At 43.4% G+C, this 72,089-nt stretch overlaps 1 protein-coding gene across 1 annotated transcript; it reads left to right on the forward strand.

Annotated features, from left to right (window-relative positions):
- The first annotated feature begins 14,885 nt into the window (after positions 1-14,885).
- RDH14 (retinol dehydrogenase 14) lies at positions 14,886-48,087 on the forward strand. Its single transcript, XM_069605921.1, has 2 exons — positions 14,886-15,287; positions 47,140-48,087. Exons 1-2 carry the CDS (start codon positions 14,925-14,927, stop codon positions 47,755-47,757), a joined length of 981 nt encoding a protein of 326 aa, XP_069462022.1. The 5' UTR covers positions 14,886-14,924; the 3' UTR covers positions 47,758-48,087.
- The last annotated feature ends 24,002 nt before the right edge of the window (positions 48,088-72,089 follow it).

Consider the following 72,089-nt stretch of genomic DNA (forward strand, 5'->3'; position numbering starts at 1 on the left):
GCATTTCTGTCAGCTCAATTGCTGCCGTATGCAGTGGAAGCTCAAATTGGAGAGGAGGTCACCATCCCAGGATGGACCCAACAATTCCCACTTGATTTAAGAATTAAGAGAGGACATAAACTACAGAATCCAGATGCCTATGTGCACCTTAATGCCCATCATCAACAGCAGGGGTTGGGGTTAAACCCAACACCATTAGTTAATGTAGAACACAACACCATTCCCTTAGTGGTGGATAACAGCGACCTTAGGAGTATCACTCTGGGCGCAGGCACCATTATTGGAATGGCGTTTGATGACCAGCATTTTTCCATGGACTTAGGAAATGAACTTATAGGACCAATCCCCAATGATTGCTATGATAATGATGATGACATACCGCCAGAAAGGATCTTCCCCCGGCAAGGTGGGCATTTGCTGGTGTACTCTTCCTGCCCTAATGGGGGAGAAGAGGTGACCTGTCACATCAGGAAGTATGAGGTGATATTTCAGGTGCACAATGACTGCCTCTCCTACCTGAAACCCTCTGTCCAGGTCAACACCGTAACTAGAGACCTCTCCACACAGCTGGAGGAGGCCGCTGAGATTGTGAAACCCGAAGTCTTTCCCGTCTTCAGACAGATGGTTGAAGAACGGGTCAACCTTGCTGATGCCTGTGAGACTGAGGAACAAAAGCAAAAGTTGAAACAGGTGTTTTTAGATTTTCAAGATATCTTTGCTGTGGACTCAAACGACTGTTGTCGCACCAAAATATATACTACCTCAATTCCCACAGACCCTGGTATTTGTGAAGCAATATCGCTTGCCTCTCGCGTCTATGGAATCCCTGACAGAAATGATCAAAAGCCTAGAGTCCCATGGGATAATTCGTCCAGTCCACAGTACTTTTAATTAGTTTTACAAAGGTAGCGGGCGCCCCTCTCTCGCAAGAACAGACATGATAACCTGTTCAGTGGTTATTAACCACTTGAGAGTTCGCAGCCACTGCTTTTACTGCAAACTATTTCTTAATTATTTCTTTAAAACTATTTTTTAAGGAACCTGGGTTTGGTAACCCTAGGTCTCCTGGGGGCAACCAGACGTGGTCTCCCTCTCACTGTGCTTAGAGAGGCATCAGCTTCACCTCACTGATGATCCCCAACAAGGGTGAAACACGTGTATGGGGTTGCTGGTGGTACTCTCGTTCAGATTGGAATTGCCATTGTATTTCGGTGCTGGACTGCCCCTGGGCAGGACAAAGACTGATATGCAAATGGATATTTCCCATCAGTGAAAGGCACAGTGAGTAAAAGCAGTGGCTGCGAACTCTCAAGTGGTTAATAACCACTGAACAGGTTATCATGTCTGTTCTTGCGAGAGAGGGGCGCCCGCTACCTTTGTAAAACTATTTTTTAAGGAACCTGGGTTTGGTAACCCTATGTCTCCTGGGGGCAACCAGACGTGGTCTCCCTCTCACTGTGCTTAGAGAGGCATCAGCTTCACGTCACTGATGATCCCCAACAAGGGTGAAACACGTGTATGGGGTTGCTGGTGGTACTCTCGTTCAGATTGGAATTGCCATTGTATTTTGGTGCTGGACTGCCCCTGGGCAGGACAAAGACTGATGTGCAAATGGATATTTCCCATCTGTGAAAGGCACAGTGAGTAAAAGCAGTGGCTGCGAACTCTCAAGTGGTTAATAACCACTGAACAGGTTATCATGTCTGTTCTTGCGAGAGAGGGGCGCCCGCTACCTTTGTAAATCTATTTTTTAAGGAACCTGGGTTTGGTAACCCTAGGTCTCCTGGGGGCAACCAGACGTGGTCTCCCTCTCACTGTGCTTAGAGAGGCATCAGCTTCACCTCACTGATGATCCCCAACAAGGGTGAAACACGTGTATGGGGTTGCTGGTGGTACTCTCGTTCAGATTGGAATTGCCATTGTATTTCGGTGCTGGACTGACCCTGGGCAGGACAAAGACTGATATGCAAATGGATATTTCCCATCTGTGAAAGGCACAGTGAGTAAAAGCAGTGGCTGCGAACTCTCAAGTGGTTAATAACCACTGAACAGGTTATCATGTCTGTTCTTGCGAGAGAGGGGCGCCCGCTACCTTTGTAAAACTATTTTTTAAGGAACCTGGGTTTGGTAACCCTAGGTCTCCTGGGGGCAACCAGACGTGGTCTCCCTCTCACTGTGCTTAGAGAGGCATCAGCTTCACCTCACTGATGATCCCCAACAAGGGTGAAACACGTGTATGGGGTTGCTGGTGGTACTCTCGTTCAGATTGGAATTGCCATTGTATTTCGGTGCTGGACTGCCCCTGGGCAGGACAAAGACTGATATGCAAATGGATATTTCCCATCTGTGAAAGGCACAGTGAGTAAAAGCAGTGGCTGCGAACTCTCAAGTGGTTAATAACCACTGAACAGGTTATCATGTCTGTTCTTGCGAGAGAGGGGCGCCCGCTACCTTTGTAAAACTATTTTTTAAGGAACCTGGGTTTGGTAACCCTAGGTCTCCTGGGGGCAACCAGACGTGGTCTCCCTCTCACTGTGCTTAGAGAGGCATCAGCTTCACCTCACTGATGATCCCCAACAAGGGTGAAACACGTGTTTGGGGTTGCTGGTGGTACTCTCGTTCAGATTGGAATTGCCATTGTATTTCGGTGCTGGACTGCCCCTGGGCAGGACAAAGACTGATATGCAAATGGATATTTCCCATCTGTGAAAGGCACAGTGAGTAAAAGCAGTGGCTGCGAACTCTCAAGTGGTTAATAACCACTGAACAGGTTATCATGTCTGTTCTTGCGAGAGAGGGGCGCCCGCTACCTTTGTAAAACTATTTTTTAAGGAACCTGGGTTTGGTAACCCTAGGTCTCCTGGGGGCAACCAGACGTGGTCTCCCTCTCACTGTGCTTAGAGAGGCATCAGCTTCACCTCACTGATGATCCCCAACAAGGGTGAAACACGTGTATGGGGTTGCTGGTGGTACTCTCGTTCAGATTGGAATTGCCATTGTATTTCGGTGCTGGACTGCCCCTGGGCAGGACAAAGACTGATATGCAAATGGATATTTCCCATCTGTGAAAGGCACAGTGAGTAAAAGCAGTGGCTGCGAACTCTCAAGTGGTTAATAACCACTGAACAGGTTATCATGTCTGTTCTTGCGAGAGAGGGGGACGCCCGCTACCTTTGTAAAACTATTTTTTAAGGAACCTGGGTTTGGTAACCCTAGGTCTCCTGGGGGCAACCAGACGTGGCCTCCCTCTCACTGTGCTTAGAGAGGCATCAGCTTCACCTCACTGATGATCCCCAACAAGGGTGAGACACGTGTATGGGGTTGCTGGTGGTACTCTCGTTCAGATTGAAATTGCCATTGTATTTCGGTGCTGGACTGCCCCTGGGCAGGACAAAGACTGATATGCAAATGGATATTTCCCATCTGTGAAAGGCACAGTGAGTAAAAGCAGTTGCTGCGAACTCTCAAGTGGTTAATAACCACTGAACAGGTTATCATGTCTGTTCTTACGAGAGAGGGGCGCCCGCTACCTTTGTAAAACACAGTACTTTTAATAATCCGATGCTGGGGATTTTAAAACCAAATGGCCAATGGAGACTTTGCACAGACCTTAGGGAGCTGAACAAACGGGTCCACATGTCCCGATGACCTCTTCCTTACATTGACCAGGGGCTGGCTCAGATCCAGGGGACAAAGGTGTACACCGCCATTGACCTGACCAATGGATACTGGACCGTGCCCGTCAGTAGGGAGGACCAGTACAAGCTGGCTTTTACCTTCGGGGTCAGCAGTACACATGGACCTGAACTCCCTTCTGAATCATAAACCCCAGCAATGAATTCAACATCTTCCTACACAAGGCCATGCCCGACTTGGGTGAAAGGGGTAACCTGGCCTATGTGGATGATGTCCTGATTAAAAGTTCAACTGTGGAGGAACATATAGTGGAAATCTGCTATGTTCTGACCCAGTTGAGGGTTGCTGGAGCAAAATGTCCTTCCAGAAGGCACAGTGGTGTAGGACCCGTGTCACGCTCTTGGGACATGGAATAACCCCTGAGGGTCTCTGACCCCAGGCAAAGAAAGTGGAAACAATACTAAAACTGAAAGACCCCACAACTCTGCTTGAACTAAGGAGCCTCCTTGGACTGACTAATTACAGTAGGAAGTTCATTGAGGATTACACAGAGGTCACAAGACCCCTTGTCCACCTGTTAAAGGGTGGGGGTCAAGTGGGGGTGGGGTCCAGAACAAGCTGAAGCAGTAAAACAACTCAAAAGAAGTATCTCACAAGCGCCCTGTTTAGCTTACCCTGTAAAAAGTTATTCTTGGAGACGGGGTTCTCGAATACATGCTTGACAACAGTATTATATCAAAAGCATGACAAAGTCAATAAAGTCATCTCCTATGCAAGTAAGACTTTATCCTCTGTGGAGGAAAAATTCAATGATTGTGAGAAGGCACTCCTGGCAACGGTGTGGGTATTGAAAAATTACTGCCCGTTCATCCAGGGGGAGCACATCATAGTGGAAGCTCCGCACCAGCCTTTGCAATACCTCCAAAGTGACAGAATCCGGGCAGGAAATGTGAGTAATTCCAGAATTACTTCCTGGATTCTGTCCATGCAAGGCTTTCCTGTGGAGGTCAGATAAGGCCAAAACAAGAAGAGTCCCCTCGAGTAAGGATTGGCTGACTTGCATGATTGTGCCCGAGAGCACTGTCTCGAGGACGAAAGTCTCAAAACCTAAGACAACATGAAGGCATACCTGAATTCCCCAGGAAAAGTTCTATGAAGAAGACACGTGCCAGGGGATGCCCACAGTATATGTGGACAGGTGCTCCTACCATGTTGACAACAGGGAAAAGGAACTGGTGGCTAGCGTTGGGAATGCCTGGGTGAATGATGCCCTAGAGCCCACCGCTGGGTACAAAATCGGTCCCCGCAGTAGTCGGTTTGCGGAGTTGATGGCAGTTCACCAGGCCATCCTCACTGCCCTGCAACACCGACTCCACAAACTGGTCATAATCACTCATTCAAATTATGTCTCGAACAGGTTCATGGAGCACCTCATCAAATGGAGAACCAGAGGCATGATGTGTGCAAATAATAAACCACTTAAACATGGCAAGCGCATACAAAATATTGATGATCTGGTCACCTCTAATGGGATGACCATCTATTGGAAAAAGATTAAGGGTCATTCCAGAATCCAGGGGACCAGACAAAACTGGAAACAACCTGGCTGATCAGTTGGCCAAAACCAGAGCCATCCAGGGGGATCTCATTGAGATCGAGTCCCTGTTGGGGCAAATCCAGGTTACTGCTGTCACCAGGTCCCAGACAAATGCTCACAATAAACTCTCAACTGCCCAATGGAGTAGGGAGATCCCAGATGCTGAGTTAATCACAGCACAAAAAGGAGATCCAATTATTGGGAAATGTTACCAACACATTGGGGACCCTGTGAACTTTCCTCTGACGGAAACCGACTACATTGGGAAAGAGGACCTTGATGAATTGTCCCAAAATGTTCTGAATCCAAGACGGTTTGTTGGTAAGGAGATCCATCCCTGGATTTGACCAGTACCTGATGCTAAGTCACGCCCATGACGCGGACACAGACGTCATCGGGGGTTTCATACTACTCAAGAAATCTTTCGGGAGGTTGTATACTAGCCACACATGGGGCAGGACCTCAACCAATATTTGAAGGGGTGTCTTGTGTGTGCACAATTTCAGCCAAGTTCACTCACACACTGAGCTCCCCTCTAGAAGAGGGGGATGACACTGCCTTTGTCAGATTTACAAGTAGATTTCATCAGGCCTGTGATTTGCTCCTCCAGGGGGAACAAGTACATGTTAACAGTAACTTGCTTGTTTACCAAATGGGTGGAATGTCTCCTGGCCCCAAATTGCAACGGAGAAACAGCAGCTGCCCTGATGATCAACCATATCTTCTGGCGTTTTGGCTTTCCCCAAAGGATTGAGTCAAACCGAGGAAGTTACTGCACCAGTGAAGTGATGACAAAGATGTGGGAGATACTTGGGTTAAAAAGGAAACTTCATATTGCATACCACCCATCTTCTAGTGGGGGAGTTGAGGGCTACATTAAAACCATTGTGAGCATTCTCAAAAGGTTTGTGGCAGATTCTGGGCCAAGTTGGGACATCCGATTACTGCTTGTCCTGATGGCCATCAGATCTACACGATCTTCTGCGACCAAAATGTCTCCATTTGAGCTAATGACTGGAAGAGAAATGGTGCTACCTCAGCACCTGTCCTATAGAACACAAGAGCAGACACTGATAAATGCCTCCACAACACATGAATATGTTGAGAATCTAAGAAAACAGCTTCAGCCTCCTTTTGCGTACGCTCAGCAGAATTTGGAGAAATCAGCAGAGGGGATAAAAACTCACTATGACTTAAAAACAACCAAAAAAGAATAGCAAGTGCGAGACAGGGTCTTCTTGTACAATTTTCAAAGGAACCAGACTAGGGAAAGAAAATTCCTCCCCTCCTGGCACGGTCACTTTGAAATTGTAGACAAAGGTTCACCTGTTGCCTACAGAATCTGCATCCCCAAAGGAGAGCTGTCAGAAGAGAAATGGGTCCACATCATTCAGTTAAAAAGTTGTCACCCCAGACATACTTTGCAGCTGATTGATGAGCCAAAGGAAAATCAAACAGAGGAGATATCTGAAGAAGGATAAGAAAGAGAAAGAAAAAGCAGAAAGAACTAGGTAGGTCCATAGGTATACCTAAATAACAGGGAGTACATGTCTTTATTGTATTGCAAAAATGTGTAAATGAAACCACGGTGTAAAAGTCAAATTATGTCCTTGCCTTGTTGAGTAATTTGTTTGATGTTATTGTTCACAGAAAATTGTAATTGTAACAGAGCAATTACTAATTTTTCAGTGGCAGTTTAGTGTTTCAGCTCCCCTATGGCTGCCTGCCACGTGAGAATAAGAGCATTCCTTTGGATTCATTCATATTTAAGTAGCATCACAAGAGTGCCATAGCCTGTGTCCGTAGCCACCCCAACTGACTTGTATATCACATGCCAAACACTGCATCGCTATGGGCATTGTTATATATTTGTGGGACAATACGATGAGTGAGGCGTTTTTTAATCATGCCATACGGTGTGGCGCAATGTTCTGCCTAAATTAAAACTACAACATTATTACTTAGTAACACAACTACGTTTGAATTGTTTTCAATGTAATGGGACTGTGCCAAAGTAGTTTTCATATGACTAAAAACTACCCACCTCTCAATAGATGGCGAATCAGAATAAAAGAAAAAAATGATGCTGAATGCCGTGTTTACAAGGATAGTTGGGCCAAGGATTTCTTTGTGTTGGAACAAAAGGGGAACATCCTGTGTCTGATTTGGCAGGAAAAAGTAGCTGTCTGCAAGGAACACAACGTTAAGAGGCATTATACTACAAAAATGCCACTGAATTTGACAACCTGATTGGCCAGATTAGGATTGATCGGGTGAACTCACTAAAGCAGACCCTGATCGGGCAACAATCTTTCTTCAAAGCTGCCAGGCAGAACTCTGAGGCAGCAACCAAGATAAGTTGTTTGATATCCGAGGCCATAGCTAGGAGAGGGAAACCATTATCCGATGGAAAATTTGTCAAAGATTGCTTGGGAATATTTACATCTGTGGCATTCCCTGACAGACAAGCAATGGTGGAGAAAATCAGTCTCTCAAATCAGACAATTGCTAGACGAGTAGATGACCTATCATCAAACATTGTGGACACACTGATGAAAAGCATGGCAGTTTTACAGCTTGCGGTGGATGGAAGCACAGATGTGAGTGATACCACCGAACTGGCGATCTTTGTACGAGGAGTGACCAAAGAATTCCAAATTGTTGAGGAGCTACTTGACCTATGCTCAATGAAAGGGAAAACAACATGACAAGACATTTTCAATGAAGTGAAACAAGTCTTCTTGAAATTCAATCTGCCAGAGGACAAACACTGTGGTCTGACAATTGATGGAGCCCCTGCTATGATCGGCAAACAACATGGATTTGTCAGTTTAATGGCAAAGTCAGTTCTCTAGAATGTCATCACGCATCCCTGCATCATTCACCAGGAACAACTATGCGCAAAGTCCCTGGAGATGACAAATGTGATGGGAAAGGTTGTTTCTACAGTGAATTTCATAAGGCCAAAAGGGCTTAATCATAGACAGTTCCAAGCATTTCTTGCAGAGATGGGAGCAGACCATGATGATGTTATTTCCATTTGCCAAGTTCGTTGGCTTAGCAGGGCAGACACACTATCCAGATAGTCACTGCTTGATGAAATTAAAACATTCATGACCAACAAAGGGAAAGATGTCAGAGTCTTGGATGATGCTAGCTGGTTGAATGACTTGGCATTCCTTGTTGACATAACAAAATATCTTTCGGACCTGAATATAAAACTGCAAGGGAAGGGTCAGTTTGTGAACAGGCTGTATGAGCACATCCAATCCTTCATTCACAAGCTGGAATTGGTTCAGAAACAGCTGAATGAAAAAAAATGCCACTCATTTCACAGTAGTGTTAACAAGATCTGCTCACAGCATCAACCATGACAAGTATTCTGTACAGATTGGGTATCTTTTGGATGAATTTAAAAACCGATTTTCAGATTTCAGAGAGCACAGTGATGAGCTGAAGATGTTTGCAGATCCATTTGGTACTAATGTTACCAATGCCCCTGACATGTTTCAAATGGAATTAATTGACATGCAAAGTAATGGCGACCTGAAGAGAGCCTTTTCCGAACTCCCCCTGCATACATTTTATAGTAAATACATTACATGGGACTCTTTCTGATATATGTCAAATCATGCACTTCGGTTCATTGCACTTTTTGGCAGCACATACTGTTGTGAACAGCTTTTCTCAAGATTGAAGAGCATAAAAACAAAATCAGGATCACTTTTGACAGATGGACACGTATCTGGGATACTCCGCTTTGCCACATCAAGTCTGCCAGCAGATATTGAGAACTTGTGCAAACAAAAACAATGCCAAGTGTCACACTGAAAACATGTGCAGTGTTAGTAGAATTATTGGACTTCTTCTTAACTGTGCTGAATGCTTTTCGATGACTTACTAATCATGCGTTTCTTCAATTAGGTTCACCTTTTGGTGATCGCTTTTCCACATTTTATCTGTTGAATTGTATTATGCTTCTTTCATTACCACAGAAGTAATGAATGTGTATTACAGAGATAAGCTGCCATATGTATTGGGCACACTGCACAGGCAGCATCAATCATTAACACTGAAGAAATGAATGTGTATTACAGAGATAAGCTGGCATATGTATTGGGCACACTGCACATGCTCAGTCAGCATCAATCATGCTTGGTACAGGACAATGCTGGCCTAAATTGGAACAGCCAGCATAGACATGTTGCTACAGAGGCATATTTTTGGCACAACCAGCATGACAATGTGTTACATCAGTGACAGTGCAGTCTTACACTGTGGACACATTGATCATTAAAATATGTTATGTTGTAAAATGTTCTTGTCTGCTGTTGGTGACACTTGTAATTGTGTGGGGGGGGCCAAACCCCCCCCATAGGTCCTTATTGGTACATCGCTACGCTCGGTCACCCCCACTATTTCAGAAAAATATCAACAGATACAAACTGGAAGAAATCACAAGCAACTAACCTTTGATCACTGTCCCTGACACCAAAAGCAATCTTTGGGACTGCATGGCTACCACTGCCTGTGATGCTATTGTGTCAAAGGTCACACACCATCAATTTTTAATATACTGCTTTGGGTGAGATTGTTTACTTTTGGCTCGCCGGCCCACTGGGTAACAAAAAGTGAATGCTTCGGCCCCACATTCAAAAAGGTTGGACAAGCCTGCTTTAAACACTGCCACTACAAAGATTGGCTGCATTTGCTTCTTTCATCTAAATCAAGCAGAAAATGACCTATGCTGAGAACGGCATCACCTTTACTGTTCTGTCATGCTGAATACTAAAGCTGCACACATGACACCCAAGACCGGCTTTGTAATTTACTCTTAATTACATTTTTCACAAAGTTGTGCCCTTCATGGAAACCGCTCCTGGCACATTTTATTTCTGCTGAGTAGCAGAAAGTGAGGCAAAAACATTCCCAGAGCAGCTGATATACTGGGAAATCACTTCAAAGTTAAAAAATTCAAATTTCTATTGAAACACGACTTAAATTTACTTTTGGATATAAACTAACACTCGCAAAGTACTTCAAAGAAAAGATGCTCTCCCTTGCCTTGTGTCAGTTACAGAGAAACTATTTTCAGCATCTCTCTGTGTCCAGAAACTGACCTGATCTTTAAATGACTTTCAGAAAATTAATGTCAAGAAACCGCATTTTGTGAAAAGAACATGAGAAAAAAAATGAACCTGTGTAAACCTGCTTTTGCAAAGCAGTGAAATGACATTTTGAAAACTAAATGGGAAATAATACTGTAGCTCGCACAGAAACACAATTTTACATTTGGGGAGAGGGGCTGCAAAGACATATGTATATTGTGCTCTGTGTTTTCTCCCCAAAAGAGCTTCAGCAGCCTGGCTGAGGCACAGGCATTACTGTCAGACCAGTTTGGGTTAAAGGCCAATGTTACATCTCCCTGTGAACTGACACTGCCAGGGCAGGGGCCCTGTTCTTATGGACCTGACAAGTGTGATAATTACAGGTTGCCTCAGACTCTCTGGCAGAAATGCTCCCAAGGACAAAGGAAGAGTCAAGCCCTGTGTTTGCCTCAGAAGTGTGAGTTCCTCTACATTCAAACTTGAGGATTTCAGAGGGTGAGTCATGGCAACCCCCTGTGCTCCAAGGGAAGACATTTTGGCTGGGGGTTGGAAAGACCGCCCACATTTGGGGACAAACCCAGCCTATTTGATTTAAAGACCTTTTACATTAAGACATTTATTTCAGTAATCTGAATAAGCAGTAATGTGAGATTATGACAGTTTTAATGTAATTTTGGACAAGCAAAATGAGACGACGTGTGTCTTCCTGTCATGTGGTGAAATTAAATGGCAGAAAAAATATATTTCAGGGTTTATCATAAATGGCGCAGACACGAAACTTGAGAAGAATATGCCAAATGCTAGTGTGCATTTGTGTAGCAATTTGCAGAATTGTAGATATAATATTTTTCTTAAAAACAGAGAAATTGTGCCCAAGGACAAGGCAACATCACAGAGAATTAGCATTCAAATCAGCATATTCCTTGTAAAATATGGGATCTGCCTATCTGATTTTTATGATGGTGATGATTGTAAATATAAGGGCTTTGTTCTATAACTTATTTTGGTAAATTTAACTGTGGTGAAACAAAGCAAGTCATAAAGGCACACATTTAAACTGATGTAACTTACCTGGAACCAACCCGCTCACAGGGAGGAGGGGACACCCATAGCCTGACCTATCCCATCCAAGAGGTATGTCCAGATTACTTCCGCCCACCTTGTAAAAATTCTCTGATGTCATTCTGACTATATAAGAGGGAGGCATAGGGAGATTTAGGACATTCAAAATTCACCCTGCAAGACTCCAAAACTCCAGAACCAGGTCCCGAGGTAGCTGATCCAGATCCAGGCAGAACCACCTATCCAGAACCACCTATTCATAACCAAATTCATCCCAATAATTCTGGGAGAAAAGAGACTGCTGATCCCCTTTGGGAAAATCCAGTAACCAGACCCTTTGCCCAGCTGATACATCCCGGTGTCCACAAAGACCAGACCCCTTTTGCCCAGCTGTTCCCATAAAGGAGAGCCCAGCTGCTGTCCATAGACCTTGTTAGCTGTCCAAACTACCCGACTGAAGTGCATTTTGTAAGCATCACCCTCCCCAGTACCAAAAAGCTGCATACACCACTCTTTTACCATGCATTCTGTTCAAATCCTATAAAAATCTGTAAGAACCCTAGTAATTTCCCAAATTGTCAGCCTCCTCTGTTTATCCGGTCTTAAAAAAATCTGTGTTGTATCTGTCTGTTAGTGTAATTCTTTTCATATCATTTCAGTCCTTTGTGTAAGCACTTAGTACCATTTTTTAAATAAATTAAGTAATTCCCCTCTCAGGATGAACGCAGCGCAAATTGGTTACAATTGCAAATTAACCTCCTTGCGTGCAGTGTCTTTCTTTAATAATCTAGCCACTAAAATAAAGTCTCAGTAGAATGAATCCATTTGTTAACAAAACCGATTTTTCCAGTGTGATTGCTTTCATTATAAAATCTGATTTTCATTTCCTATAAAGAAACCCATACTGTCACCCCATAAGAGTCCTCCCTTCACTTCAGTATCCTATTTGTTACGTGCCGTGGTTTCCCATCCCAAAAACTGATTTCCGATTTGGATTGTAAAGCTCATTTCTTTAGCTGTTTGCTTGTTTAAAATCAGTGTAGAAAAAGAAATCGTAACTTTACCACATGTGATTTTTGCTGCACTGCTTTCCTTCCCAAAGTCGATTTTCCCACCTGTATTCATGCTGCTTTAGTAACTTGCCCTGTAGCTTGTAAGTTTTCTTGCCTTTTTAGTACAGCCACATGAATTCCTGTCCTATCCATTCTACCGCACATGTAAATTGACCTCTAATTATTCAGTGAACTCCGAGTGCCATTTTGCTTCTTTTTCAAGGGTTTCATTTTCGTTTTGGCCTCCCATTCTGTGGTGGTAGATCGAATTTAAAATCTGATTATTACCTCTTATTCGTGACACCTTGCCATTCCTTTCCACACACACAAAACTAAGTCAGCAGGTGTTTGGGGGAGTGTTGCAGGGGGAATGCCTAACAGTTGTGCCATCTATAAATATGATAAAAAGGGATCTTGCTTCCATTCATATTTAAATCGATGTACCTGATGTCAGATAGTTAAATTAAGTGTATTATAAAATGTTGCTCTATATTATCACCCCACTGGTGATTGCTGCCCTAAATTTGATTTGTTTGATTTTGCATTTGAATTTAAAAATAAATAAATATTTCATTATTACACACCAGCCTGGTTCATGGTCCATTGCGACACAGGGTGTTTGTCAAGGTGGGTGTGAGACGGGTTGCGTGCCTTCTCAAAGCATAATCTGAAATCAATAAAATTAAAAACGTTTTTATTGTGCGCCACATCCCTTGCCAGTGCAAAGAGTCCTGGTCAGGAGTGTGCTGCGTCGTAAATGCCGTTACACAGTTCTCAGCAACACAGACATGAAGTGAAACATGAGCGAAACATGAACAAGTTAACAACGTTGCAACGCTGAGAGCACTCTCACAGGCAAAAGTGGTAATGTTAACAGATACATTGGGAACATATAGTCATTCTCATCTCCTTCAAGAGGTGCACAGAGTGCTGAGAACAGAGCTGAGTCCCAGGCCTGGGGAGACCAGTTCCAGCTAATCAGGGGATCGAAGTCCAGGGGTGGATGGCAAGGGACAAGGGCCAATGGTAATCCTGCAGCCCTGCAAGAATGTAAGAAAGAGTTTGTTGGGGAAGGGGCAGATCAGCGAACTGACATGAGAGGGTCAATTAATTAGGATCTATTGGGGCAATGCATACTGTATACCACTCTGAGCACCTGACCAGAAAGTGTTCTAGGTTTTTCTGGGAGGGTCCATGTTGTGACGACATTCTGCATCAAAAAGGATTGACACAGGGTTGGGAGCGGTGACTCTGGATATTTCTTAATGTCCTGCATGATCCCTGTCAGTTCTTGTAATAAACGACAGTCTAACTTGCCCTTGGCTGAGTCCTGCGTTTGTTCTGGGGGAAGGGTTGTTGGGCCCTTGCGACTTGAACGGGTGAGCTCATAGTAACTCCCAGACCTCTGGCATACTAGATCTCACCGACTGGAAGGCCTCTGTCGCCTACACAGAAGACGGGCCAGGGAGCGTTTTATCACTTTGCTTTAGTCCACGTAACAGCCATCCGAAACCCCTGACCCCTCCCTAGCCCCATGTCACTTTCCTTGTGTTAGGATCGCCTAACAATGTCAACGGGCAAATAGCCAAAGACATTACAGCGCGATTCACGCTGCAGGAGGTTTTTGAATGCTGAGGTGCCAGGGGAGTTTGCCGACCACTGCTCTCTCCCAAGTGTGAATAGTCAATCTCCGCTACCCTGAGATCACCAGATTGCTGGAACTTGAAATTTGCCAATACCGCTCAGCTCCAACACCAAACACAGAGAAAGCAGCACTGCCAAACTGTAATGTGCCCTTTCTCTGCACTTACAAAACATAATTTATATCATATCATTGCCATCAAATAGATTTTCCAAATATGAGTTTTAAAGTTATTTTGCAGTTCAACTATTTCTAGTTTCTTCTAGTGTTTTTCTGCAAGAGAATGAATCACAGATTTCTGAACTTTAGTCTCGAATGTACATGTAGAATGTTATTCAATGAGCTAAGGATAACCACGGTGCATTAATTCAAAGCAAGAATATCATTAAGATACCAGTAACTGAAGGTGCAACTCATTGTAAATCATCAAAGAAAACAAATCAGAGGACGTCGGAAAACGTCATTATTACTGTGTAAGCAGGGGCGGCCATCTTGTAACGTTTTAATAACGCGGAAATTGAAGAAGTGCATCGACCATAATTCCAAAACAAATTGACTAAACGAGAAATTCTTTCAGATCCACTACTACTTCAGGAGATATGTTAATTAATTCTATATAAACACACAAAATATACAAAATTATGTATTTTTCATGGTTTTGAAAACAAATACGTGCCCTGGAAAATAAATATGCATTCCAGTATCTTCAATCGCACTTTTTGTTTCGCTTCATTTTAATGATAATATTAGCCACTCTGTAGATTGTAGGAGTTGCTTTTTCTGTCAGTGTGCATTCGTTTAGTCCCTTTTCTTTGCCCCTGCCGATAATGTCGGCAACCGTGCTGCTGACTGCAGCCGCCCTGGGTTTTGGGGGCGCGGTGATTCTATTGGGCCGTCGGCTCTTCTCATCTGGAGCCAGGCGGTGCCCGCACATCCTCATGCGGGGGAAAACGGTGATCGTCACCGGTGGTAATAGCGGCATCGGCAAGGCCACCGCAGCCGAGCTGCTGAAGCGGCAGGCGCGAGTCATCCTGGCCTGCAGGGACCGACAGCGGGCGGACGAGGCGGCGCGAGAAATTCTGCGTGATGCTGCGGGAGAGGGCGGCTCTGAGACCGGGGAGCTGATCGTTCGCGAGCTGGACTTGGCTTCTATCAGCTCCGTGCATCGATTCTGCCACTGGATAATTCAGGTGAAAAAAAGAGGGCGCTACAATGACAACGACACATGCTCGCCTATTTGGACTATTGCTTTCTACATCGTCACTACCCACCCCCCCCCCCCCCCGCACAAAGACGGACAGGCTATTTATATGTATGTGCAAATACCCCGTTGGCCAGCTACATACATTCTATGAGGGCTGGTCCACTAATGATTTAAACCTAAGTCGTCGGTGTGAAAGGTACCATAGGTTAGATTCGCCCACATGCTTATAGGGCTGTCTGAACAAAACAACTCCCGGATTTGCTTTTAGTACCCCATTCTGCCCTTCTTTCTGGCATTGCCCCGGTCCTACAAATTACTATAATGCTGCTGCTCCCTCTTCCATTGCCCTCTGCACCTTCTCATGTAGGGTGCCGCTGCACAGTGCGACCCTCTGCACCGCGCTCTTCCAGCCATCTCATGCATTGAACTGGCTGGATGCCGAGTTGGCGGACAAGGGAAAAATGTGTCCAAGCATGTACACAATCCGTGTTTTTGGCGGTAAAGGATGCACCACAGTTGACATGTTTGCATAGTCAACATTTTGACAGGAAGTAGTAAAATGAGGAACATTTCTTCTTGGGAAGGAGAGTGAATGGAGGTTGTCTGATTGTGGAGCGTTTGACTGCAAAAACCATCACCGAACCCCCCTACACAAACATTCCAACTACAGCAGTCGTGCATGGTGAAACAGTAAGGACATAGCAGTGTTCCAAGTAAGACAATGTTCCACTGCCAGCAAACCATTTTAACAAAGCTGCTAAAAGATGTCTGGGAAAAGCTTTGAGAAATGACAGGGTGTTTAACTCGTAGTCGCAAAACTAGCCATCTGTGAAGGTGGCCTTCATCCAACTGCCCTATTTTCAGTGGTATTATATTCCATTAATTGGCAATCGGTTGACTCGTGGCCCAGTCGACTTGTGGGCAGTCATCCTGAGTGTAGCACAAGTCGGATTATAAACCAGGCATTATATCTTGGTATGGTAAAGAAAAAACACTACCATCTGCCAGGAGAACCAATTTAGGTGAGAATCCCGTATTTGTTAATTTCCCGGCAGCCCATTGTGTTGTATAGCTCACGTCCCCTGTGGGACCCATGTGCTATCTTAATGGCTGACCAAGGGCCTCATTACGACCCCCGGCGCTAAACCATGGTGCTATAAGCACCATGGTCCATGCCGGGGTCCACCATGGTGAATGGCGGAATTACCGCCCCATTCCAAGGTTGGCGGGGCGGTAATTCCCCATTCCCATTTTTGCCCCATAGGGCTCAATGGGAATGGGGAAGGCGCTAAGTACGGTGCCGCAATTTGCGGCACGGTACTTAGCACCAAGGTCCCTTTGCGGCACCCTACTTTAACGCCTGCTAAGAGCAGGCGTTAAGGTCGGGCCCCGCAAAGGGAACTCGTAATGAGGCGTTAAGGGTTTAACGGCGCCGACACCTTTTACGGCGCCGTTAAACCCTTAACGCCAGGGTCGTAATGAGGCCCCAAGTCTTCCGCTGTGACAAAGTACAATGTCTTCATTTCGCCTCAAAATTCGTACTCTCCATTGGCTAGTGACAATCCACTCTTGGATTGTAAGAACAGCTGTGTGTGTGTGGAATTGATTCGGAAAATTACATTTATGGCAGGCTAGTAGCTTTCAACTTAATTTTTATAACCATGCCTTCGCGGTAGTATAAATAGCAGGCACATTCTTTCATTTGGTGCTGAATGATCCCATTTAGGAGGTGCCCTTTACCATTGATGACCTAGGAGTATATACATTGAGTTGAAGCTAATTGACAGCAGAGTTGCTTTGTCTGGGCACCTTATTGGGTAGTGCCCTTTGATGTGCTTCAGTGGCTGGAACGAGTTTCTTAGCTTGTGACCATTTTTTACTGCCTACATGTCTGTCTACTACGGAGTTGACTGTCCTTTTTTAATTTTATTTTTATAGATCACCTGGCACAAAGGATGTTACATTTTTTCTGTGCAATATCTGTGGTCATTTGAGTGAAGGCTAGCTCTTCATCAAGGTGGAAATATTGTTTCCTGTGGTTAACAATATTGGAAGCCCTATTATCCTTTACTGCAGGGATCTATATATATATATTATTTTTTTTTTTAACCTGCTCGTGTTCTTTAGCTGAGATTGACATTTTTTTTTTTTTTTTTTTTTACTAATCTGGGTCATACCTTTCGCTTGCAATGCAGGATAATCCTTGCAATGCAGGATAATTTATGTATGGCCTGAGACCTATTCATGATTAGGTACGATATTGCTGCAGCCAGTGGCGGAACGTCTATAGCCCCAGGGACCCCTACTTATTTGGCTTGAATGCTTACAAAAAAAACAAATTACAGAAATTAAGTGATATCAATAAAACTCTGATCAGCCAATGAGCATGAGCTACTTAGTACTCTATATAGCATGCAGCAAATATGCGTTTGACAGCAGATTCGAGCATTTTTTTTTCTTCAAATGTTATCATATTGACAATTCTTTTTGTGAGCGCTCTTTAGAAGACAACAAATATAACTATGTAAAAAAGAATGTAAAACATTCCAATACAGTTCTTAAAATGTCGCATGCTAAAACGAAAGTGAAATAGTTAATACGTTACTAATTCCCCAAAGATATGCAAAGGTACCATAGGTTAGATTCGCCCACATGCTTATAGGGCTGTCTGAACAAAACAACTCCCGGATTTGCTTTTAGTACCCCATTCTGCCCTTCTTTCTGGCATTGCCCCGGTCCTACAAATTACTATAATGCTGCTGCTCCCTCTTCCATTGCCCTCTGCACCTTCTCATGTAGGGTGCCGCTGCACAGTGCGACCCTCTGCACCGCGCTCTTCCAGCCATCTCATGCATTGAACTGGCTGGATGCCGAGTTGGCGGACAAGGGAAAAATGTGTCCAAGCATGTACACAATCCGTGTTTTTGGCGGTAAAGGATGCACCACAGTTGACATGTTTGCATAGTCAACATTTTGACAGGAAGTAGTAAAATGAGGAACATTTCTTCTTGGGAAGGAGAGTGAATGGAGGTTGTCTGATTGTGGAGCGTTTGACTGCAAAAACCATCACCGAACCCCCCTACACAAACATTCCAACTACAGCAGTCGTGCATGGTGAAACAGTAAGGACATAGCAGTGTTCCAAGTAAGACAATGTTCCACTGCCAGCAAACCATTTTAACAAAGCTGCTAAAAGATGTCTGGGAAAAGCTTTGAGAAATGACAGGGTGTTTAACTCGTAGTCGCAAAACTAGCCATCTGTGAAGGTGGCCTTCATCCAACTGCCCTATTTTCAGTGGTATTATATTCCATTAATTGGCAATCGGTTGACTCGTGGCCCAGTCGACTTGTGGGCAGTCATCCTGAGTGTAGCACAAGTCGGATTATAAACCAGGCATTATATCTTGGTATGGTAAAGAAAAAACACTACCATCTGCCAGGAGAACCAATTTAGGTGAGAATCCCGTATTTGTTAATTTCCCGGCAGCCCATTGTGTTGTATAGCTCACGTCCCCTGTGGGACCCATGTGCTATCTTAATGGCTGACCAAGGGCCTCATTACGACCCCCGGCGCTAAACCATGGTGCTATAAGCACCATGGTCCATGCCGGGGTCCACCATGGTGAATGGCGGAATTACCGCCCCATTCCAAGGTTGGCGGGGCGGTAATTCCCCATTCCCATTTTTGCCCCATAGGGCTCAATGGGAATGGGGAAGGCGCTAAGTACGGTGCCGCAATTTGCGGCACGGTACTTAGCACCAAGGTCCCTTTGCGGCACCCTACTTTAACGCCTGCTAAGAGCAGGCGTTAAGGTCGGGCCCCGCAAAGGGAACTCGTAATGAGGCGTTAAGGGTTTAACGGCGCCGACACCTTTTACGGCGCCGTTAAACCCTTAACGCCGGGGTCGTAATGAGGCCCCAAGTCTTCCGCTGTGACAAAGTACAATGTCTTCATTTCGCCTCAAAATTCGTACTCTCCATTGGCTAGTGACAATCCACTCTTGGATTGTAAGAACAGCTGTGTGTGTGTGGAATTGATTCGGAAAATTACATTTATGGCAGGCTAGTAGCTTTCAACTTAATTTTTATAACCATGCCTTCGCGGTAGTATAAATAGCAGGCACATTCTTTCATTTGGTGCTGAATGATCCCATTTAGGAGGTGCCCTTTACCATTGATGACCTAGGAGTATATACATTGAGTTGAAGCTAATTGACAGCAGAGTTGCTTTGTCTGGGCACCTTATTGGGTAGTGCCCTTTGATGTGCTTCAGTGGCTGGAACGAGTTTCTTAGCTTGTGACCATTTTTTACTGCCTACATGTCTGTCTACTACGGAGTTGACTGTCCTTTTTTAATTTTATTTTTATAGATCACCTGGCACAAAGGATGTTACATTTTTTCTGTGCAATATCTGTGGTCATTTGAGTGAAGGCTAGCTCTTCATCAAGGTGGAAATATTGTTTCCTGTGGTTAACAATATTGGAAGCCCTATTATCCTTTACTGCAGGGATCTATATATATATATTATTTTTTTTTTTAACCTGCTCGTGTTCTTTAGCTGAGATTGACATTTTTTTTTTTTTTTTTTTTTACTAATCTGGGTCATACCTTTCGCTTGCAATGCAGGATAATCCTTGCAATGCAGGATAATTTATGTATGGCCTGAGACCTATTCATGATTAGGTACGATATTGCTGCAGCCAGTGGCGGAACGTCTATAGCCCCAGGGACCCCTACTTATTTGGCTTGAATGCTTACAAAAAAAACAAATTACAGAAATTAAGTGATATCAATAAAACTCTGATCAGCCAATGAGCATGAGCTACTTAGTACTCTATATAGCATGCAGCAAATATGCGTTTGACAGCAGATTCGAGCATTTTTTTTTCTTCAAATGTTATCATATTGACAATTCTTTTTGTGAGCGCACTTTAGAAGACAACAAATATAACTATGTAAAAAAGAATGTAAAACATTCCAATACAGTTCTTAAAATGTCGCATGCTAAAACGAAAGTGAAATAGTTAATACGTTACTAATTCCCCAAAGATATGCAAGGTGACTTATTAAATCATATTGCATAAAATACACTTCATTCAAAAAAAATTAGACATGGATTTAGGAGCAAATTAATGGGAATCCCAAATGTCCATCACAGCCCCACCTGCCCATTACAATTTAGATGACATACAATTCTTTAAAACATCACTTTAAATTAATTTGCTGCTGTAATGCAAGGACATCCAACTGAATCACATGTTCCTCAGAGAACTGCCACCCTTTTTGATCTACTTCCACACTTTAGATCCTCACCTCCCTAATAACAAACTGTTTTCTTAAGTACTCTCATTGTGACTTTTATTATAACTATTCTCTGTACGGACTTTCTTAGAACCTCCTCTTCAATATGACCAATGATCATTCGTCTGCGAGTCATCACTGTTTAATACCCAAGAGAATAGGGCTGATATTTTTTAGACTTGTCCTTCCTGAGATGTTGGGTCTTGTTCGTTTTGTAACCCACTACCAACAGTCCTTCACTCATCCTCTATTTACCATTTTAGCATAGCAGTTGGGCATTTATTTACATGGCAGGAGACCTGACCTGCCCTTCAAATGTCACCACCCAATTTCTGTGTCCATCGTTCAGCTGCCATCTCCAGAAAACTGAAATGACAGGCAAATCAATTGGACACAAGCGACGCACCATCCAGAGTTTGTCGAAGACCGGAGAAAGTGGCTGCTTTCGCCTGTGACTACATGTGTTGTGTGGTAGAAATTTATTTTGGAATGGTACAGACTATATGCATGTCGTAAATCCACTGAGAACAATGCCTGATCTTGGTAGTATGAGGCATTGGACAGCTTGTGGCTATCCCTGCAAAAAAAAAAATAGTCCTTGTTTTTAAACCCAGGGAGTACGTTCCCTAAACCTAAAAGTTCATACTTTGCCGGCTTCAAAATTGTGAGGATCTGGGAGCTACTGAGGCCAACTTGTACCATATAAACAGACCTACATGACATTAACTGTAATGTTTGTTGGACACATATATAATGACCACAAAGATCTAGTTTGCATCGAATGTACAAATTCATATTTTCCACTCAAAATGTCCTAGATTCTTGATCTCTAGGTGGGAGCTGCTAGAGATGCTTTTACCTCTTGCTCATGAAATACCTATTCAAATCCCTTTAGCTCCTCTGTTGCATGGCACTTATGCAAATTAGTGGAGTTGCCGGGCAGTGACACTCCATTACCGGGTAGTCCATGACCATTGTTGCTTAATGTGTATCATTTATCGGCTTGGGTGAGGGATCAAACAGGTTAAAAAGAGAGAACAGATGCACTTTGACCTTCACTTCCATCCTCCTTTGTCCCACAAGCAGTGTTTTGCTTATACGAGGTGTAATATTATGTCATGAAATGTTTGCAAAGGTATCTTGTAAACATTCTGCTTTGTGCCTTATTTAAATTACGACTGCTTGCCTCGTGCCACTTGAACCTTGAACTGTAGCATGTTCCCATCAATACCTTCTCCTCTTTTACGTTCACTCTACACACTGAACACAACAGCGTTCCTATTGGTGATAGGAACTCCCGTCCCCTGCACACCATTCAATATTGGAAAGGTAATTTTCCAAACAAATTGTGAATACACCGGTGTATTCACAATCTCTGATTTCTACAATTTTTAAAGGTAAACTTTTCTAACTACAACAATCTTTCAAAGAAATTCAATTTCACAAGTTCGTTCAAATTATTTTTTGATTGTATTTGTCTGATTTCAGTGAACAAAAACTTTCTATATGCATGACTTCCATTCACTCAGTAATTAAATTAAAGTTAAAAGTAACAATTTCTAAACAAATTCCAAAACAATCAGATCTACTGGGAGCTCAACGCGTTTCGAGAGTCTCTCCTCTCTCTCTCTCTCTCTCTCTCTCTCTCTCTCTCTCTCTCTCTCTCTCTCTCTCTCTCTCTCTCTCTCTCTCTCTCTCTCTCTCTCTCTCTCTCTCTCTCTCTCTCTCTCTCTCTCTCTCTCTCTCTCTCTCTCTCTCTCTCTCTCTCTCTCTCTCTCTCTCTCTCTCTCTCTCTCTCTCTCTCTCTCTCTCTCTCTCTCTCTCTCTCTCTCTCTCTCTCTCTCTCTCTCTCTCTCTCTCCTTCCTCTCTCTCCCTCTCTCTCTTCTTCAAGAACAAAAACGATTTAAAAATTATTCAACAAGTACTATTCTCAAGCAATCTTAATTTCTCAAAAGGGCATATAACCATTCCGTTGTGAAATCATGGAAACGTCATCTATTTATGTGATTATCCGTTCTTAGATGATGATCTGCAAATGGTATAATATGTTTATTAGTAGTATGTAAGTCAAGTGAATATCACGTTCATTATCGCTCACATTAGTACCAGACATACCTGTGTATTGTTGTAATTGTAACTATTTAGGATGCCTGTTCAGGATTTCATGAAAGTGTGGAGATCGAAGACCTAAAGAGGTAAGTAATTATACTATAATTCTCAGAATTCATGAATTCAATTCAAATTTTGAGGATGTTGAGGAAACTCACCAATTCGTAGATCACAACGAGTTTCAAGTTGTGTGCCCTTATCCCGTGCTGGATTCAAGGTTCCTCCCTAGATCAGTAATAATCGGTGTTAGCGATGTCATCCACTCTGTTTGATGTACAGTAATACACAAAGTACCTGTATTTGCATGCGCACGCGCCGCCAATGTGTCTCTCTTTCTTCCTGATTTCTCAGTGAAGCCGGTAGCTTGGCAGTGCTCCGTACTGAATTCAATGTTTTCTCTCTAAATCAATAGTAATGTGTGTTAGTGCAATGTCATAAGCTATATTTAGTGTATACTAGCAAATAAAATTAATCCTGATTACCTGTATGCGCGGACGCACTGGCCGCGAGAGTGTCTCCCCTGCTTCCTGGTTTCTCCAAGTGAAGCCGGTTGCCTAGCAACACTTCAATAAATGATCATGTGATCTAATCACTTGGTACCATGGAATTCTGGTAATAGGAGTTCTTATTATCTAGCTAACTGTTTCTGTATATTCTCTCAGTGATTTTTAGAGGGTGTGGATATACTCAAAATGAAATTACATATAAAAATGTAATTCTGCCATGTCGTCAAGGATTTATTCATCCTGATCACTTGATGTCATAGGTTTTTGGTAATTGTATTTCTCAATCTTAACATTGTTTGATTCAGTATCAGTGATGGACATAGTCTTTCTTAACAAACTTAAGTGTATTGTAAGATCACCTTTCTGGTGTGAAAAGTGTGCAAATCTATGATTTATCTATGGATAAGTCAGTTGTTCATATGAGTATATTATCCCGTAAGTATATAGTTGGTCAGATACTGCGGATCACATTATGACCAGGTGATGTCCGTGGTGTAATGTGTACTTGAGCTGTACGTTTAAAGTATAGATTGTCTTTCCATCATGTCACAGCGTCCTTTACATTTGTGTTATGCAGTAATTAACACAATGTTGTTCTCATCCACCTCTCCACTTTACATTGATTTCCCATTTCCCAATATGTACATATTTTCATATTTTCTTTTCCAATTCTCTTGACACAGAATGTACATAAATTCTATCAGTGTTATACTCTGTTCACTATTATGGGTTCACGTCCATCGGTTTTATAGGAATACACTCGAGGAGAATTCTTCATTCATCCCTCTAGGCTCAAGGGCGTCTAACCTGTGGACCCTAAACATCTCTCTACGTGATAGTATTTGTTGTAAATTACCTCCTCTTGCTGGTCGTGTTATCACCTCAAGAACGTGTTATCACCTCAAGAATCACAAACTTTAGTTGTGAGATTGTGGGGTGGTGTTCTTTAAAATGTCTGGTCACTGGTGATTTCATGTTTCCTGTTCTGAAGTTGGATTTATGTTCTGAGATGCAATCTTTTACTCGTCTTATTGTTTGCCCAACATAGTATTTGCCACATGGGCAAATCAGTCCATATATTACACATTTACTGTCCTCTGTATGGGTGTCTAATAAGCAAGCCTTTTTGTACATTATTGCATTGGCAACAGTTTAGACAGGGGAATGTTCCCTTTTTCGGCTTTGAGAGAAATCGTTGTTGTACTGTGCTTGTTCTTTCTGCTTTTACTAATGAATCTCGTAAATTTCTCCCTCTGTTGTATGCCAATAGTGGCGGTTTTGGGAAAAGAGTGCACAGTTGTGGATCTAATCTTGTGAATTTCCAGTTTTTTTGTAATGTCCTTTTGATTTGTGCACTCTTTGTAGAGTATTGGGATAAGTAAATTAACGGAGGGTTGTCTTTGTCATGTCTCTTTTGTTGTATTAAAGTTCCGTTCTTTTCTTCAATTGGCATTTTTCTTGAGCTTGTGTTAAGATGGATTGAGGAAATCCTCTCTCATGAAATCGTGCAATTTGTTCGATCTCCATATCCTTAAATGTCTCTTCCTTTGAAATTATTGGTTTAATCCTTTGAAGCTGACTTAATGGTAAGTTATTTTAAGTGCTGTGGGTGACGACTAGTAAAAAACAGACTGATAACATCCGTGGGTTTCCTGAAAATGGTTGTTTGTAGTTTCCCATGTTCAGGGTAGAACTTCACATCTAGAAAGTTTACTGCAGGGGTTCCTATTTCTAGAGTGAATTTGATGCGGTTATTACATTTATTCAGATATTCTAGAAAAACTTTCCAACTCTTTTTCGTTCCTTTCCAGATTGCAAAAGTGTCATCTATGTAACGTCTCCACATGGCCAATTGCTTTGACCATATGGGGTTCTCTAGTATGTGTAATGTTTCAAAATGGAACATAAAAGTATTGGCATAAATGGGGCCATTGCTGATCCCATAGAAGTACCTGATGTCTGTAGGTAATATTTACCTTGGAACCTGAAGTAATTATTGCAAAGTATCATTTTTGCTAGTTTGATGGCAAATATTTTATTTGATGGGAAATGTTCTTATTTTAATAGTAACCACTCCAGAGCTTCCAATCCTTCCTCATGTGGTATAGACGTGTAAAGTGATTGCACGTCTATTGTGAAAAGAATCCAATCCTCTTGTATTTGATCAATTGTGTTAAGAATATTCAAAAAATGAGTGGTGTCTCTCAGATAAGTAGAAGTCGATTGGACAATCGGTCTAAGTAATCTGTCCAGGTATCTTGACAGAGGGTCACAAACTCTCCGTAGCCGGTACAGTCGGCCTAAATGGAGGATTCATGAGGTTTTTGTGGACCTTGGGTAGCCCATAAAATACTGGTAGAATTGGATTTTGGTTAATTAGAAATTCTTTAGTCTTGTCTGTTATCCAACCCCCCTCTTCTGCGGCTTTGTTCACAATCATTTATTGGGTTTCATTAGTTGGATCATGGTCAAGAATCATATATGTATTGTTGTCTTCCAACAAGGATAGACAGCTTTGTTTGTACAAGTCTGAGTCCATTATGACTATAGCCCCTGCCTTGTCCGCCGGCTTGATTTCAATTGTCCTGTCCTCTGATAGTTCTTTGAGAATTCTTGTGGGCTAAACTGGTTGAAAATATGCTCTTTTGAGAAATTAAGATTGGTTGAGAATATTACTTGTTCATTTTTAAATCGTTTTTGCTCCTGAAAAAGAGAGAGAGAATCTCTCGACGCGTTGAGCTCCCAGTAGATCTGATTGTTTTGGAATTTGTTTAGAAAGTGTTACATTTAACTTTAATGTTTGTTTATGTTTAATTTAATTACTGAGTGAATGGAACTCATGTATATAGAACGTTTTTGTTCACTGAAATCAGACAAATACAATCAAAAAATAATTTGAACGAACTTGTGAAATTGAATTTCTTTGAAAGATTGTTGCAGTTAGAAATATTTACCTTTAAAAATTGTAGAATCAGAGATTGAATACACAGATTATTGAAATTATTCAAATTTGTTTGAAAAATTACCTTTCCACTATTGAATGGTGTGCAGGGGACGGGAGTTCCTATCACCAATGTTGTGTTCATATTATTGTTGACTTTTAGATAAGAGTAATTTTGTCCCCCCCGCACCTATAAAGACGAATGAGACCTGATGAGCCATAGGACCTCTAAAACATTTAAATTAAATTACCATTTTCTACAAAGTCAACATAAAGGGTGTGCTTTTTGACCAACATCAACATGTGTAAGCCTATCTATTCTTATGCCCATGCTGTGTTGCTCAGTGAAATCATTTAATGAATTAAGATTAATAACACAAACTAGCCTGCCAATGTAAGGGTGGTGTCCTGTCCCTTGTTCTGAAAAGCCAACCATACTCCATATTGCCTGTTTTACTACCGATGGAGAATGCTGTGAGGTTTAGCGTTCTTAAGGTTTTCGGCTTTGCCAGCGTTAAATTCATCTTTCTCTATAACCATATTATTGAAATAGCTGCAACTAATTTACAGATCAGGGCATAGATGTAAGATAAGCAATAATAAGTAAGGAAATAAAAGTGCCACCCATTAAATGTGTTCACACTAGCCTAAATTTAATAGGCTTGCTTGTTCAGACGTTTGAACAGTCACGTAGGTAGAGGTGTCTGAATGCAAATTCCTTTTGCCTAACCCCAGGAGAACTCGGTAACTCTTTCCGTTTATATATTCTTTGGTAATTACTGAAGACTTAAGATTTTAAGATCAACCATTGGGGTTCTTAAATTTTGCTTTGTGACTTCTTTGTATCATTTGTCAATTCATAAAGTTGCATGACAAGGAAAATGCCACGCGGGATCAGAATTTGCTTGCCAGTAACGAGTGGAAGCATAGCCAATACACATAACCGGTTGAGAGCAATGCAGGAATCGGAAGAAACCGCTTTCTTCGTAAGTGGCGGGTGGTGGTTTCCACGTGGTTGTTTTTTTCCTGCTTCCGAAGATTTTAATTGGAGGAGCAAGTGTGAGCATCTGCTGCTGTTGCCTACTTGTCTTATAGCCAAGGGATAAAAAGCCACACTCCTTAATTCTCCATTTACGCATTGCACACCATTTCCTACTTGCTATAGTTTAATTATCAGTAGCCAATTGTGGCGAGTGCACATTTTGAGGGCTGGCCCTGATGATCCTCCCCTTGTATTGTTAAGTGACTTCAATTCAGCAATCCCACTAAGTCAGTGCCTCGTCTGGGACGCCCAAGGGGAGCCCTTATTTATATATTTTTATGGCAAGTTATACTCTGGATGATAAACCCTTATATAACGCCCCTCTCTTTGAATCCCCCTGACCTCACTGAGCCAAGAAGTAGGTTTGTTTTGCAATTTAAAAGATTTATTGGAAAAATTATATATATCACACTTTTATAATTAATATTTGATATCACACTTAAGAATATGACAGTGATCAACAATGGATAATATTACAATTGTACGCTTATTTAATTCCTTAGGAGTTGGTATAGGAAGGAAAAGGTAACTGAGAATGCTTTTATGGTTTCAAGGAAAAACAATGATGGAAGAATGCAGTACAGAAATAAACTGATGGGGTTTCACAAGAGATATGTTCCCTTTTCCCCTGGTGGCAATTCACCCCCCCTATGCAATATAAGGAGATGGAAGGAGAGCACACAATTTTCAGGAATACAAACAAAATGCAATACAAAGTTCCAGTTCCCCCCCCAGCGAGCTTAGAGGAAAACGGGTATGATTTTAAAGCAGGCAAATCCTTTTAAATGTGGTGGCAATGAAGTAAAATATGCTAAAAATGCTTTTAATTCCCTATAGGAGGTTCAGGGTAGGTGATAGCTATTTAAGATTAGTTCAAGTCACACTTGCGATGCTCAATGAGGGATTAGAAGGTTGAAAACAAATTTTAGCAGTTCAAGCAAAAGCGGCTGTTTTGACAGGAGCTAATTGGACCAAATCGCGGCACTTTTTCTGAGTGCGTCGAGTGCGATTACGAAAAAACTATAAGTCGGTTTTAGGCTTGTTGGAAAGCTTAGAATCTTAGCTTTAAAATGAAGTTAAATCTCGTTCCTAGCACCTACGATTCAAAAGATACGGACGATTTAGTGAAGGTAGTTTCTCGAAATTAAAGTAAACTTCAGAATGACAAAATGACACTTTTACAGCTTTGAAATGACAGAATGAACACACGATTCCTATGATGCAGTTCTGGACAGGTTCAAATGTTTTGAATCAGATTATTTTAAACTAAGAGATGGGTTCTGCACAGTTCTGGCTGGATACTCACTCCTAATTTTGGACAGGAATGCGACTTCGTCACGGATCGGCCAGGATTGGACTGGACTTCTGGTGGCTTCTGGTACTGGTTCTGCTCAAAGCGGTCTGGTCTGGGTCTGCTAGCGGCACTGCTGTCTGGTCTGGTTCTCTGGTTCTGCTGGTCTGGATCAAGTGGATTCTGGATACAGCACTGCTTTCTGGGGACTGGATATGGCTATGGCCCAAGGTTCTAGCCAGAATCAAACAGCTCGCCCGGCTGTTGAATAATTGGCAAAAGCTTATGAGGCCTGCTGAAAAAGTTCTGAAGTCTGGTTTTTAAGTTCTGGAGATGGTCCTTCTGGATATTGTCTGGTCCGGCAGAGTGCTTCGCAAGAAAATGGAAAGTGAGTGTCTTGCCTGTCCAAAGCGGTCTCTTTTTATGTGTTTTGAAAGTGGGTGGGTCGGCTCATTCTGCATGCCCAACCCTCTCGTGATTTGATAGGTCAAGGATTCTCTGTGACCTGATTTGAGAAGGGATAGTGTGTCAGTGAGTCATCATTTTACAATCTATTGAAGAAACGCCCCTTTGCTTTTACTTAGAAAATGAATTTTTCATAACTAACAGGTTTCCCAGGTACACACGTCGTTGAAATTACATACACATATCACAGATTAATTTAAGATACACTCTTGCCCAACTCTGAAGAGCCTGGGTTCAAAAATGGCAATATTTTGTGCTTTTTAGTGACTTTCGCCATATTGGTTTTTCCTCAAAATTTACACAAACCTGCACCCCTTCCCTGAGCATATTACTGGAAATTACTATGTCTCTATCTTAAAGTGTCTGCAATATTAATAACTAGCGGGGTTCGTTCCCAGAACACCGCACAAAGTGGAGTTTGGTCTCAAATTGTGAGGGCATTTTCCATATTAAGGACCCCCAAATTGTACATTTCTGTGAGCTTAATACAAGATTTTATAAGCAATTTAATCAAACATACATTTGCCCTTAATTGAATTCACATACCAGTCTGGCCCACCCCCCAGAACTTGGAGATCACAGGCCTCTCCTTCCTGGCCGGGCAGCTGTGGACGGTTACACCCTAATCTGCATTTCTATTCAATTGAAAGGGTCTATTGTGTTGTGTTCTGCAGGCTGCAGGAGAAACTCCTCCATCTCAATCAACAGGGCCATGTGATATCCTGGGCTGTTGTGTGGGTCTCTGAACTGTTAATTGAATCAGACTGCCTTCTGGGAAAGCAGGTGTTAAGAATTTTCATTAATCAGCACACCTTTGAAGTCCCATCTAGCTCAGGATCCTTTTGCAACTCCTGAAATACAGTTCTCCTATCAGAGTTTAGATCGCTAGCGCCGGTTAGTGCCCAATGCCGGTACTGCACCTATTTTTGACAGCTGTCTTGAATTAATACATTTCAAAAAGAAAGGATTTTACTTGATAGTATATGATCCTTGCTTGACATGGCATTGATGTGGATCTGCAGTAGAGTAAATTAGAACACTCAACCAGAGTTGGATTTTTGTTTGGTGGTTTCGGGCCCATGATCTTAGCAATTTTTGACATTAATAAAAACAGATTTTGAAGAGAGCCATCTTTCTTTGCACTGGTGGGTGGCAGGTCCGTTGACCATTTTGGTGTGCGCAAAACTGCGCGGTTTTCCTGGATTCTGGCGCAAATGTGGGCTTTTCGGCCATCTTGGATTTTCTAAGCCCATGGCACCAAATGTTGCAGCATAATAACTTGAACGTGGGTCAAGACACCCAACAGTATCCATTGGACTACATACGAGTCTGCACCCTCAAGCAAGAGCAACCCATCTGCTAACTGGGAGAAACACGTTACCAGGAACAATCTATCCCGCCACCTGCGAGCAACAGTTTTGGTTTGGTTTCAACATGTGACCCGTCTGAAAGTGCAGCCCCTGAAGGGGTGTCATCAGCAACAGGCTAAATGTGTTACCAGAGGAGCAGGAAACATCACTTTTAAACCTGATGTATCATAATTTCTGCATTGCCCAGGGCCTTTGTACATCTGCTATAGTTTTAGCACCACATATCCACGGCCTTCATGTATGGCCACCCCATATGTATTTTCAGACGGAACCCGTGCAATCTAAAACCATCTTTATGTTGCTTGTGCACAGTTACTGATTCTGGAAATGTCATTCTTAGCCATGGAAAGTAAAAAGTTGCCTACAACGGTATACAATCTTACTATGCTTCATAGGTAAATGATCTCCTTGCAGACTGAATAGAAACTCTACCCTTCCCGATCATCTTTGTGAAACGTATGTATTCTTTTTAGGAATCCATGTGTTTTTAAAATCTGGAAATTGTAAATCTGCATTACCTCATATCGTTCTAAACCTATAGCCTATCCATGAACCTACCCACAAACTCATTAATTCATTTACGCACACAATGCATCCCATTTACTAACACATCCATCCTGTTGCTCATCCACTCCTTCAACTATCCAGCTATCTGGCCTTCAACCATGCCACTGCTTGTCACTTACAGTAAAAAAAACTCAAGACAAATTCTGTTTTGCCTGCTCATAGGAGCCCACCATTTTGTTTGCCTGCTCATTGGAACCCATTAACTGTGCCTCCTCCTGCTGTGAACACCCATCCTCCACTCCAACCCAGACTATACTACCTCCAAGCAACATGGCCACACACCAGCCCAGCATACCACTCCACTCGCAAACCATTCCTCCTACACCATTCCTCCCCTCTCTCATTATAGGTGAACCCCACCTTACCTCCTCCAAGATCCAAATACTTCAGCATTCAACCAATACCATATCATAGCACCACAAGAAGAGCAGACCCATGCGCTCCCGCCACCTGTACATCTCAGAAACCAAAGACTAGATCCCGCTCCCAACCCCCCCATAGGAACCACTATGACTCCCAAATGCGTAACTTTAACCCCCCCGAACACACTCCTCTTCATGAAAACCACATCGATAATCTCTCAGGAACTCAGCACGTCACACACCCTGACCACTGTCGCACCTAAACACAGTAACGATACCCAAATCCAACGTGCACTCATAAATGCAAAGTCAATGCAAGCCCACGCCACAGAAATCCATGACCTGATCACTGACCTGGAGCTTGACGCATTAGCCATTACTGAAACCTGGCTACACAAAGCTTCCGGTCCAGCCATAGGCCAATCCTTACCCCCTGGCTGCACAATCCTCTGCCACGACAGACCCACACACAAAGGTGGTGGAGTCGCCCTCATTATCAAAGAAACATTCAAGGCCAGACAAATCAATCGGACAATTTTGACGCCCTTTCTATAAAATTCTTATTCTCGCTCAAAGACACCATCACAATGCACCTAGTATACCGTCCTCCAGGCCCCTTGCAGGACTTCCAAGCCAACCTCCTACACCTCATAGGTAATAACCTCAAATCCAACAATAGAGCCATCCTCCTAGGAGAATTCAACCAAAGTACAACCTTCGCAAAATTCCTCCTCGCAATAGAATTCATCCAAAACATTGACTCCCGCCATGTCAAAGGACGCATATTGGATTTGGTAGCTGACCATAACTGTGGTGTTGACATCAGTTCAAACACCCCACGCCCATGGACAGACCACCATCTAATCCACTTCCACATTCCATCAAACGTCGTAACCCAACAAAACTCTCCTATGCCAGCTGCCACGCCAGGTTAAAAAAACTGCTTACCAAAGACAGACTTCTCCCTCTTTTGGAAGCTTCAGCTTGAGCACAACCTCTCTCAAACAACCCAACAGAACTGGTCAATCTCTACAACTCCATTCGCAAAGAAGCAGTTGACACCATTGCTCCTTTAGAGAAAAAAAGAGCGAAACAAATCAATCACACCAACTCCTGGTACAATCAAGACCTCGACCTAAAAGTACTCAAAAGGCAAGCCCTAAACAAAAGGCAATCCTACCCGTCTGACTCCACACATGACTCCTACCTCTCCATTGCCAAGCATTACAAAAGCTCCATCGCCTCAGAAAAAGCTGCTGCATACAACATCAGAATTCACAAAGTTAAATCCCAATCCAAGGAACTGTTTGCTATCTTCAACGAGTTGGTTGTTCCCCTGTCCTCCACACATCAAACGGTAAAGGACGAGAAATGGTGTACTGACATCCAACATGTTATGTTCAGAAAAATTAATTTACTCCAAGAAAAGATAAAATCCAACTTCAACAACCTACCTAAAACCACACCTCCTATACCTACCACTCCTGAAACCAATTATCCTAACCTTCCAGACCCCAAGCTCCCGCCGCTCTTTACCTTCAGAAATGTAACCATCCCTGAAGTCGCATCCATCATGATGCATATAAAGCCATCACTATGCAAAGGGGACATCTGACCAGCAAGCATAATCAAAGACTGTGCTGCAGTACTAGCCTCCTTCATTACAGCCTTCATTAATGCCTCATTTGCATCTAACACAGTTCCATCGTCCCCTAAAGAAGCTTTGGTACGGCCACTGCTAAAAAAGCCCACACTGAACCCTGACTCCCCAAACAATTGCAGGCCCATCACCACAGTGCCATTCTTGTTGAAAATCCTGGACAAAGCTGCATACCTGCAGATCCAATCCTACCTCGAGATGCACACCATACTGGGAAAATCCTCGACCAAGCTGCATACCTGCAGATCCAATCCTACCTCGAGATGCACACCATATTGGGAAAGAGGCAATCTGGTTTTTGCCCCTGGCATGGCACTGAGTCAGCCCTGCTTGAAATAACAAATCAGCTATTAGGTAACATGGACAAGGGCAAATCGGTGCTCCTCCTGCTTCTTGACCATCTGCAGCGTTCAACCTGCTCGACCACAAGATCCTACGGAAACGCCTCACAGACTCTGCACACTTCTCCCACGAGGCCACCACCTGGATAACATCCTTCCTCGAGGACCGAGCCATGAGGGTCTTCTCAGACCAGGCATCAGCTACTCCGCCCCCTATTGGCTGTGGCATTCCACAAGGCTCATGTAGCTGCCCCACACTCTACAACCTTTTTACCTTACAACTGTTCAATGACATAGAAGATTTTGGCATAACGTTGACCAACTATGCCGATGACGCACACATTCTTCTCCCTCTTACTGGTGACTATGCACATGACCTCACAGCACTACAAAACACATATGCTATTATCCAGGCCTGGATGGCAGCAAACAGCCTTTGTCTCAATGGAGACAAAACCAAAATCTTACTGGTTGGCCCCAAGGAGACCCTAAAAAAACTAGACAAGAACTATTGCAGTTTCAAAATAGAGAACACTCTAGTCAGTCTCGACTGCTGTAAAAACTCTTGGAGTCTTCTTGGACTCAATCCTCTCTATGGAAAGACAAGTCAGCTATATCTTCTCCTCAGCAGCACTCGCAACCACAACTATCAATGCAGTTAAACCCTACTTCTCAGTCAAAAATTGTCTCAACATTGCCAGAGCAACTATACATGCAAAACTAGACTATTTTAATGTCCTCCTACTCGGCACATCTGCCAAAAACATCAACCGATTACAAATCGCTCAAAACAATGCACTTAGAGCAGCCCTCAGCATTCCCTAGAGAGAGTACCTATCTCAAGCATGAAAAGAAGCCCACTAGCTGCCCATCAGAGAGCGCATACTATTCAAGACACTTATAATAACCCGCAGATGCCTATCCCAATCAGCACCCACTTATCTAGTGGAACGAATGCACGAAGACCTAAACGTGACATACACTCACACCAGCTCACTATTCCTACCTTTAATAGAACTAAAGCCAGTGGCTCCAGTTTCGAGGTACTGGCACCAAAATCCTGGAACTCGCTCCCACTTGAACTCGCAACAGAACCCTCCCTCATGGCTTTCAGAAAGGCACTGAAAACCAAACTATTCAAGTAAATCGCACCTGCTCCGCTGTCTCCCCTGTGACCTTGGAACAAGAGTAGCGTATAAACCTAACCAACTTGTACCTAGTATTGTAACTATATTAACCTGCTGCCAAGTGAAAATGCTTTAACAGCGCCTCGATGCCCGAGGGCAGTTTGTGCGCTTTATAAATGGAAAGTTGCCCATGCAGGACGTTATTCTACCACTGTGCTCTAGTCCATTCAGCATCCACATCTTATGTACTTAATCTCGCTGTCACTTAGAACGTGTAGATCTTTCTATATTTTGTGTTTGTATGACCAGATGGAATACAAGCACTATGCTTAATTTCTTTAGTTGTAAACTCGGGCAACAAGCCAGCAACAGCACTATCTACATTTTCCCATAAACACAGGGACGTTTCTGTAGTTATACACCCAAACCTGATCCAATGCTAGCCGAGCTCAAATGGCAGGGAAGCTTCCTCTATTCTTCCTTCCCCATTGCATTGATGTAATATTTGGTGCAATTATGGATTCCAAGTGTACCCTGCACTCTTGTTATTTCTTGTGCTATTTTGATTGTAGACTTGTACTTTAAGATAAATTTGTGATTTTGGAGGAGAAACTACATCCCTGGCATATGGGCTGTTTATAGATAATCAAAACAGAAGAAAGTTCCCTATTTGGGGAACTCGCGTCCCTTGCACACTGATTGGCTCAATTAATAAGCCCAACTTTCTAGAATATTTTTACCCCAATGTAGGGTTGTATGAGGACTCCTCATATCACATAAACACACTATGCAACAAATGGCAATTGCATCTATTGACATTGTCGACGTGTTGGGCATTAAAGAACTTAAATTCAAAAAAAGCATTTTGAAAGAATTATTTTTGGAACAACAACTATTTGAACATTAGAAAAACGATTCTTTATGGATGTTGTCACTCAAACAACCCTACATTGGGGTAAACAAATTCTAGAAAGTGAGCCACCTTTGGTGCAATTGCCATTTGTTGCATAGCATAGTGTTTATATGATATGAGGAGTGCTATACTGGGATTACTTTCTTTCACACACTCATTAGTCCAGGAGATTAGATGGCTGGAATAGACCTGTGGGAAGCATAATTGGCATTCCATTTATTTGACCCCACCTTTTGTTTCTTGCAGTTGCGGAGGTCAAGGCACTAGTGGGACCTTCGACTTTCCTCTTCTCTTTGGTGCTTCACCAGATTAAAGCGGCAGTAGTAGCTCCATTCCGAATGAGAGGAACTCGCATAATCAGTTGTTTGTATGAAATTATCTTAATGTAGGACAAGGGGTCTCTTAAGTGTCCAATGAGGCTGGTGACTGATTTGATCAAGATGTTGTTTTCCCATTCAAATGGGTGAATTCTGAAGTGAGGCTGTCTATTTGGATATTTTGAGTACATCTTTGTGCTTAGTTACGGCCAAGGAAAGTCAGATGGGCCTTGCAAAGGGCAAGGTTCTGACAAGGAGCTAAACAGCATAATGGGATTCCTCGCCTCGTGTGATTAAGCCATTTTTCACATGTCCCTGCTTTATAAGGCTATACAAAGATTTAAGGTCTGACACTTCTGGGCTGCAGATTTTAGTTCTAGGTGTTGGCTCTTAAAGAGGATTCACAAAAAACGTTTATGGCTAGACCACATGTAATCTTTAGAACAGCCCACACCTGGTTATAGAATTGGATGCAAGTAGGTCTGGCTGTGGCGACAGGGGTGGAGAAATTTCCATGATTTGCATGTGGTCTCTCAAATTGTTTTTTATGGATCTGAATTAACTCAGCAGGACTTGTTCATAGTTGGTGGAGGTTTACTCTTTACTTTTACTGCCTGGACAGGTATATTGCAGTCAAGAGAGTAATATATGGTACGTCTACCGAACATGATTGCAGAATGCAGGTTTAGATACCTGAAAGACCACAGTGACTGAGTCTTGAATAGGGCCTTTTGTAGCTGGCTAATCGACATCGATCTTGTTTAATTCAAACTCTGTGCCCAACTTGTCTGATGTTTTTAGTTGGAAGCCGAATCTGGAAGGAGCTGCATAAAAAAGCGTTTTGAATGCTTTCTGCTATGGCATCGAATATGCCTTTTTACTCTTTGACATTATAGGCTGACTGCTCATCTGAGCAATGCATAAATATGGTGCCAATTGCTCAAATATGGTTACTAGTTCTTCCTTGCAGTTCTTCCAGTCCATCTTTGCCAGCACCTGTTTTTTCTGGTAGATCATGGCAGGATTTTGCAGCCTCTAGTCGTAGATGGCCTGGATGATTTCAGGGCTCGATGCAGAGTTCACAAGAGCATGAGGAGCCTTTCTAGGATTCCTGAGCACCATCCACTTCAAAGAGTTCTAGACTGCATGGCGCATCTGAGATGGTTTTTGGAATGGGGTCTGCATCACACTTTGGGATCTTTAACGCCAGTGTTTCATTCCTTTGCATCATTAGCAGATTCAGATCATTCTAGTAAGGTGGACAACAGGGTTCGAAATTGAGGGGAGCTGGGAACTATTTAGCTCCTGTTTTTAGCATAGTAAAGCCTGGTTAGCTTGAAACCAACAGCTACCAGGAGCTACATTTGGCTCCTAAGGAAAAGTGGTGCCTAAATGTGACATTAACTTGAGTATTAGAACACATCTAATACACATTTAAAAACAATGGTTCATACAGATTTGACACAAAGTTAAAGGGGCATCTCTGGTCGCCCCTGGTTCCCTTGTGGTAGCTCCTTCCTGCAGGGTGATGCCAGACACACACAAGCTGGTTTTAGTTCCTGCTCATCGAATCTCAATTTCGAATCCTGGGACAATACTTCAGATCAATGATTTCAGAAAGTATCTAACTGGTTGATGTCCTGCAAGCTGAAGAACAACTACAAGTCTTTATGCTACCCCCATTGCTGTTTTACTTGGTAGTACAGGACATATCTAGTCCCTTGTATGTTTCAGGAAGGGTCTGACAATAAGACCTTTCTCTTAAGGCTTTGTCAACCCTCCCTGTGTTGTTCTTGTAGTCTAGTGTCCTTTCAGTAAGTGTCCAATGCCTGAGCCTTCAACTGAGTTGTCTGACTGCATTTTCTGTAATTTCCTTTGCGCATTTAAGTTGTATGTGGTGGCCATGGAAGGCTTATGTCATTCAGGACTGCTTCATTGTCAAGAGGAACCCTCAACGGTCACTTTCCTCTCTGTATTTGGCCCAATGAGGACTGTTCAAGTTAAACATCCATAAGGGTGAAGATTTATTTTTACATAAAAAAATATATATTTTGAGTTAAGTGGAAACTACTTAAAGACTGTTGCAGTGGAACCCTTGACCTTCACCTGCATTTTAAATCTTAATTTGGGCATTTTGTAATTCCAGTGAGTGTTTAAAATGTAGGCCTTTCACCTGCCAGCTCATTCACCTTTCTGTGCTACTACTGTCTGCTGTAACTTAGGCCGTCTTTTCCTTTTGACACTTGACTTGCTGTTCATCTCTTTCATCTCCCCTGTACCCGCTGCTAGGCCACAAATTCCTCTTGCACAGGTGTAGTAAGATCCTGATCCACCCATTCCCCTGTATCCATGGTGCTCTCTGTCTACCCCATCTACTATAACTGTTCTATCACCTACAGGGTTTGAAATTGAGGGGAGCTTGTAGCTGTTTAGGTCCTGCTTCTAGTATAGTAGGGCCTGTTTAGCGTGAAATCAACAGCTACCAGGAGCTACTTCTGGCTCCTAGGACTAAATGGTGCCTTCCGAACATGTACATTCGACATTAACTTGGCGCTTTTGAGAAGGTTAATAAAAAAAGAATTAGAACACATTTAAACACAATACACAAAGTTAAAGGAGCATCTGTGGTAGCTCCTGGTTTCCCTGCAGTAGCTCCTGCCTACTGCGTAATGCCAGGCACCCAGGAGCTGATTTTAGCTCTTGCTCATTGAATCTCAATTTCTAACCTTGACCTATCCTACTTCTCTCTCGAAGCCTGGAAGGAAAAAGTTTAAGGAAGCACTCCTAGCCTCCCATCCAGGTCTCCCGATTGCTGATACCTATGTCAATTCTTCTTCCAGGCAGACTATCACTGGCATCCTCTTTACTGTACCTTCTCCTGGTGTATGGACTACTCATATGGTCTCTATCCTCACCCCTTGTTCCTCCTCAAACACAAATGGTGGAACCAGATGGGGAAGTTTTTCAGGCATGCTTCTCATCATCTAGGTGTATCATTCTTCCAGAATGCCACTATCATGGCCCAGGGCTCTCAGCCCAACCTCCTCCTTGTCCGCAGGCGCCTTTCACCTCTCATTAACTTCCTTCCTTCTCCTGCCACTCCTCCGACTGCCACCCCTCTTGTCTCTCTGCCCCCACCGATGGGTGTACCACGTCCCTGTACCCCACCTTGGAATAACCTTTGAAGGGGCAAACCGGCTTCACTTAGCTACCCTCAATGCTCACTCTGCTTTTAAACACTCCTCTGACATCTCCTTGAAGACTTTGACCTTCACGTCCTCGCTCTCGCGAGAAGTGGATCAATGCCAGCTCTGTCACTGATTTTGACACTCCTTCCCGAGGGCTGCAAGATCCTCTCCAAGCCTAGGTCTAACAGGTCTGATGGGGGAGTGGGCCTTGTCTTCCCATAATGGGTCCCTGGTTCTGTCATACCCACTCAATCCTACTCTTCTTTGAATGTCTTGTCTTCAAGCTTGGCATCTCTCCTAACCTCTCGCTACCATCTACAGGATCCCTGCACCGATCTCACCCTTCCTTTCTAGTGGGCCGACCTCGCCTTGTCTTACCTCTACCTCCTCCTACTCGGAAACTTCAATATCTATCTTGACTCTCATGATGCAGCCACTTTACTCTTCAGCAAGTTCGAAATTGAGGGGTGCTGGGAGCTACCCTTTCACTATTCTCTCTCCTGAACTGATCATTCTCTCCTCTCCTCCCATCTGGAGCTCCCTGGCTAAACCCCTTCCCGCACTGCCAGTCTCCTTCTCCATCATTAAACGGATGAACCGAGTGTCAGTAGCTGCTTTTGCCCCCTCCTTCGTTCCCCCCTGCTATTGACTCACACACTCTAACCTAATCTCTCCATATCCAACACCTTTGACATCCTTGCTCCTGCCATGAGGATCCGCATGATGCCTGCCTCCAAGTGCAATAGTTGGTATGGTTCAGACCAAACCGCGCTGAAACTCGAGCGCAAAGTTGTGCAACGGATGTGGTTGACTTCCAGCACATCCCTTGACAAACTGGCCTGGCCCTGCTCCAAAGGCAATACAGACTCTCCATCCGCTCCAAGAAGCGGGCCCATATACATGCCGGAATCTCTGGGGCAACTAACAACATGGCCAAACTTTTCCAAATCGGCAAGGAACTTGCCAATCCTACTGCAGTCTCAACTTCTCCTCTTCTTCCCAGGCCCTCTGCATGACACCGGCCTACCATTTCACTACAAGAAACGCAGGACATCCTGTCCTCTTCCTCCTCTACTCCCCTCCCTCCTACCCCTGCACGCAGGCCTACCTCGGCCCCCTCTCTTTTTCCTCCCTACTCTCGTCCTTCTCATCTGTATCATCTGGTAAGGTCACCAAGACAGTCGGCTCTATGAAAGCCTGCTCCTCTAGAACTATCAAGGACAATATTGCCAATATTGCCTATCTTGCTCCCTCCTTGCCTGAGTTCCGGAACAATTATTTTGCCACCCGCTCCTTCCCACTACCCCCGAGCACTCCCCTGTGCACCACCTCCTTAAAAAAAAATAAATGCTGTCTGCTGACCCTTCCTGCCCGGCTAATTACCGCCCTACCTCCGCTACCCCCTTCTTTGGCAAACACGTGGAGAAGTTGGTCACCTCCCAACTAATACATCACAATTAATCGGTTTGCTGTCTCTACAACCACCAGTCTGGCTTCTGAGCAGCCAGAGGCACGGAAACTGCTCTCCTGAAAACCTGTCCTACTTGCTCTCAAACCTCAACTCCAACTTGTCTTCCATTTTCATCCTCATCTGTCGTCTGCCTTTGACATGGTCAATGTCTGCACCCTTATAAATCGGCTGGGCATCACGGACCGGGCACTGGACCGGGCACTGGACTGTTATGTGATATGATATGCCATTTATAGCACAGCTGTACACAAGTGTTTCTAGTCGCGAGAGGTTGACCTCTTTCCTCTATCTCACTCTCTAATTGCGGCGTCCCTCATGGCTCTTTCCTTTTGCCGTGGTTTTTCAACATTTATCTTGCTTCTCTTGCCGGCCTGATCTCCACCTTCTCTCCTGATTTCCAGTGCTATGCTGACGACACACAGCTTTCCTTCAAGCTTCTGTCTTCTTCCTCTCATTCCTGACTGTCTGACTGCTATCCAGACATGGTGTGCTGATAACGATCTCTGCCATTAAGACAGAGATCCTTCTCACTGGCCCCTCCTTCCCTCTGACCACCCTCCTTAGGGGGTGGGGGGCCCTCACCCTCTTGTGAGGCTAAAAACCTGGGGGTCATCTTTGATTCCCCTCTCTCCTTCTCACCCCACATCGCTTAACTTGTCACGAAGGCCCACTAAAGCTTTACCTCCTCAGAGGTGTCCCCTTCCCCCATAAACCTTTGCCTCCAGATTTCTGGTTTTCTCCAGACTCGATTACTACAACAGCGCAGTAACATCGCTTAACCCTCCACCCTCTGCCCTCTTCAACTAATCCAGAATAGGACTGTAAGCGACCTGAAGCCCAGGCACTGCGTCTCTCAAGCCCTCAAATCTCTCCTGGTGGTTGTAAGGATGAAATTCAAGACCCTCTGCATCATCTACAAGGGTCCGGGGACCTCGCTACATCCAACTCACTCTCCCTAAATACCTCCCTGCTAGAGTCCTTCGGTCCTCTAGCTCCAACTCTCTGCAGATCAGAGGTTTCTCCAAGCAGAGTGTGGGGGGTAAATCTTTCTTTGGCAGGGGCCTCACTTTGGAATGGTCTCCCTGCCCCTCTACATCTTGAGCCGGATCTCCTTAAGTTCCAGAAACGTCTCAAGACCTTCCTTTTCTCTTTCTCCTTCTGTTAGGGAGAATTCTCAAAATGTGCTAATTCCCTTCACCTTCGAGACCCCCAGCAACTTTGCTGGATATTGAGGACTTGATTTTTTTTTTTACCTGGAGAGAGCGTGACCCTTTTTCCCACTCTCTCATGTATTTTGAAATGTGTTTTACCTTTGTGTTTTCTTTGGTTATGAAGTCTAACCAACTCCATAGGCATCATCTTGTTCATTTGTGTCACACAGCGCCCTCAGTGCAGTGACGCAGGGAAGCCTTTTAGGCTTCCCAAGGTTTAAATACCTACTCTGGTATCAACTACTGTTTCCCAGAACAGTGGAGTGAAATTGACTTCCCTTAGTCTTTTAAATTACTAGACCCCCAGCACACCTAGACCCCCAGCACACCCTATCTTGCAATAGAGTGCTGGAGGGGCTACTTAGTATCCCCTGTGTCTAAAAACTCATCTAGCAGTCAAATGCTACCCTTTCCTCTCAGAATGGCTGGTGGCAGTGGTTTTACAACGAACTACCATGATTTTTCCCGACCACGCACTATCCGTAGCTCTGGTAGCATTAAATTGCTGGAGCCATATTTTTCAAGATGACGTCTGAGCCCCCTTTGTTTAAACAGGTGCCGGTCGTCTTCTTTTTTCACCATTTCTTTTTGGAAAGGTCCTTGTAGAGTTTCTCTCTGTGAGCCAAACCAGGTTTGGTCTTTGTTCATGCGCCTTTGGTGGGCTTCAGGAATGAAACCCGCCTTTGGCACCCGAGTGTCTGGGGTGGGCAGGAAGTGAGGGAGGTGCCCAAAACACCCTTTGCTTAGTCTCCTAGGAGACCCAAATACACTCTGTGGTGATTGGCTGGCTGGCTGGCTGGCTGGCTGGCTGGCTGACTGTCCGGCAAGGGCAGCCACCCTGCTGGGCGAGTGACAGCTAGGCTGGAATGAATGGGAGAGAACTGAATAAAAGGCGGGTCTCTTGGCTTGGAAGGCAGACTCGACCACTGGACGAAGGAACCGAAGAAGAACTTGAAGAGACGCCAGCTGCAACTCCTGAACCATTGGTTTTATCGGTGAAGCCCTGCTGCAGTGCCTACTTGCCATTTTTGTATCGACAGAGAAGCCCCTTCAAGGACGACTTCTCTTGAGTTGGGACCAATCAACTCGACAGTAAACCACCTGGACACCTTATCTCGGAGCTGGTAGAATTTCCTCACAGTGCTGCAGGAAATGGTTGAACCACGGAGAGGGACACCAGTGGGTGTGCTTTACTCACAACCACCGAAATTGAAGTTTGCCAAGTGCTAGCTGCTGATCTTCCCAGTGCAGTGCAGGAGTCCCCTGATGTCCTCCCTCTTGTCCCCACGAATGGGGCCCAGGAACAGTGAGAACTGCAGAAACTGCCAGGAACAGAAGTCTTCAGCTGCCTCTTTTTCTTCATTTTAAGGTACTATGAAATAAGACTGAGAGTACTTATCTCTCGTGGTGAAAGTGCTTGAAATTTTTGCAACTCGCAGGCCTAATCAGCTTGTGACCGAACATATGATTCTTCTTTTTACAAACTACTTTTGAGAACGTTTGCAGAGACTTTACCGTTTACTTACCAGAACCGCTTTATCCTATCCAAGACTTTAGCCCATTGACTTTGGCCTATTCTGTTGAATTGAATTGACTCTTCTGGTCAACTAAGTATTTGCCCTACCTAAAGAATATTTGTAGTCTTTTTATGTTTTATGAATCTTTACCTTTTACTCCTCTTTAAAAGTATTCTAAATGCCAAGCAGTAATTGAATGCCTCAGACTTAGTGTGTACAGTACTGAAGTATATTTGTGATATTTAACTGCCTCCTTGTAGTGAATGTTTTATAACTGACTTAAATAAATTAATACATGTTTAACCGAGAAACCTTGAGTGTAAGAGTTTATTTGAACACTTGTGATTTTAGACCTCTGTGTAACACCATTACAGCTCACATTCCCCTCTTGAGATAAGCCTGGCTGGTCAGCACCGCTACCAAAACTGTGTAGTACAGACATATACCAGTTTGCTTACACCTGTAGTCATAGTTTGTGTAGTGGTCCCAAAGGGTACTGCATACAAACTTTGCTTAACACCTCCCCCTCGCTAGCCTCCACCTGTTGCTGCGATACTTGGGAGTCTTGCCGGGGCCTGGCCTTCCTTCGACTAGTTTTCCCCCTGAACCCTTCATGAGCACTTGCCCTCTGGCTCCGTTCCCTGACTACCCACTGAGTCTGGTCCATCCGCGTCCTCGCACTTTCATCCCTACCACTTCCTCCCTTGGCACTTGCCCTCTTTGGGTCCCCCTTGCAATTGCCCATCCCATGGGGCCCTGTCCCTTCTTCACTTCATGTTACTGCACTTGCACAATCCGAATGTTACAAGGCCTAGTAGGACGGTTATTGTTTTCTCCACTGTCCCCGAACCCACCCCTTTTTTGGCTTGTGGCGCCTGGAAACATTTGCTGTATAGGCGCCATACAAATGTTCAATAAATTAAATAAAGACCCCTATTAGAGAACAATGTGACTCAATGTTAGTAGATGATAATTGAGCTGTTCTCGTGTTTTAATATAGAATGTGTATTTTTACAGGAAAGTCTTGCTTCTGCTAAATACATTATCCATCGATGCTTAAAGGGGCAGTTCACTCAAAAACCTTATTGTTTAAAAAGATTGACCATAATCAAAAATATAATATTTTTAATGAAAGTTTCTATGTAACATTTTGGGGAAATGAGGCTCAAAGTCTTTAAATGGGGGCATACATTTTGTGAAAAGAAGCAGCCTCCTCTGTTCATGTTAAGCTCTGCTCTTGTGGCACTATCAAGCAAAAGCCCCCTACTTGGAGCTTTTGCTTACTGCTGCCATAGAGCAGAGCTTAACATGAAGAGGCGAGGCTGCCACAGTAATTGCCTTGACTTTCATTTGACGTTTTCTGTGCTCCCCAAGCCTAGGGAAGACAGGAAATGTAAAATGAAACGCACAGCAATTATAAATACTTTGCCGGCTGCCGGTGGAGTTTCATAATTACTATGACTTTGTTTTCAAGTTTCCCCGAGCACGGGAAACTGAAAACAAGTTGCTGCAATTATGAGTACTCGAGCCAGGGAGACTCAAAACAAAAGGCACAGCTATTATGAATACTGCGCTGCACGCCGTGATCGACGTGCACCAAGGTTATTATAATTGTCAGGATTTTCGCTTTGTCTCCCGGGCTCGCTCGGCCCGGGAGAAAACGGGGAAAGCGGCAAAAGAAAATAAAAACTCACCTGTAGCACATGGCAGGGGCTGACAGCAATCTCTGCTATAATAAGTAAAAGCTCCCACTAGGGGGCTTTTGCTTTATTGCTGCAAGAGCAGTGCTTAACATCAGTACAAGAAGCTCATTCATTTCACAAAAGTGTTACCTCCTAGTGCTTAAAACCTCTGACTTTGAGCCTCATTTCCTTAGAATTTTACATAGTAACTTTCTTTAAGAATATATTAAAATATATTTTTGATTATGGCCCATCTTTTTAAACCATGAGTGAACTATCCCTTTAAATAGAATTTGCCAAATAGTTCAGAGAAATACATGTTGGTTAATGTGCTCTTGTGTTTATGATGCCCATTCAATCAGTCTAGTATTAATGTTCAGCCTGATTGGAGAGTTTGCTTCACTGCATTGGGTGGATTTGGATCTGGTTCCAACAGAATTTCTTGTAATCCATGGTATGAAAGAAAAAGGAAGGGAAACGCAGCATCTATGATAATGGCAACCTAGCCCTCCTTCTACCTATGTTGCCTATGTGCAGCATTTGATCTGGTCAACCACCAAACACTTTTCCACCACCTTCTACAGCTGTTAACTTCTCTCTCTTGCTGGTGCCTCATTTCTAGCGGACAGAACAGCTTGTGTCTATGCTGGGCACGCAGCCGCACACAAGTACCCTGTGGGGTACCATAATGCTCATGCGTCTCCCCAACTCTATACAACATTTATAAAGAAAACACTCTTCGACCACCTTGACACTCTGGGCATTTCATACATAAACTACTCTGACAACCCACAAATCCTTATTCCCCTCTCAGGGATTTATGATCAAAATTCCAGCTACATCAACAAAATCTACGACACTATCCAAACTTGGATGGCCTCGCATCAGCTTGGCTTGAATGATGCAACAGAAATCCTGATGGTAGATCCCCCGCCCCCACCCTCTCTTGTCTTGCCAAACTCGATCCAGTCTTCCACTCATACACCATTGATGCCTGCTCCATTACAGTTTCCACCTCTGTCAAAATATTATGCGTTTACCTGGATTCCAGCCTCAACATGACCCGCCAAGTCAACGCCGTTGCCTCCTCAACAGCCCACACCACCAAACTCTGAACGCAAGCCAGCGTTTCCTCTCAGCCCAAGACCGACTGACTATTGCCAGAGCAGTAATTGGCTCTCAGCTAGACTATCCTTTTTGCCGGTACCTCAGAACGCAACCTAAACAAACTCCAGAACAATGCGGAGCAACATTGAGCTCATCTAAACGCAACGTTGTCTCAGCACACTGGCTACCGATCAGAGAAAGGGTCAACTTTAAAATTCTGTCTTTAATTCACTGATGTCTTTCTAATACTGCACCACCCTATCTCTCTCAGAGGATTTCTAAGATGACTTCCTCAAGACCTACTAGACCACAGACTAACCACCCTGCGTTTCAAACGCTGGGGGCTCTAGCTTTCCAGTCATGCCCGCTTGGGAACAACCTCCCGCCCATGCACCCCCCCACCTGCGCATCAAGCCTCACTACTGGCCGTTCAGAAAACAATTCCAGCTTGTTCCGTTAACTGAAACCTGAACCGCCGGGCACCGCACCACTGCCGCCCGCTTTCAGAAACTCTTAGGACATTTTATTCTATTGTAACTACTATAACAACCTCTCCCTGTCTATTCTACCACTTAACATCTCCCCATCTCTATGCATACAGCGCCTGGATGCCTGTGTGTTGTGTGCGCTATATACATGTAAAAATAAATACCAAGCTTTGGACAATAAAGTACCAGGTTTTAAATACGTAGGTTAACCTTCCTAAGTTCCATGTTATTGCTGTCTGAACTTCAAAGAAAAAACATTGTACTCCTTGCTTTACTATTAACTATAGAAACATATTTTGCTGTTAAGTATTTATAAATGCATGTTATCTTTTTGGTCCGTCACAATATGTGCACCCCATCAACCCCTGGGTGAACTATTGAGTCACTGGCACAAAGAGAGGGCACATGTCCTTTGGTAAAAATTAACTGGTTGTATAGGTTTACTTGTGAATTATAATCTCTCTCCAGAGTGCTATGTTCCGTATTACACTACACAGATATTGTTGCCGCTCTACACAATGGTATTTTTGTAATGTCTACAAAATATGAGCAAATATGCCTTCACTCCTTATAGTGCGAAGGATATATAGGTAATTTCCTTAGCGCTATGTTCTCAGTGTTAACAAAGGGACCAGCAACTCTAATCTGCTTTGATTGTTAAATGTTATTAGCGATGAAGCAGAATTGCTGCCCAGGGGGTAGAAGGAGGTGGCTCTAAAGTTTTGTTATGCTTTTAAGATTGTTTAATATGAGAAACGACTGCTTTTACATTAAGAAACCAGTATCTCTTTATCTCGGAACATTTTGAGATCACATTTCTTTATTTTTATGGTGGTTGTTTTCTCTTTTTTTTTTAAAAGGAAGAACCAAGACTGGATGTGTTGATCAGCAATGCAGGAATATTTCAGTGCCCGTACATGAAGACTGAAGATGGTTTTGAAATGCAGTTTGGTGTCAACCACTTGGGACATTTCTTACTCACACATCTCCTCCTTGGTCTCTTAAAACGCTCTGCTCCGAGCCGAATTGTTGTAGTTTCCTCTAAACTTTACAAATATGGAGAGATTAACTTTGATGACTTGAACAGCGAAATAAGCTACAATAAAAGCTTTGCCTACAGCCGCAGCAAGTTGGCCAACATTTTGTTTACCAGGGAGCTAGCCCGACGACTGGAAGGAACTGGCGTCACTGTAAATGTTTTGCATCCGGGGATTGTCCGAACAAATTTAGGCAGATACATTAGCATGCCAATGCTGGCCAAACCCCTTTTCAATTTAGTGTCTTGGGCTTTCTTTAAAACGCCGTTGGAAGGAGCTCAAACGTCCATTTATTTGGCCTCCTCTCCTGAAGTAGAGGGGGTATCAGGAAAGTATTTTGGGGACTGTAAAATAGAAGACCTACTACCTAAAGCTATGGATGATTCAGTTGCAAGAAAATTATGGGATATCAGCGAAGTAATGGTGGGACTCATCAAGTAATTTCCGGAGTGCCATACGCTGCAATGGACATATGTTCACATTGGTCTACATTTACATCGAAGTGATGGTTTAGAATACAAATGGGTTCCTCTAATTCATCCTCATTAAATTGGTATCTCCTATATTCCGATGTCTAAAACGGAGTGCTGTGGAAAATGTGTTCTCGAAATTGTATCTGCGATGTAAGTGACTGCAGTTACATCTCTTTCCTGTTTTGTAAAGGTTAACCTAAACCCAAATAAAATGGACTAGTTGTTCCTGGTATGTACGTGTTTGAATGTGTTCCAAAAAAATGTTCTACATGCCCAATTAAACTGTACAATGAACACATTTTAAAATGAATCTGTTTTTATTTCAGATTCCTGGTGTGGTTCTGTTTGTTACAAATGTTACCAATATTTGATTTTGCTATAGGAAACACCTTTATGAACTCTGAAGTGCAGTTCATTCAGTTCTTACTAAATGTGTTTCCTTTTGTGATGCACCAAGAGTATTTGCACAGATTTGTTACCAATAGGTCATTTGATATTTGGACTCTTGACATCGCTATAGGATGCTTGAGTGTTTGGATCCTCTATGCTTTAGAGGACACTCGGGTAGATGGCATAGACATTTTATGCTCCTTTATTCTGTCTTTTCCTGCCAAAGTGAGCAAAGGCGGCATTAGGGCAGCAGAGGGTAGGGTGTTGTGGCGTACGTTGGTAGGTTCAGACTTCATGGAGACTAAAGGCCTAATTTACAGAGCGATTTCCAATAGAATTGTGCCATTATAAAAGCTTCTGTGAAATGGGCCCTAAGAGTTGAGGTACTGGCTGTGTTATGATTGCAGGCTGGTTCAGTTGAAAGCAACTTGCTTCTATTAGTAGAGGTGTAGCAAATCTCAAATTGTACATGCCATATTGCAAATGGGTAGTATGGCCAGGGTTAAATGTTTATCTCCTAGGCAGAGCCCTACAGATAAGGGTTGTTTCAGCCACTTTTACTCCCTAAAAATAGGCAAATACTCCCCAAAAATATAAATGGGGAGTAAAATGCACACCCCAAAAAGAGAAACGGGCACATTGGAACTTGTGCCCCCAGTTTTCATCCACACGGCTCCAATGGATATGTTTCGAACACTAGTGTACATAGTTGCACAGAATGAAACTGTTTATTACTGCCAGATATGCAGAGGTAAACATGCCTCTTCTTTTTTTTTTTTTGTGTATGAAAAACTAGGTACAAAGGAATAATTTGTGTTACAAAACATTCAATTTTCCAGTTACATATTTGTTTTACTCGCTTATAAAAATACTCCCATTCGAAATTGGGCTTACTTTTTTGCTCCCCAAAAAATCATTTTACTCCCACCTTTAAAAAGCTGAGTAAAATTCCCCCATATCAAAATCTTATCTGGGTAGCCAGCAGAAAAATCTTTGTGCTTCAAATCCTCAAGTCGCCCCTTCATAATTTCTTCTGGTAGTTGATGCACTTCCAACTGCTTTAATTTAATTCAGATGCGACTGTCAGTGATTTACTCTTTTCTTTCATGATGTAATACAGCTTTCCTGGATCAAAACACACCTATGCTTCCAATCTGCTCTTAGGAAGTTCTCACTCTCCTTGGGCTAATTACCTGGTAAATAACTTGGCTGTGCCGCTGTCACACCTGCTTTTGTCCTGCTTCAAATTGATTACTTGATTCCCAAGCCACATTTGAGAAATGTCCCTCTCTAACCTTCCCTCTGGCCCGACTCACTCTGCAGGGAAAACACTTGACCTCCCCCCCTCTCTAACCCTCTCACCACCACTCTCTCCTGGAGCGACCACTTCCTCCTCTCCCTAAACCCTCTCTCCCTATCCCTCAAGCCAAGCCTACCCCCAAACTGCCACCCACCTTCTCAGTCATTCGACCCATGAGGCGTGTGTCAGCTGAGGCTTTCGCAGCATCTTTCTCTCTCCCCACCCCCCCGCACCTCTGGCTGACTCACGCCCTGGCACAGCCCTCTCCATGCTCCACTCGGCTATCTCTGATACTCTCGATGCACTTGCCCCATCTGCATGAAGCCTAGAATCAAGTTCAACTCTTGGTATGACCCGGACCTCGTCACCCTTAAACACATGTGTAGGGCGGCTGAGAGGAAATGGCGGGCATCCTGTACACACTCTTGACAAACTGGCCTGTTACCTGCTCCAAAGGCAATACTGATTCTCAGTCCTCACCAAGAAGAGAGCTCACATCCAAGCCCGTGTTTCTCCGGCATCTAACAACTCGGATTAACTCTTTTTAACATCTGCAAGGAACTGGCCAATCCTGCTGCAGTCTCTACCTCTCCTGTCACTTCCCAGGCCCTCTGTACGGCCTTGGCTTCTCACTTCATCTCCAAAACTCATGACATCCTGTCCACCCTCTCGGTCTTTCCTGCTTCTACCCCCACGCTCTCATCTCTCTCTGGCCCCCCTGTGCCATCCCCCCTCCTTTCTCAGCCTTTCCTCTTTTCTCCCCGATGAGGTTTCTTGACTAGTCCAATCTATGAAAACCTCATCTAAACAGGTTCTTCCTTGTTCTTCCAAAACCATCAAGGACCACATTGACACCCTCGCCCCTGCCTTGGCTGACTTTTGCAGCCACTCTTTTGCCTCCGGCACCTTCCCCTCCGCCCTGAAGCATTACCTTTGCACCCTCTCCTCAAGAAGCCCAGAAACGACCCCTCCCTTCTAGCTAATTATCACCAAACTCTATCACTCCTTTCCTGGGAAAACTCCTGTAAAAGCTGGCCATCTCCCAGCTTAATCTTCACACTGAATCTGTTGGTTGTCTCCATGACCATGAGTCTGGCTTCAGAGCAGCCAGAAGCACGGAAACTGCTCACCTGAACATCTGTGAAGACCTGCTCTCTAACCTTGATACTACTCACTCTTCTGTCCTAATCCTACTTCATCTCTCCTCTGCCTTAGACACGGTTAACCATGCGATCCCGCTCAACCGGCTCTGTGATAATCTGGGTATCACTGATCAGGCCCTGTCCTGGTTAACTTTTTTTTCTCTCTGACCGACCCTCCTAGGTCCAACTTGGATCCTTCCTGTCCTTCCTCTCCTTTATCTCTCCACCTGTGTTCCTTTCTCCCTGGTTGTTCAACCAATACCTGGCCCCTCTCGCTCGCCGCATTGCTGCTTTCTGCTCCAACTTCCAGTGCTATGCAGATGACGCCCAACTCGCTTTCAGGCTCCCCTCTACCTCTTCTTCTCCTTCTCTCTTCCCGGATTGCCTCTCTGCAATCCAAGATTGGTGCGCCGCCAACAATCTCTGCCTGAATGCTAGCAAGACGGAGATCCTCCTCATTGGCACACCTGTACCCCTCCGTCCCCTCACACTCTGGACGGCCTTCCTTGGCCCCCCTCCTGCGAGGCTAAGAACCTCATGGTCATTTTCGACTTCACACTCTCCTTTTCTCCTCAATCTCTGACGTCTCTAAGAAGTCCAATTACTAACTGCACCTCTTCAGAGGTACTCTCCCTTTCCTGACCTACCCCCCCCTATCTCTAGAGCTCTTTTCTAAGTGATCTGGCTGCGGGTGATTTTGCCGCGGCCGGAATGTTCGCATGAGAAAGGTGCGAACTACCAAAAGTTTGCACCTTTCTCATGCGAACACACATACATACTACGGGGGCTTCAGGTGTTTCCCCCGCTCACTATACTGTAAAGTATAGTGAGCGGGGTGTTGCGAGGGAAACCCCTGCAGCCCCCATTTAATTTATTTTTTAATTTTATTTTTCTCTTTTTGGGCGGGTGTGCTGCAGGGATGTCCCCCACAACACCCCGCTCACTATGCCACACAGTATAGTGGGTGGGGTGTTGCGGGGGATACCCCTGCAGTCTTTTAAAATAGTTTTTTACTTACCTGCAATGCTACGACCAAAGGTTCAAACTTTTGGTGTTCGAACCTTTGGTGGTAGCATTTTTTGGTCGTTTTGTACGTTCTGACCTTTTTTTCAGTCCGATCGTACAAAACCCTTGAGCTCTAGTTCTCTCTAGGCTTGACTACTGTAACAGCTTCTTCTTAAATCTGCCTGCCTCTACTCTCCATCCTCTGCAACTTATCCAGAACAGGACTGTGAGACTTGTCCTCGGCCTCAAGCCCTGGGATCATATCTCTCCAGCACTGAAATCTCTCCATTGGCTCCCAGTGGCTGCAAGGATCAAATTCAAGACCCACTGCATTGCCCACAAGGCCTTCTGGGGCCTGGGACCAAAATATCTCAAGCTTTCCTGAAGTATCTTCCTACTCAAGCCCTTCGCTCCTCCAACTCCCTGAGGGTCAGGTGCTTTTCCAAGAAACAACCTGGGGGCAGATCTCTCTCTTCGGCAGGCGCCTCCCTCTGGAACAGCCTCCCTGCCTCACTAAAACTTGAGCAGAATCACCTACGGTTCCGGATGCAGCTCAAGACTTTCCTCTTTGCTTCTGCCTTCTCTCTTCCCTGCTGCTCTCCTGTCTGATACTGCACTGGTTACCTGGCCACTCTCTGAACCATGGGCGCAGGTCTCTGCCCTCCCAGTTGCACACCTGCACTGCCCTCCGGCAACCCAGCATCTGTAACACTAGTCTCCCTACCTGCACTATCACTTGTTGTTCTGCACTTAAACTTGCACTGCTACCTGCTGACCGCACTTCTGTTTCTTGATGTTCGCTTTTGAAACACTTTTTTATGGGCGTGCTATAAATAAAATATATCTTATAAAATCTTCCATTGCATGAGCTGCATTTAGTTTCACTCCAGTGCTGCCAAACGCCTGTTTTCCGATTTTCTAAAGTGGGGGATAACGGAACTGTTTTCACACAGCGCAAACTCAGATTCGTACCCAGGTGTGTTTTTTTTCAGTTCCAGAGAGACACTCTATTTTCATCCTTCACCCCAGTGTAGTTGGCATTATTAGCCATATAGAATTGGGGGCCCACACGTTTCAGAATCGTGGGTACCATGAATGTTTGTGCTCATAACTACCACACCACCATCAATTTAACATGACAATACTCCTTAAAAATCCAAATATTAAAATTGTTTACAAATAGTTTCATAGTGAAAAGCTGCAGATCCTTCTGAACTAGCAAAGGGAGATCGAGTAAAGCAACTACAGTTTTAATATCTATAAATGTCCTAATGTGTGAGCTAATACATAAATCTTTTCACCTTCTCGCTCTTTTTGTGCCCTTGCAACTTTGTGCTTTGGGTTGCTTGGCCTTTAGAGTTTGCATGGCATATTACTGATTAAAAGGCATACGTCTATAAAAGTGAAGGAAATGCACTGCTTATATACAGAAATGAAGATCAGGAAGCATATGTGAATGCTGTCGGAGGATCTACTTTGAAGCACCAGTTACTTGAGCCCTGGAAAAGCTTTGGCCAGGACCCCAAAGAGGTCCATGTATAGGACTTTTTATGAACCTCCACCTAAACCTTTAAGGAAATCTTTACAAGCCAAAATGTCTGCCCTGAGATCCAGCAATGAAAGAAAAGCAGATTTTAAATGTACTATTACTTCTATAGTTACAGAAAACCATAAGCACACAATACAAATAACACCCTAATTTTCAAAAATTATAAACATTACATATAATTTCTGAAATATCCAAAATTATAATTAATATTGACCAATTTTAGTACCTCCAATAAAAATGTTGCTGCAATAGAAAGTGCTACTTGATTACCTGTCGTACATCGTTCCCAAAAACAATTGGCAATTGATTCTGTATTATATACAAATTGGTTAAAATGCCTTAGTATATTGTCTTTTGAAAAATCGCATGAGGTCAACCAGTGTTTACAGTTTCCAGATGATCAATAGTTGAACATATGATTGTCTACTGCCAACTTTGTCTAGGTCTTGAGACTTCAAAAGTAGTGAGTAAATTAAACCCCATATACACAGCTATGAACACCTTATCATGAAACCTAGAAGTATAAGGAGCAGATTTGTACATTTGAGGAAGAATCGTTGCAAACTCACTTGATGATTTTTTTGTTACCCAGCATGTTACCCCCAGCCCTGTCGGCTCCTTCTATGAGGACATTGACATCTCCTCAGCCTCATCAACCCCTGCCCCACTACTTGTACTTGGCGACTCCAATCTAAATATCTCCTCTAACCCCTCCACTTCTCCTCTCTTATCTATCCATAACTCCTACTTTCTCTCCCCCCTCCCTTGCCCACCTACTCGCCAATCCGGTTCCATCATCGACTTCATCTTTACCTCCTCCTTCATCGCTTCTCCTATATCAACTCTGCCCAACTATCTATCTGACCACTCCTTACTCTCCTTCATCCATACCCACCCCTCCCCCGCTCCTCTCCCTCAACCCTCTTCCGGCGCGATCTACACAACTTCAACCCTTCTCTTTTCCTCGCATCTTGCTCCTTGTCCCCCCCTTTCCCAATTTTCTTCTCTTTCAGCCACTGAAGCCTCTTCCACCTTAAATTCCTCTCACTTCCACCCTTGATCTTCTTTATCCACTCTCCTCATTCCGTCCTTCTCACTGTCCTGCTCAACCTTGGCTCTCAGCCCATCAACTCTCTCTTCCTAAATACCTTCCTTCTCGGGCTCTTCGCTCATCTGCCTCCAACTCCCTCAGGGTTAGCCGCTTCTCCAAACAACAAGTTGGTGGTCGATCTCTCTCATCGGCAGGGGCCTCCCTCTGGAACAGCCTTCCTGCCTCCCTGAAACTTGAGGAGAACCATCTCCGGTTCCGGAAACACCTCAAAACCTTCCTCTTTGCTTCTGCTTTCTCTGCCTCTCTCCCCTGCTGAAATTCCCTGCTGAATCTGCACTGGTTACCTGGCCACCCTTTCTGATCTTGGGGCCAGGTCCCGACTTTTGCACACCTGCCCTTTCTCCCTAGCAACCCCCTGCACTTAGGGACTGGTTCTGTATCCCTACAGTCCCCCCTACCAGCACTTATGTCTGCTTTTACCTTACACTTGCCACCATCAGGCCGTCTTTATTTAGCGTATTTATTCTTCTATCCCATGTACTGCAGTTTCCCCTTTCCCTTCCCCCTGGCACTCTTCCCTTTTTCCCTACCCTCGCACTTGCGCGATCTGAATGACACCTGGCCTAGCAGGATCGTTGTCTGTCTTCCACTGTTTTCCCAACCTTTGCCTCATCGCACCTTGAAACACTTGTGTATAGGCGCGTTATAAATGCCTTATCATATCATTCCTCCATGCGCTGCTTTCCCAGGCGCCTCGAACGACACTGGTTCAAGCACCCCAACCCCTCCAACCAAGCTGCATACTTCTCCTATCACACCCTCTACGACTCCTACCTCAACTCTGCTAAACGCTCCTACCTCTGACCTTCTCCATTCTCAGGCCTCTCAGCCTCGCTGTATCTTTCAAACCTTAACTCGACTTCTCCTCAGCTTCCCCCGATCATTCCACTGCTTCCTCTCTTTCTGATCTTGCCACCTTCTTTTCTAATCAAGTACTCAATCTTCGACAAACTATCCTCTCCTCCCATTCTTACACTCCTCCCCCTTTCTCCATGTCCTCATTGACTCCTATTACTCAACCTGAAATTGCCCTCCTCCTATCTAAAACTCATCCTACTGCTTCTCCCTCGGACCCCATTCCTACATCCCTCATTCCTAAAATCTACTCCTTATCATACCCTATCTCGCCTCCTTTTTCAATATCTGCCTATCTTCATCCACCTTTCCTACTCCTTTTAAGCATGCAACTATCATCCCTATTCTGAAAAAACCTTCTGCCAATCCCCACCTTGCATCCAACTTCTCCCCATTTCTGTCCTACCCTTCCTCTCTAAACTTTTTGAACACATTGTCTTCTCTCAACTCTCTACCTACAGCTCCAATCATTCACTCCCCTACCCCACGCAATCTGGTTTCCGCCCCAACACTCCACTGAAACTGCTCTCATCTCTGTTCTCAACTCTCTCTCCTTTCGGCTTGCTACTCTAAGGACTCCTCTATTCTTATCCTTCTTGACCTCTCTTCTGCCTTTGATACTGTTGACCACCCTCTTCTCCTTAATTCTCTCTCTTCGTTTGGCCTCAAAGACTCTGTTCTTAACTGGTTCGCCTATCCAACCGCACCTTTGCAGTCTCCTGGGGAGGCTGCACCTCCCCAACCTTTCCTCTCAACCATGGCGTCCACCAAGGTTCTGTCCTTGGCCCCTTCCTCTTCTCACTTTACACTTCCTTCTTTGCTCCTATTATCTCCTCCTTTGGTGTCTGACACCATTTCTATGCAGATGATACCCAGCTCTTCCTATCCTTCTCCTTTTCTCCCGACATCCACCACAAGCTTTCTTCTTGCCTCTCTGCTATTAAATACTGATGTCCTCTCACTTGCTTACTCTTAATGCTGACAAAACCAAAGTCCTATTCTTCCCTGCCAACGCTCTTCTGCCTCCCCCCTTTTTTCATTCTTTTTTTTCCCCTCTCAACTCTCCTTTCATCCTCACTCCCGCAACCTCTGTTTTCACATTGATCCCACCTCTCTATTTCACCCCATTTCCCTTACTGCCAGATCTTGCCGTTTTCATCTCTATAACATCTATAAAATTAGACCCTTCCTAACTTTTCACGCTACTAAACTCTTAATCACCTCCCTCCTCTTTTCTACCGTTACACTCTTCTCCTTGGTCTCACCTCTCCCCCCTCAAATCTGTCTACCATTCTGCCATTCGCTCCCTCTGCCTTCTCTCACCTTATGACTCATATCCTCTGCTCTTACCTCACTAGGTTGGCTTTCTTTCCACTCCCAACTCAAATTCAACCTCCTCTGTCATTTCTACAAATCTCTCTTCGGTCTTGCACCTCCTTACCTACCCTCCCTTCTCTTTCTACACTCCCTCTCGTTCTCTCCGCTCCGCTGACCTTTTCCTACTCGCTTCTCCTCCTGCACCATGCGCCCCTTCCCGATTTCGCTCTTTCCAATTACTCGCTCCTTTCCACTGGAATCGCCTCCCTCTCCGCTCTTCTCCCTGCTATCCTACCTTTCGTACTTCTCTAAAATCTTATCTCTTTCATTCACCTCCCTAAACCTCCTACTCACTTTCACCCCTCTCCACTCACGCTTAACATCTTCAATAATGTAATTATTCCTTGTACTGTTTTCTAGTTTGATTCAATTGTTATATAATGCTTGCTCTATGTTTTGCTTGTTCCTCTTGTAAAGCTCTTTGGATTAAAGCGCTATATAAATTTAATAAAATACAAATACAAATGTTCCTTTTCTCATTTCAGTGTCATAGTTTAGCCTTAATTTTCATTTCTCTTATGCATACTCTCATCATTAGTGAAGGTCGGGGTCAGATCTATAGTAAAACAAAATGTGCCAAAGAAGCTCATCACTGATCTCTGTCCTTCATAAGGACTAGAAACCTTGGACTCCAACTCATTTTTATACCCAATACAACAAGAATTCGCCATTGGTCTTTATTTGTATGATAAAACAGGCTTTATGGATCCCCGTCACTGTATTTAATATCCAAGCAGATAAAACCATTGGACAACAATTGGAAACGTTCAAGGCGTACTCCCAAAAGTTGGATCCACCGGACTATCGCATCTAGCTTTGTCTCAAGGCCATATGTGGACATTCCCTATAGCTAGTATGAACATGTTTTAAGGCAGCAATGGTTGGGTTAATTTCATCAGTGGTCACTTTACAGGAAATGGGTTTTTTCCTTATCGTAAAAGTTCATACCCAAGCAAGTGTGCTCGGATACCACATTCACCAATTCCAGGTCTAATTTCCATACCAAGTTACTTTTCAGACATTTGTGTCGAAATAATCATGATCTTAGATTTGTCAATACTGATCATTAGCTCATTAGTTTTAGAATAATCAAATGGAGCGATAATAGTATGTCAAAACCCAATTTGTCAGTGATCAAGTAATGGATGTGTGCATGCCAACCACTGGAAAATGGCCAATTTTAGGCGAGAACAAATTAATACCACTTAAGGCCTAATGTACATAGGAGGGCTGTAAAATAAGCAGGGCGATGCAAGCACACAGACCTGTTTTACTCCCAGCTCTTTACCTGCACCTTCGTAGATGCATGAAAAGCCCTAATATCAAAAGTTAAACAATTGATGCAATCACTACACCAAGGAATATTGTATGGGAGTAGAATTGGTTTCAGCCGACACGTGTTTGGACCACAGCTCTTCTTCTAAGGCTTAAACCTCCTGTTATGTCCACTCGTGTTGGAAAATTACTGTACCGATTCACAATTATAACAGATCTGTGGTTGCATATCTCAATAGTGTGTAATTTATATATCCCCTCAATTGCGGAATGACAATGTGTTTCGAGCACCTCTTCTTCTAAGGCTGACAGTTACCAATTTATGTATTGCATCATACAAGTATCATATGTTTAAACCAGTCAATTTTATATATTTTTTTTTTATTGGTTTGGCTGAAACATTCAACCTTTCAATATAAAACAGATTTATAGATAAATGAACAAGAACAGTTGTCATCATTTACATAATTTTACCTCAATCAGACATTTAAAATTAGCAGAAAACTACTACAACAGACCACAATAAATTGAATAAAAGTAAACAAAAAATAAACCATACATGCAGATAAAATGATGAAAACCTTCAACTTTCTGATTAAAAAGAAACCGAAATGAACACATTATGACACATCCTAGTTATTCAGTGGTATTTCCAACATTACTTATGTCATTCTCTAATTTCAACTCATTCAAATAATTCATTGTGGCATATCCCACTGTCCTCGAATACACATGATCTACATATTTCCATAAGACTTTAGTTTCCATATGCATCATGCACAAACAAGTTCATAACATGTTTGCTTCTTATGCTCTCTAATTCTACACATTCAGTAATGATATGTTCAAGGGATTCTATTTGGATGTTACAGAATCGGCAGATGTTAATTCCTTTATTATCATTGACCCATTTAGCTGTAACTTCTCTAGTTTCCCACAGAATCAATCTTAAGCGCAGAAGTCCTGCTCGATACATTACGTTGGGCGATTTCAATAGGTAAGCCTCGGGTGTCCCATAAGATTTCAAGGCTTAATGGTTTTGTTTAAAACATTTATAGTTGTAACATGTTTCCCCAGTCCCAATCTAGTCCATTTCCCACATTTTACGCTCCGACTTGTCTGGGTTTTGTAAGAGCCCATTTTCAGTTGTATCTGCTTCTTGCATGAACTCCTGCGCCTGTAATTTCCATTGCTCAATGAATTTATCCTCTGATGTTCTCACATAACTTGCCAGCTGTATGAGCAACCCATTGAGGTTTATCCGAAGCACATTTCCTGTAAAGCATGCAAACCTTCCATTTGTATATGGCATGTAAAGATATTAACCCTAGTTCATGTCTTAACAGGGCTACAAGTGTAGATTTAGGAAGTTTTAATAGTGTCCTCCAATATGCCCCTTCTTTTTTATTCCAATAACTATTAGGCTTATTTGCTTTTGTTTCTGCACCATATAATATTGGCAAAGCCTTTTGTTTGCAGTAAGCTGTTAGGGGGGCGATAGTAAATTTGCAATATTTGCCATTGATGATTCTAGACTGAGATATCAAACTCTTCCATTTCAACATCAAGGTAACCTCATATGGGTGGTCACTAGGATCGTTGTTAATGTTTATGCCCAAGTATGTGTATTCATACACTGATTCCACCTCTTGATTATTTAATTGCCACCCAAGCTTCTTATTTAGTTGTTTATAGCTACCAAACTGAATGACCTGGGTCTTTTTGATGTTTATGGTCATTTTATTGCAATTTGCATATTTCTCCAATGCTCGTAGCATATTACGTAGTCCCAAGGGTGTTTTGGATAATAAGAGGAGGTCGTCGGCATACAACAACCATTTAATCTCCCTTTGCCCAATTTTCGGAGAGTCAGTTATGTTAGCAAACTCCTTGCCCAAATCAAGAATGAAAAAGTTAAAGATTGCTGAGGCAAGTATACACCCTTGTTTAAGGCCTCTTGAAGTACCGATCGAATCGGACAATGAGCCATCATTGTCCAGCCTTATCTGCAGTGATGCTTGTTCATGAAATTCAATAATCCACTTTAAGATGTTCCACGGACAGTATTTTTCATTAGTTTCATAACAAGGAGTTCCCTTAGGATTGAGTCGAACGCTGTTTAAAATCGACAAATGCGAAATACAAAGGTAGTTTCATACTTGATTGTTTAGCAATGATCGCATTTATACACATCAAATTAATGCCTGTGCCTAATCCTTTCAAGAACCCCGTCTGCCATGGATCTCTTAAGTTCTCATTATCTAGCCACCAATTGAACTCCTGGAGCAATATACGAGCAACGATCTTCCCCGGACAGTCCAAGAGTCAATAGGCCTATAGGTTGCTGGATCTAATCTATTTCCTTTCTTGTACAATGGAATAAGTATGGACCTTCTCCAGGATCCAGGCAAATTCCCTGTGCGCACCCCTTCCTCAAATATTTTCATTAGTATATTAGACCAGATCTCTGGATTTTCTTTGAGCATTCTATTATCAAGCCCATCAGGGGCCGGGGCTCGTGAGATGCTAAGTTTCGATATATAGAATAGCACATCTTCTTGATCAAATTGTATTTTGTGATCCCAGTTTTCACTCTTAATGGCTAGATGATAATTTGATATTGGAGTCTGATATATTTGATAGAAGTAGTCGCACCAGGTTTTTGCTGCAATGGAGTTTACCTGCACAGAGTTTTGATCTTTATACGTTGCCTGATTTAGAACGCTCCAAATTTCAGCGGATGATTTTGAGGAAATTCTTTTTAGCATATGTTCAGTATCCCTCTGGTAACATAATGCCTTCCTTCCTCTTTGCCAATTTTTGTAGGTTGTGCGTAGATGTTTTATTTTAGGCACTTTTTCTTCTACTGGGAGATGTTTTAGCATACGTATTTGTTGCCTTATCTCAGTTTTTTTAATGTTGACGTCCATATCAAAAGTGTGCAAGTGCTTATTGCTATAACCTTGTGCAAATTCCTTTACCGACACACATTTTTGTATAGATGATGCATAATCCTGCCCTGAATCTAAGGACAGTTGTCTATCAAACTTAATCAATGAGGTATTAGACCATTTTATTCGGTTATATTGCCTGTATATTTTTTACAGCTTTTCATGGGCTGTCTACTCTCCAGCTCCCAAGTTAAACAGAGCTGACTATGGTCACTTTTACCATTAGGTCTTACATTCAGGGATTGGACTATGTTCATCATTGCTCTATTCACAAAAATATAGTCAATAGTGGCTTCAAATGAACCATTATGCCACGTACTGGCAGCCGGCGTATCACCCTCCACCGATCCATTTACCATTAATAGTTGCATGTCTTTCATGATTTTACACCACCTTTGTTCTTCTACTGTTAGTTTTCTTTTGCCTTTTGCCAAAAGGTGGAGATTAATGTCACCCATGACTAGCACATAATCAATCTGCTTTTCCGAATTCATTCTATTAAAGGTTTCCTCAAGAAATTCAAAGAAGCGGTATGGTGACGGATGTGCCCTGCCCCAATATATTTTGACAATTATAATGGAATATACATCATTAGTCAGCCTAATGGAGTGAATAAAAGATGTGGGCGAGTCATACATTGTTACTATAAACCCCTTAGATTTTCTTATTGCTATGATGAGGCCTGCCATAGGTCTACCCCTAACCAAGCACAAGGCTGGTTCTAGAACTATTTCATAACCATCCCATATGGGGGCCTCCATCAGCCATGTTTCCTGCAATACTACTATATCAAATCCGTTAAGCTCAGTACTTTGCGTATTAGTAAAATGTGAGAATCCACGTGTGTTCCAGCAAATGAGCTGAATTTTTTCTTTTATTATGGATTCTTATGCATATCTATCTGTTGTACTTCCACATGGTTGTGTCCCTTCTTATTGGTTCCATAAATGCTCGGGGTCCATTATCTGGAACACAACCTGTCACTTTCTGCTATCTGCACTTCCTCTTTATGTAGATTAAAGGCCATATGAAAGTGTCCCTTGCATACCACATAATATCAGCCAGTACAGTCGATGGAATAGAGATTCAAGATCTTGAAAGATCTTGATCATTCAAAAATTCGACTGTCGATATCTGATGAAGTTATGTTTCTCAGTTCAGATATTTCCTTGCAGATATTTGGGACACTTGATCTATTTAGATCAAACTGCGCAAACGGGTGATCTCTTAATTCCAAAATAAAGCAGTGATAGTTGTTTTGCAACACTGCTCTTGATTTGAAAGTATGATCTTTGATTGAGTTTGTTTTTCTTCCGTTGCACAGTTTGTGCCAAGTTTCCTCGATCTGACAACTTGGATTAGTCGAGATGCACTGAGTGGCATACCATTCAGAATTGGGCCTCCAATTCTTTTGGGCATCCTAGCCTGTTTCACTTTGAGATTTCTCCTTTTGCATATCAGCCATGTAACGTTCTACAGTTTTCTTTATTTCTTCCCTCATTTGGGCATCCATCAGCCCACCCACTTTCATTCCCATCTGTTCAGGAGGAGCAGATTCCACGGTAGGTAACTGCGGCTGAACTCTTTCTTTCTCCATAATAAAACCATTCTCTGCCATTAGGTCATCTAATGGTTTATAACACAAGCTAGTGGTGACTTTCTCTTTGTCCTTCTCAACTCGTTGTAACAATTGACCAATACTTCCAATGTTCACCTGCTTTTTGTCATCATTAGCTTTAACAACATTTGTTATCTTCAAAAAACGTCTCATTTTCACACATGCTTTATTAGCTAACTGAGTAGCAGGTGCCCTTTTTGGCTTGTTTCTGGGGACTTGCCCATTTATTAGAATTATTCTTTCCTGCATTCACCTTTACAGGTATAATGGGAATTTCTTGTTGATTTTCCTCACGATTAACATCATCAGCATTTTTCGCTAGGTCAAGATAGGTTTTGGACTTTTCACCACCCTCGCTACATAAGCCATCCTGCGGTTTGGGTTCCAGATCTTTATCTGGTTCGTTTCTACGTGTTGCTCCACAGAAGGTGAACTGTTTAAGCTGTAACATTCCCGTTTCCAAAATCTTGCAAAATTTCCGTTTGTGACTCGGAATCTCTTATACTGCAGTGTCTAAATATCTCATACTGCGGTTCACATTCTCTAATTTCTCCCAAAGCCCCCCCCCCTTCATTACTTTGGTTTGTCAGTTTTGTCAGCAATATCGTTTGATAATTGTTCTTTTGGTCCATTGCCTCATACAATTTGGCCAAAGATAAAGCTGTATTCATAGACAATAATGTTGTACTCCATATCAGCCTGCGATAAGATCTCTTCCGAGTAAATATCAGCAGACCGCAGGGACCTTTGCCCATCCCGAGGAATGTTCAGTTGCCTTGGAGTTGGAGGGACAAAAGACAATGGGCCTCATTACGAGTCCGGCGGTAACCTGCCTGTTTTTCCGACCCGTAATGAGGCCCAATGAGTTTACAGAAGCTTCCTCTTCTGAACATACCGATATATTTGGGGATGCTTTAGTCCTTTTATTTACTGATATTTGAGTCTCACTAGCTTCTTCAATTCTCTCAGGCAGAATATGGTCACTTAAAGTTTGCTTTTGAATTGGAGACCGATCATCTACCTGCATTAGTTCCCCGTATTAGAGTGAATAAATACAACTACTTCTTCATAAACTGACGCCGAGCTTAAGTTCATAAAGTTGAGTGCCTCTTCATCTACTTGCCCTGTAATGTGCATATTTTGATAGGCTTCTCTTAGTCTCTGCTGAGATTCCACAGAGCATAATTTAGGTGGACTCTCATTAATCTTTTCAATTGTTTTATACGTTATCACAACATTTACTTTCATTTTCCATGCATGTGTCCGATATCGTGCTTCCAATTTTAACACTTCTCATAGTTGCCACATTGGTGTTGATAGCTGCCACTTCTATATCAAGTTGGGAGTTTAATTCAAAAGGTTTATCCTGTTTTAAATGGCTATCTTTAGCCAACTCCATTTAGCTTTTCACATTCACCTGACATACACCATAATTGTAGTATTGACGAATGTCAGATCCTTTTGAGATTGCATGATTTCTGTTTTTATTCAATATTTTCTTATCACCTAAACGCGCCAATACATTTTGTTTTTTTTTTGCTATATTGGCGTGCTAGAGTTTGCTAGCATAGTTTTTGGTGTCATAGTAACTCTCTTTAAATAAGGCCACATTCATAGCCGGCATGCCAGTTCTCAGTGTGAACGGCACCTTCTCCATTCTCTCGTGTTGTGGAGGAGGGTTATTTACAATGTGGGATGTGCTTTACAAAATTTAAATGGCAATATATGCTGCCAGCAATCTTTACTCGGGTCAACAATGCGTTCCACTATAAACCAATGGCACTCAATTAAACCACAATGTATGATTTCAGGGTGTGGTATATAATTACAACTTGATATTAACTTCAGTCTTGCACCATTAAAATTCGTGCAAGGTCAAACAGTTACTATATACTTTCAATTTATATCAGACCATTGGCTTAATTACTACCGTGAGATTCACTCTTGCGCCCTCCACCCAAATAGTGCCGCGCTTAGTATATGCAATGCTATTGTTACCTTCACTGCTTGTTTGTAAAAAGAACTTAAGCCCCGCACTCCCGGCCCTCCCGCAAGACAGCAGGCACATCCACTTGCCAAATGCACTTTTCAAATGCACATGCGCAAATGCGCGAGCACCTTGTTTTTGTTTGTTCCGGGTCGGGAGGCAGGAGACTGTTTTAACAGTTGTAACAGTCTATAAGCCACAAATAATGGCAATCTATAGCAGTCTGTCTGCATATACGCATACCCGTCCAATCCTCGGTTTCCTCTCGCGTCTGTTGCTGGCGTTGCAGGATCACAACCCAACGCCGTTCCCAGACAGCAGCGAGACAGCAGGCAAATCCACTTCCCAAATGCACTTTTCAAATGCGCGCCCAGTCAATTATGTAGTTTAGACCATACAAAATAAGAAATCAAAGTGCCAGACAGAGGCCCAGTACATCCCAGGAGTTAATAAAAGATCATAACAATTGATACAATATGACCGTAATTAGTCGAACAAGAACATATGTAATGCAACAAATGAAAAAGATACATTTCCGATTGGCAGTGTAGCAACCCCAAAAAGAAGCAAAAGAGAAAAATATATACAGTGAAGGAATAGAACAAGAAAGGAGTCCCTGGACAGGGGTACCACGCTCCGATCCAATCACCCGCGGCAGTATTTCGATCGATTACTTGATATATTGTCTCAGATTGTCTATCTATCACCTGTATAAGCACTGTGACTTCCAGTGTGTGTCTGCCTGGTTGTATTCATAATATCAAAAGATAGATTCAATTCCTCTAGCCCTTCACCAAAAGGCGATCTCTGTTCACTTTGTCCAGGCTGACTTCAAGTTAGTGCATGCACCAAAAAGAGGCAATTCATCTAGACCATGTAATTTGCTGACCAAAGATTTAAAAATCAATATATTATGTCGACATTCCTCTATGGTATCTGACTATTCTAGCCATAATATATATATTTCTTTTCTTTTCCACCCGTTCATTGAGTTCACTCCCTCGGATAGAAGCAAAAATGTTGCTACTAGAATCCAGGAAGGCGATAAAACAATAATTAAACAGTGTTTGCCTTTTCTTATATAAGCATTAAGACACTCTCATGCAATGTAGAGGACATTCTTCAAGGTTCAATAACAGCCTGAAATAATACTGTTAGAATGTGTGACCATATACCCAAATCACCGTTCAAATTGGACGTTGACGGGCAGTCTGGTCCTGCCACTGGAGATGACTTCACTTTTACCAAGAATACCTTTTTAATATTTTCTTTATTTTACCATTTTGATTTATTACAAATGGTAAAAGCACTCTGAACTCTTGGCTCTTTTAAAAACCAAGACCATTCTCTTTGGTCTATAGGATTAATTTGACTCTTTATCAAAATTATCTTGTTATTCTTGCCCAAAGACCAACATTTTCTGGAATAGTTTTTTTGCAGGACCTTCAGTATTTCTTGCTCTTTACAAGCTATTCCTATTCTCCTATAGGGTTTTAAATAGTATTTTTGAATTCCGGTATCGCTTTACCCACAGGAGAGGGAGAGATCATTATTGGAGGCCTGAAGGGTTCTTAACATCCACAAAATGTCCTTGTCCTGTGTGCTATAAAGCAATCGTAATTGGTGTTGTAGCCGTTCAGATTCCCCAACCCCCCCACTCCTTTCAATAATCAACAGTAAATTATAAGGTCATAAACCCAACAAGAAAACTACTAGGTTAGAAGACTAACAAACGGGATAACCTTCCAAAGCGCAACTCAAAATTATATGTACTGATATTACTGGAGGGCCAACTAAATCTGGTATTGCTTTGTGAAACCTCCACTTTGCCTTCATAGTTTGAGTTGGTGTACCTTTCAAAGGCTATTGTTACTGTCAAGGAAAGGGTAGAGTGGGCGATGTAAAGGTTGTCTTTGATGTTCATTTCACATATAATGATAATCTAATGTTGCCTTAGCAGATCCCAAATACCATGTATAATCCGTTTGGTTATATATTTGTACAGCTCCTAAAGCGCTGTGGGTGAACACCCTTGGATGTCCGAGGCATGAGAAATAGAGATTTTAAAATGCATGTGTGTATTTTAGCCAGTACGAAGGTAGGTAGTATTGACTAAGTCCCTGCTAGTGACCCATGGAGAATCGGCTTGTGGGTGGGTGCTGTGATGGATTATCAGTCGAGCATTTGAGTCAAGGAGACTGATTGTGTCCAGCTAGACCAAATAGTTTTGTGGGACTTGGTTGCATTCTATTGGCAGATGTTATGTTCAATATGAGTTTGTGTAGTGGATTATTGCAGGTATCCGTGCTTGGCCGTGCCTCTGGTAATTGTAGTTGTGATGAGGGAGTGCAAATCATATCATGCAGATAGTCCAGAAGCCTTTCTGTGCGGGCTTGGTACTGTCTTGTCTCCTCGTATGACTCCTTGATACCCCACACTTAGTCTGGGTGCGAAAATACACCCATGGTGTAGATTACGTCAGTCATGAAGTGGACGAGAAGAGCCAGGTCTTTAGTGCCTTCTGGAAGGCTAAGTAGTCCTCTATGCAGCAGATATTAAGGGGGATAGAGTTCAATATGGTGGGGGCTTGGACTGAAGACGATTCCCCCTATTTGGTCAATTTGGCAAAAGGGATGACCAGGAGGAGAGTTGTGCCTGATCTCAGGTTTCTGTTGGGCCTGTAGAGGGTGAGCGTGTGTTGTAGATATTCTGGACCTATGTTGTGCAGAGCACAGTGGGTGTTGCCTGTAGCCTTGAAGGTGGACCATTGCTCGACCGAGAGCCAGTGAAGGACATGGAGGGCATGTGTGTGATCTCTGGGGCCTAGGACAAGAAGGAGCCTAGCTGCTGTGTTTTGGACTCGTTGCAGTTTTCGAAGTTGAGATGCAGGGGCGCCCAGAGAGTGCTAGCATAGTCTAGGCGAGAGTACGATGGTCATGATTGCAGCGACTCTGTCTGGGTAGCTAAGGTAGGGGAAGGTGCATCGGAGAATGTGTAAGAGTAAATGGCAGGATTTTGAAACCGAGTTGATGTGAAAGGGTCAGATCTGAGTCCATGGTGCATCCAAGGTTCTTTCTGGTGTTGGAGGTAGAGTGGGGAGGGCCTAAGGAGGATGGCCAAGGAGTGGATTGGGTGAAGAGGGTCATCTTCCTGCAGATAATTATTTCACATTTCCTGTGGTTCAGAAGGAGGTGGTTAGCTGACATCCAGTGGTCAATTTCTCTGAGGCATGAAACAAAGCCCGGGGACGTGTTGTCGAGGTTCTTTGGGATCTTGAAAATGATTTGGGTGTCATTTGTGTGATTGTAGCAAGATACGCCATGTGAACGGGTAATAGTGGGCATAGGTCTCTGGTAGAGGTTATAGAACAGGGGCGAGAGAGAGGCACCCTGAGGTGATCTGTTGGTGATGCGGCACAGAGTTGAGAAGGGAGGCATATGTATTATTTGGGCTTGGTTGGAGAGGAAGGAGGTGATGCACTTCAATGCTGTATCCCTAATGCCAAGGTAGTCGAGTTCACCCATCAGGGTACAGTGGTTAATGGTGTTAAAAGCTGCTGAGAGGTCGAGAAGGATTAGTGCAGGACAACCTTCCGAGTCTGATGTTTTTTTGGCGATCATCCCAGATGGAAATGAGGCACGATTCAGTTCCTCGTAGGGGTCTGAAGCCGGACTTGGCGGGGTCGAGGAGGAGGAAAGATTCTTTGAAACTGCACCCCTTGGTATAGGCTGTTTGGTTAATTAGTTTGGCCATTAAATCAGTGTTTGAGATAGGTCTAGTTGAGCTGGGGTTTGATGTGGGATATCTTGAAATCTGTTGGGAATGTGCCTCAAGTGAGAGATGCATTAACGATTGAGCTTGCAATGCTGCCTGCACAGGTTATGGAAAGGATTTATTTTAGAAGATATGGGGATGGGAAGGGATCTCTAGCAGATCCTGAGGGATGGCTATTAGCGTGTAGCTTCAGGAATTCAGGATGGGAGAGAAGGAAGAGAAGAGCGGGTTGTGGCAGAGGGTCCTTCGACCCCGTACATGGGGCAGGGGAGTGGGGTGGGAGCAATGCTAATTTGGAGCCAATTGTGAGGTTTCCTTCCACGTCTATGTTGTGGAAATGGTCAAAGCGAGCACTAAAAAGTGGTTTGGGGAGGGGGAGGTGCAGAGAGGGGCCTTGAATTGGTAAATCTTGCCAAGTTCCCTGCCAGTGTTTGGGGCATTGGTGATTCTGTTTCAATAGAATGAGTCTTTTGGTCATTCAAATGTCTGCCCTGTAGGCTTTCATCTGTTGGGCGTATAAGGCTCTATTCTGTGGAGAAGGATCTGCCCGCCATTTGTGTTCCAGGATGTGATTTTTTGGGTTTTGAGAGATTCGAGAGCTGGTGGTGTGCCATCTGGAGGTGAGAGGGCAAAACGTTGTGTAGAGCCATTGGTCAAAAAGGCTGATAGAGAGTTGGCCCGACTGGAGTATGAGAGAGGGTAGGGAGGTGAGTAGGAATTCAGCCAAGTCCAGCTTTTTTTCACATTGTTCCAAAAGGGAAAGCGGTAGGAGGGTCCTATGATAGTCTGGCAGAGGGGGACCGATGGAGGGACTGCTGTCGAGAGGGTGAAGAAAATGACTGCATGATCAGTCTAGATTAGTGGCCGAGGTGGGAGCGTGGAGATCGGTTCAGAAGAGCCGAAGAGATTTGCGTAGGAGTGTGTGGAGCCTGATAACCAGTTGAGCCTGATGGAGGAATTCCAGGATGTCCAGTACTGGTAAGGTCATAGGGTTATGTGAGATATCGAACCATATATTGAAATCCCCTTGCATGGTGAGGGAGGTGTGCAAAACCAGGATGGTCGCAAAGAAGTTAGCGGTTTTCAACTAAGTTTCTATTGTAACCCCGGGGTCTGTATACGAGTAAGAAGCTGAGAGTAAGAGTGGGGATGATGAATTACACTAGGAGGGTGTAGCTTGGAGGGAAGGCCTTGTGCGCAATGGGCCGGAAGTCCTGGGAGAACTAGATTTCTGTGATGACGACAATGCCAGTGCCTTTGGAGGATATTAAGTCAATGTAGTCAGTTTTTAGCAGCGAATCTGGCATTGATTGGGTTGCATGTCAGTCTGTTGCTAGGATGGGAGTTTTCTGTAGGGAGTGGAGGAATATGGGAGGCACTAGGACATAGGGGGCTGTCCCCAGGTAGCGGGTGCAAATGTGTGGAGGGCAAGAGGGCTGATGCTGAGGTCCACTCTGGGGAGACCCGGGGGTGATAGCGATGTGCAGTGAAGTGGGGCTTGATGGGGCAGGGTGGAGTAGAGTCTGGCAGTTGTTGGGAGATTAATTGTTTCTAGGAGTTGGTCTATTGTCTCTTCGGGGAGTGATGGGGAAGGTTGGATGTATTGTGGTTGCCCATGGGCAGAGAGCTTGTGAGGTAAGGCTCCTTATGTTGTTGGCAGGTGTGGGGGTTAATGATGGTGCGAGTCTCTGTTTCGAGTAGTGGAGAGTGGTGTGGATACTGCGATGGGGAGGATGGAGGATGCGTAGGGCAGTGACTGGGAAGTCGTGATGGTTTTCTGTTGAGAGGGTGAGGTCACATGAAACACTTCCAAGGTCGGTGATGGGGTCAGAGGGCTGATTTCTAGAGGAACGGTGGGGGAGTTGTCTGGTGTCGGTGCCCGGTGTGTTTTATGATGGGTTGAGGAGCGATTTCACTGGGTTGGGTGACTTGGAGGAATCCGTAAGGGTATATGTGAGGGGGATGTCATGGGTCTGGAGGGGCAATAAGTTAGGTGTGCAGTGAGGACAGTGCCTGGGTAGTGCAGTGTCTAAATCCTGAAATGCTTTCATTTAATATAATCGGCTGCCATCAACCTAGTGTTTGGAACAAACCCATTCCATTATCATTTATTGCAGTCTCTTGTAAATTGCACACCAACTTGTTTCGCTCACAATCCTCTTCAAATAGTACCCTCATATCCACACACTTTAGGTATTTAGCATTAAAATCCCTGCTAATCCCAAGTATATCACATGGTGGTTCTGACATTCATAACAAAAGTTATTGATCATGAAAGGACTTCAAATTGGAAATATTTTGACCTATCCTGGTCAGAGGGGAATATATTTTTTTTCTCCTCCAGTTTTGCTGTTCACCATTGACAGGGTAACTAATTTTAGAAAGCTTGAGTGTTTTCACACACAGGACCATTCTCCATTTTAACAATTTCCAGCTTTGTTAAACCTATTAGTATGCTTCTTCTAGGTTTATCCCACATCCCTTTTGCAGCTGAATTAATGAGGTAAAAACTTCAAAAAGTGGATCATGCTGCAGCCAAATTTCTTGCAAATGTATGATGCTGTGTTTTATCAAGACAGTAAGGGTCGGTAAAGGTGCCGGCGCCGTCAACCCCGTACCACCTGATTACGTGGTCCCCTCGCGGGACCCGCTCTTCACGTCTGGTTTTGCCAGACGTGCAAGGCGGGTCCCGTGAGGGGAAGAGGGAGCAAACAACGGGCCACTCGTAATCAGCCCTTTGTTTGCGCCCTCTCCCATTCAGCCCTATAAGGGCTGAATGGGAATGGGGAAGGTCCGGGCCCGGGTTCCTGAAGGGAGGAATTACCGGGCCCTCCGAACTCGGAATGGCCCAGTAATTTCCCATTCTAGGAACCCAGACCCAGACCCGATTTTGCCGGCAGCCATGCCACCAATAGCGTCATGGCTACCGTCAAAGTTGTAATGACGGCCTAAGTGTAGGACCTTGGATACTAAATGTTTATAACCTCAGGTGTTTGTGACAAAACTTTAAGGGTATCCTGAATTTCATTACAAACACTTTTTGATGTTTACCTGGAGTGCTGAAGAAAGTCGAGACCAAATCCTCTTCTGGACATTTTGTAACGTTGCACCATGTTGCAATCATCATTCATCTATTTTCATATCGTAGAATTCAAACAATTTTTAAATAATTTGCTCACTATGGCGTTAGGTGGTCCCATCTGCTGCCCCAGATGTAACCCCTCTGTCAACATGTGAGTAGTGCATCAGAGCCATCCATTTGAGGGATAGTAATCCCATCCCATCCTGTTAAAATTAGCTTTACCTTTTCAAACCAAATTGGTAACTTCATTTTATTTCAAATATACAAAACCTTCCCATTATTAGAAATCTACTAAATCTTCATTCCTTCAATATCTGATGAGAATACCACTCTCAACTCAGGGATTTCATGGATCAAATGGATCACTTTTACACATTTTAAAGGACTATAAAATTTGTTATTAACAATATATCTAACTTCCAACACTCAGATTTCCTTACCAGGCATATTGGGGCCTAATACTTCTGTAGCAATCCCAGTTTTCTCAGCTGAAAATGTAATTAATTTAACTCTTGTTCATTGGGTATCAAACGTGTATCTAAATCAACATCATTATTTCATACAGGATCAACTTCAGTAACTGCACATAGTCAAAATGTGGGGTTACGGCCAACGGTTATAATTCTCTGTCTTTTTTCAAAATTGTATGTTTACTTATTTTTTCCCTATCTTGTACAACTGGTTTCGGTTGGTTATCGGAAGCAAAGACTACTTTGACGTCTACAAAAAAAAAATGGTTTCTTATATTGTGCTTTATGCTGACTCCCGCCTCTCAGTGCAGTACGGGGACTGGATAACTAACCAGTACTGCTCAGTTTAGTTTTTAAAGACCAGAGCATTGCCGCAGACCTATTCTTCCTATTTACTAAGCTGTTTCTTGTTCA

The sequence above is a fragment of the Ambystoma mexicanum genome, chromosome 4p, assembly GCF_040938575.1.
Source record: "Ambystoma mexicanum isolate Mex_15411 chromosome 4p, UKY_AmexF1_1, whole genome shotgun sequence".
NCBI lineage: Eukaryota > Metazoa > Chordata > Amphibia > Caudata > Ambystomatidae > Ambystoma > Ambystoma mexicanum.

Coding starts and splice junctions, on each gene's coding strand:
- RDH14 (XM_069605921.1), top strand. CDS start 14,925: ATGTCGGCAACCGTGCTGCTGACTGCAGCCGCCCTGGGTTTTGGGGGC. Junction 15,288..47,139: donor TCTGCCACTGGATAATTCAG/GTGAAAAAAAGA, acceptor TTTTTTTAAAAG/GAAGAACCAAGACTGGATGT.